This window comes from Ruditapes philippinarum, unplaced genomic scaffold (genome assembly GCF_026571515.1).
Source record: "Ruditapes philippinarum isolate M1 unplaced genomic scaffold, ASM2657151v2 ctg105_1_1_1_1, whole genome shotgun sequence".
Classification (NCBI taxonomy): Eukaryota; Metazoa; Mollusca; class Bivalvia; order Venerida; family Veneridae; genus Ruditapes; species Ruditapes philippinarum.
This window is the reverse complement of record NW_026866838.1, coordinates 7,652-68,599: the sequence shown is the minus strand read 5'-3', so window position 1 is coordinate 68,599 and position 60,948 is coordinate 7,652. Positions and strand designations below refer to the sequence as shown.

Below are 60,948 nucleotides of genomic sequence, written 5' to 3'. Positions count from 1 at the left end.
AGCAGCAAACATTAAATTTATTGATATAAAGTGAAAACACTCTATGCTGAAAATAGTTCAGTTTTGAAAAGCACAATCGAAGAAGCAAATAAACTATTTTATACATAATAAATAAATAATTAATTAATTAATAAATTATTCTTATACTATCCACAATTCACAAGAGCTAGTTTTGAAATATTGATTCCTATCAGATATTACTTATTTTTATTTCTCTTGGCAACCAATCAATAACAGCGAGTTTTATGAATGAAAAATGTTATCGTTTTTATCCAACCGGCAAAAGAAATAAATATCATGTTTTTAAGTAGCAGAAAACCATGTGAAATACGTGAAATATCTCTAACAGAATGGAGCAATTAACCGAATTGATGAACGATAACGGAAGTCGGTCGATATATCTAGTAGAATCCCTGGACCGATTCAAAGCTGAAGAATTGACATACACTGTACATTGTTTTTTCTGTTGCAATAATTCGACAAATGTTGAACAGTGATATAGGTAAACGTACAAATGAGAACTATAATAATATCATAGCTTTGGCTGTGTACATGTAGTTACAATGTTACCGTATGACAATAATCACCACTCCCCGTTCTTCTACAGAAAATCGAAACGTCGGGTCACATTTTAAGGCGTGTCTCTTCCCTCAGGATCAAAAAATTTTCTTGATTAAAAAGTAGATTGTGTAATCAATGATTTGTTTAAAGTATTTTATCTTAAATGTATTTTTATATATAAATAAACCTTCAGTATTGTCATGTTCTGCTTCGTCAATTGATTCAGCTCAAAGTGATAAGTAAGGATGTTTTTCTTTGTACGAACCCTATTAAGATATTAAGAGAAGCCCTACAATATCTCCATGTTAAAAGAGGCCCCACAATAAAGCCCGATATTTCTTGTTAGATATAAAGCATGCTCACATATATCAAATTTCTAGTTTCATTCTAAAACATGTCCTTTCTGTAACTTTGTGTTATTTCTTGCAATAGCAACTGCTGTAAAATGCTCCATTTCCATATGACCGCCTGTCACCTTCACAACAATTAATGTTGTTTCTTGTTCTAGAAATGTCATTTGTCAATCAATAAAGTCAATAATAATGAATGAATTGTCTTATCAGTTATGTCCTTAGACACAAGAGTGATTCTCTACGAAACATTGAAGAGTGATAAATATAAAGGTAGAAAAAATGTACCATTATCTTATGCCATATATAACACTTTAATAAAGTACTGCTGTATTACATAGATATATATACATTGTAGTTGTATCCGAAATATCTTTATAATAGAACATTAAACACATTCTTGACACATGTTTTGACTTTAAAATATCAATATTGAAATCTATAGTTAATATACGGAAAAATTTTTTCCCTCATGATTTAAATTGAATGTACTTTTATATGACAAATATATGTATTGTTCGTATTTTGACAACACTTTTCTCGTAAAGGGACGATGAGGCCGACTGGTTTGTCACTTAAAAATTGCATTTTTTATTAAAGACAACAATAATATTTTCTTAAACACTTTCTGGAGCAACATGTAGTCACGGAAGAGTTAGTTTAGTTACGAAGCGCGTATATTTTGATCCTTTTTTAACAAAAGAGGAACACACAATGCTTCAAAGATTGACGTATAATTGTTGCATCTCAGACAGTATGAACGACTAGATGTGAGAATACAAATTAAAGTAATATAAATGATAGATGATATTATACATACATAACACATCATTATTTTTCTTCTTATATTCAATGTATTATACAGGTTAGAATGCTGATTCAATACTATATTTGTTTGTAAAATACTGTTGTAAAATGATTGCATAATACCCTCTTTACAACACCAACTATGGTATTTATTTGAAACATACATTTTTGAAATGAAAAAAAGTGCACAGCTAAGTAGAGGGATGTTACTGTTATAGCAGAATATAGCATCATAAATTATCATTTTGTGAAGCTAAAACTGGCATAAGTGTTGAATATATCTATTGAATTGAAGACAACATTTTTGAATTGCTGTTACCTTTTGTCAATGTTTACTGGATTTGAAATATAATATCTATCACTAAATGATCGTCTTTATCTTAAAATATAAGATAAATACATTAACATGAATAATCATAATACGCTTAATATAATACGCATATATAAACGTGTTTTTGTTTTTTGTTGTTTTTTTGTAGTTGTTGTTTTGTTTGGTCGCGCACAAACACAATTTAAGTCATATGGCGCCGAAACAGGACAGATGGTCTTGGCTAACTTCGGGTGTTACAAGGTGTTACAAACTTAAAGCAACACCAGGGGCCAAAACCACCTCACCTGCTTGAGCTAAGATATGCATAGATTCCAGTAATTCGGACCCATTTAATCGCCTCTTACGATCACGGTGGCTGCAATTCTGATGCCTCAACCATCTGCCACAATGGTTTATATACATATTTAAACGTGATCATCACCGTAAGAACATATCTGCGAATGTTAATTAATTTTAACTTACAACAGTTTCATATACATGTATAATTATTAAGTTCTGCTCAAGTCGGTGCTATGGGGAGGGTAGGAAGACTATAACTTTTATTATCCACTACCATCCATAAACATGTTCAACAAAAATCCGTATTTATCTGTATTTATACCATAAATGTACAATGTATATCACTTGAAAAATATTCAGAAGTAATAAAACTAGCTTTATATAATCACTGTCTGTTATATGACTCAATCAAAGTTAATTATAATTTATGGTTATACAGTCCGAGGTAAAATTTCTTTATATTTAGATTTCTAAGGCCTTGAAAAAAACGAGTGGGATTTATGAAACAGAAATATAAATCATCTATAAAGTTTGATTATCGTAAATACGAAGTTTTTGTTATTTTAAGTTCAAAACTAACACGGAGATTACTTGACAATTTGATATGACACTGTTAGAATAATATTTCAATTGAAATTTATGTTAGCAATATCTGTCCGAATATTATAATAGTCATTATATGATATAATATCACGTCATTAAACTCGCTTTTGATAAATGTATCGCAACAATTAATTGCAAGATCTTGGTCATACATATTTAGCTTATATCTACATGAGATAAAACATACAGAATCATACTATTGTAAATTCTAATTTTGTATTTGACATTTACCAGGAGAACTTAAAACAAACAGATATTCACAATTACCAGTTATATCAGAACGTTACGAGTGTAATAGGTATTTTAAAGTATAAATACAGACTTTATAGTTGTATAGATTACATACATAAATGATAATGTAGTTTATTAAGTGGAGTGTGAAACAAGTTTTAGAAACTGTTATATGTGGGTTGCTATATATATATATATGTCGCCATGTGGGTTGCTATATTATCACAACTCCCAATTAGGAGACAAGACCGTGTTCTATATATCAATGACGGTTGATTGGAAATGAAATATTTCAAATCTATGATGTCCATATGTTGCAAAACCGATGAAAGAAGAAACAGATTTTTTTTCCAAATTGTGTTGTTAAATATAAGAGTTGCTTTTCGTATTTTCATATACAGTGTAGTAAAATATAAATAAACCATTGCGTTGATGCAAAATTACAAAACTATTTTACACGAAAATAAAAATTTGTACTGTAAGCACTATCAAAAATGTTTCGAAAAGTTTAATAAACTGGAGAATATTAAAATGATATGTTAATATAAAATGTACACATATATCTTTAGTTTCTTACCGGTATACGATAGAAAATACTCTATGTTACTGGTTTTAAAGCAGCACGCCTCCAGATTCCTGCTAATGTTCATGAACATGAAAATGTATTCAAAAGTAAAATATTGTTAAGCTGACAGAGAAAATAATTTGCACATTTCAAACGGCACTTACAACCAATGTAAATTACAAAAAAGAGGTCAAAATATGCAAAATTAACCCTTGCTGCGTTAGTAAAGCAGTAGAAATATGGTGAAAATTACTGAAAAATTGGCCATCAATCGCAAATAACATGGAAAGTATTACTTTTATCTTTATTCTTTTTACCTTTTATAAAACCTCAATACATTTTTCTCAAGTTTTATTTTCTTAAAATATTTTGGCTCATTTGGAGGCATGCAGCTTTAAGTGTTAAAGAGACGTTAAAATAGTATCAGCATGCATATTTATTTTTCTGCAGTGTTTCTAAACAATAATAAGTAAAATATTGTTTCCTTCAAAAATACTCTTCTTCTATTCTGTCAATCTCTTAGATTTCAACAAATGGAGGACTTCTAATCAATAAAAGCAAAATTAATGAAAGAATGATTTTATCGCGGATATCTAACCTGCACAAGAATAACTCTAAACAGTGAGAGGTTTCCGGAAGGAAAGCCTGTAAAACAAGTTCATATCTCTAACAGGAAATGGCAATTAACCGAATTGATGAAAGATGGTTAAAGATAACCCATATTTCTAGAATCACTGACCCAATTCAAAACTGAAACAAATTTCACATGGTTGGGCAATTCCCGGGTATCGATATGTTTGTGACAGTTCCAACTTTTTACAAGACAATTATCATTAAGTGGAAACAAAATGACAGTTACTTTATGCCATTTAAGTGTATTATACTACAGCTGATATAACATGAAAAACATTTGATACAATTATCATGCCTCGTTTGTCTCTTCTTATATTTCTGTTTCTCCTTTAATTCCATTTACAAAAAATATACATCCTATTATTCCAACGATGCCTCTACTGTAAATAAATAGGTAAAACCCCTATCACAATATAAGGTCGCGATCACATGGTGTTTAAGACGATTGCAGAGAGTCGAGGCATGCGCATTATGATCACATGTATCGCCGCGGCAATGCAGTTGTATCACCTGTAGACGAACTGGGATTGTATCGAACAAGTTGGTACACATCTCAATCATCAGAGGACAAACGCTGCCGATCGTCGTTCTGATAAAAACTTAAGGTCCTAATACAACACCCGCCATATGAGCTCCGCTGGCGCGCACTGTGAACAATATGGTTCAGTCCTACGCATAAGCCCAAGATTTCCAGTTTTCCCCAAAATTTCCTATCTCTGGTCACTGATGAGCATTTAATTATAATTACACGGCTTGTCACTGTATTACTGATAGCAGCACCCTTGAATGTTTTATGACCCCATTATGTTTCAAGAATGTATAGTTTAAGCTGGAAGATATAGAGAACATTTTAGATGTAACGAAAAACTATTTTTGTTTAACTTTTTAGTGTAAAGAAGGCAAATAAAAATTGGATTACAGTAAAAAAAGGTTTTTAATCACTGACAACTCACAATGAAAATAATTTTGTAAATTACTTTCATATTAAAGGCCTATATCATACCTCAGTGATTTACATTCTTTTTCTTTTTTTCAGAAGGAGCAAAATAATGTTTAGTAATAATAATAATGGATTCAAAGCATTATTGTAGGTTATCATTCAATCTAGTAGGAAAAAGAGATGAATGTGATTTTTTTATATAAAAAAAGGTACCAAAATGATACAAGCAAAAAGTAAATAAAGTTTTTAAAGTAAAATTCTAAGTTCAAAGAGTAAATATCTCTTGAAATAAGGATACTAGAGTTAAAAACCTTGTCATGCATGATGTGAGTAATGACAAAGGACAATTATCTTAAGTCTAGAGTTGATATCATTTATAATAACAAAGATAATTGTTAGAAATATATTAATTTTCAATAAATCCGTAATTCAAAAATGAAATGGAGATAATTCTAGAAATACAGGACTGGAGTTATAAATCTAATCGCACCTGATATAGGTGTTGATAAAAACATTTTTATGCCGCCGAAGGAAGGCATTTTAAAATCGCACCGTCCCTCTGTCTGTCTGGACATCCGTCTGTCTGTGCGTCCCCACTTCATTCCTGTCCGGACTATAACTTTGTCATGCATGGAATGATATTTGAATAACTAGGCATTAATGTCTACCACATCAAGACGATGTGTTGCGTCCAAGAATTACGTCCCTACCTCAGAGGTCAAGGTCACACAAACAATTTGAAGTTTCACTTTTTCAAAATAAAAGTTTATAGGTTCACGCATTTGTGTCCGGAATGTAACTTTGTCATGCATGGAAGAATAACTTGGGATACATGTCTTCCACATCAAGACGATGTGTCGCGTCAACTTATCACGCCCCTACCTCAAAGGTCAAGGTCACACTACCATTTTGAAGTTCACTATATCAAAATTAGAGTTTATAGTTACACACATTCGTGTCCGGACTGTCATGCATCAAAGGATTACAAAATAACTAGGCATAAATATCTTCCACATCAAGACGACATGTCGCGACTAAGACGCCTATCCCTACCTTCAAGGTCAAGGTCATACTTATAGGGATGATGATTCTGAAAATATTGATGCTAGCTAGAGTTATGAAGCTTGCCATGTCATTGTTTAAAGTTAAAAAATATCAATTTTTATTTAAAAAAAAAAATTTAATGGGGGAAATTATCCTAGAAATATTCATACTACAGTTATGAATCTTGTCACACATGATAAGGAAATATATTTGAAGTTAGAAGTTGATACCTTAAGAACTAAAAAAGAAAGTAAAAAGTAACATTTTTTAGAGGAAAAAAATTCATGGGGAGATAATTCTGGAAAAATTGGTGTTAAGAGTTAAAAAAAAAAGAAACATTGACACATATGATGAAGTTGATGATAAGGAACACATTTTGAAGTTTAAAGTCAATACTTTAATATGAAATAAAGATGTTAGAGTAAAATATAACATTATTTTAAGTTCAATGAAATACTGGTTTTAGAGTTTTGCACCTTATCAAACTAGAGGATGCTTTTGTAAAAAAGCGCATGTCTCCCCCACTGCTGAGAATAACTGTGAATGGAAACAGGAATGGAAATGGAGAAATTGACCAACGGTCACTGTGACCTTGACCTTTGACCTACTGACCCCAAAAACAATAGGGATCATCTGCTCTATAAGACCAATCATCCTATGAAGTTTGAGGGCTGTAGGTCAAAAGGAACTCTAGTTATCATCCGGAAACGAGAAATTGACCAACGGTCACTGTGACCTTGACCTTTGAACTACTGACCCCAAAAACAATAGGGATCATCTGCTCAATAAGACCAATCATCCTATGAAGTTTGAGGTCTGTAGGTCTAAAGGAACTCTAGTTATCATCCGGAAACGAGAAATTGACCAACGGTCAGTGTGACCTTGACCTTTGACCTACTGACCCCAAAAACAATAGGATCATCAGCTCTATAAGACCAATCATCCTATGAAGTTTGAGGGCTGTAGGTCAAAAGGAACTCTAGTTATCATCCGGAAACGAGAAATTGACCAACGGTCACTGTGACCTTGACCTTTGAACTACTGACCCCAAAAACAATAGGGATCATCTGCTCAATAAGACCATTCATCCTATGAAGTTTGAGAGCTGTAGGTCAAAAGGAACTCTAGTTATCGTCCGGAAACGAAGAATGGACGGACGGACTGACGGACTGACGGACGGACAGGGCAAAAACAATATGTCTCCCCCCGAGGTGGGGGAGACATAATGATGTGGGCGATGATAAGGAATATATATTTGAAATTGATACCTTAAGAAATAAAGAAGTTATAGGCGCATAAACATTAATTTAAAGTATGGACGCTGACGTCGACTTGCAAACCGAGGTGAGTAGGACAACTCACCACATTCTTAGTATAGTCGAGCTAATAATAAAAATATCACTTATCTGGTCATTTTAGTTAAGAGTCTTGCCATTTGCAGTAAAAGTTACATCTATGAACAGTTTTTTGTTATTGGTTTTTGTTTTTTTAGCTGGCCGGGAGGGGGTTCAGTCAGTAAGATGAGTAACAGCGACACTTAACTATTGAACTTTATTTCATTTATTATTAATTTAAAAAATTATCGTTGAACTTTATTTTATTTATTATTAATTTAAAAAATTATCGTATGTTATAAAGTATATTTACAAATAATTGTTAGGTTTCACAATTCAATTTGGCCACAGACCGATTTACAAAAGCAAGGAGAAAAAAACATTGATAAATTTAGTGACTGTATCTTCTGTAGAAATTTGATCCTTCAAAGTTGGGGCCATTAGATAAGAATACAGAGGGGCAATAAATAATGACAAAACTCTCAACTCAGTGGACGTGTTAATGGGAGATATACAGTTAATAGTAATTTACTAGCTGATAAGCCCTTACTGAGATTCAGCAGGCTGGAAGGGTTTATGCGTAGGACTGGGTTGTCACATGGGGAATATTGCAGAACCGCGCTTAAATGTGGTCACAGTGCACACAATGGAAACGCCGAACGATCGCAGACAATAACCAACAAACTTCCTAGGACCGAGATCGTAGTTCTGTAGCCACATGTCGCCGCGAAGATGCCGTGACGAAAACATTTTTTTTTCTTGTGACCTCACCGCCCTCTGGCAACAACGCCATGACAGCTCAGTGTTACGCGTTTAAATGTGAAAGGTACATAAAGAAATTATTACGTCATTCAGAAAAAGTCAATTTACTTCTTGTAACTGTAACCGTCGAAATAATATTAGTACTTAATTGCATTATCGAAATAGGATGCAATTTGCTTTTTAAAAATCACCGATGTTTTTTTTTAATCAACGCCGTTCAAAATGTAAATACAAAAAACTCAATATTCGTTCCATGTTACACTTACGTTGATTGCTTTGTGAAATGTTCGTTTAAAGTTCGTTTTCTAGTGATTTCTCCCAGGCATTACCTCGCATTACTCCATTTCACCATTCCATTTAACCCGATTTCAACTTTGTTGTAAAACAATAATGTTTCCTGCCCTACAAGTATCATTTGTCAATCAATAAAGTCAATGTTAATAAATGAACTGTCTTATCTTTTATAACTTTACATTCAAGAATAATACTCAGTGGGAAAATGATATATTTCCGGCCAGAAAAAAATATGACATTATTGTTTACAGTTACACGGGTCACGTGGTCACGTGTGATACACGACGGATATAGCTTTATCTGACGAGTCAGGAAATATTGTCCCCACTCGTTTTATCGTTTTATGGCCGAATTGGTATGCTGCGAAAAAATCTGATACAATATACGCCGTATTTTTTACTTGGCGAACACTACTTCAAGTCGTACAATACAGCATTTTCCAATATCTTTCTCCATCAGTTATATGTTTATCTTTTACATGAAGTATGAAAAAACCTATTATAGGACAGTACATTTGTAGTAGAGTTCAAAATGTAATAAATTACTATAATTTTATATAATTTTAATTAAATAGCTTGTATAACAGGTGAATAAATTACTTTTACATAAAATCACTCGACAATTATTTGTTTTTACAGTTATGAAACTAGCTTATCCCACTGTAAGATGTGTACAGAATATAACTATCAAAGAAAACTATAATTTATAAACATTGTTATACCGTTCTCAAGTTGATATTTTTGATAATAACCGTTTGAAGTGATGATAACTAGAGTCGTATATCGTAATATAAACCTATATTAATATGCAGTATGATATATACTTTCTTTCGCTTAACAAAATATTAATGTCCTAACATCACATCAAAATGAACGTAAACGTGAAATATATTATTTAACTCAATAATATTTTGGGCAAAGCTTCTAGTCGCATTGACATTGTACATGCCCACGAAACGCCACCTTTTCATGGATCGTTCCTTATAAAATTAATGAAAATCACTTGGATAATAAAAGAATTCAATGAGCATCTGTGGTATATAAGAGCTGTAATCTATCTCATCATAATTATCGTGTTACGGCACATTCATACAGTGATGTTAAGGCATTATAATTACCATTATTTATTTTATGCTTTTCAGTGGATTACTGATTTATCAGTGAAAATTATATTTGATAATTTCACAGTGAAAATTATCAAAATATAAAATGACGAAACTACTTTCTTAAGATTATCCCCATGAGGTACCTCAATTTTATTTTTGCTGACAATTCTGACAATGTCAGGCTGTCCAGAGAAAAGCACAGCTGAAATTTATAAATAACTTAAATGTCAAAAGTAATAAAAGAAGAAAACTTACTTCTATTCATTCAAATTAACAATCACTAAATATCATCTCTTATTTTTTGTTTCATTTTAGTCTGAAAAATACATTCCTTCCACATGCAAAACTGCTCTTGATGACATTTGGGCATATTTAGGTATCCTACGAGCAATAACTGCCGCATGCTTTATGAAAACTTGAAAAGCAATGACAGCCATCAGCCCGAAGAATAAGTAAACAACCCAGTGTTCGTTAGGCAGCCTTTCAACTTTACAAGTTTTCCCATTTCCTAACCGCTTTTTGAATGTTTACACTTCTGTCAACACATATCTATTGTCTGTTACAATCCTCAAATAAGTTTTCTTTCTTTAAAAAGGTGTATAACTAACAAATTCAAATGATATCCCTCTGAATCAAACAGTTATTTTCCTCCCGTGAAATACACAACTTTTAAAAATGGCGCCGCTTAAATTTAACAAAGCCAGGGCTAATATAAATTCGCAGTAAGTAACAGAAATATGGATGGATGTTTTTCTCCTACTATAATTGTTTGTTTTTATTATCAAAACAAGCGATCATTCATATTTTTTTAATAAAATGAATATCATCGCCATTAAACGTTGATTGTCGAACTTATTTTTCAGCCCAAGACTTCTTGTAGTTTATGACAAATTCGACTAATACATGTACATAATAGAGGCTACCAGTGGGGGAAAAAATAATATTAAAGTTAATATCAAGGAAATTTCGTTTTAACTTGTTTTTAAGCATAAAATAAAAAGAAAATTTGTTTGTTGTGTAAGATGTAATTTTATTTTATCTCGTGAACTTTAAAAACAGTTTTCTCACTCCTGGCCAAGCCACTCGTTAGAATACTGTTTTTTAAAGCCCACTGATGAAATAAAATTTCATCTTACACACAAACAAACAAATATCCTCTATTTCATGCGGGAACGACGATTTCGTGTATGAAGCACCAAGATAACACTGCTTAACTCACGAGAATTGCCTGTAACTTTATCTGCTCCCATTTCGTGTTATATGACACTAGTGGTTCGGCAAATGTCTGTCAAAAACAATGTTTTATTGGACTTATTAATATCTACGAAACACAAATATCTCTTACAATACGGAAGACAGGTTGTCATTCTCACAAATGATATAAAAAAGTAGATTTACTGTAACGAGTGTTAAAATAGAATGTCTAATATGTTGTTTGCGCTAAATCATTTTTTTCTTCAATATAATAAACTATATTTTTATCGGTCCATTCAATTACACTGTTCCTGGGTTCTGGGATATACACAGTTATCACACCAAGATCAGCAATCTCTGACAAGTTCATTATTACAAATACTTGTATGAAGACCCTTACTGTATAGTGTAAAACAAGCAAGAAAACAACAATAAAATCTTCTAAATATATTTATGAAATCCAATGAAAAAGAATAATTATATAAATTGTTAATCACAACCAATGCTACAAAAACAAGAGCTGTCATAGGAGACAGCGAAGCTCGACTAATAAAATACTGGACGCAGTAAGGAGGACAAAATACGAAAGAAAAATCAATTATGTATAATTATGTATTAAGTTATTTAAAAAAATAACATTTGTTAACATAAATTCCAAGATCAAGGGGAATAATTCTTGAAATAGTCATGCTAGAGTTATGGACCTTGTCACACAACATTTGTGTAATGATAAGAAATATATATTTGAAGTTTGAAGTAGACACCTTAAAAAGTAAAGAAGTTATTATATTTCTTAAAGAAAATCCTAAGTTCAAAGAGAGAAAAATCTGTAAATATTGCTTCAAGAGTTATGAACATTGTCACATAAAATGTAATTGATGATAAGGAATAAGTATTTGAAGTTTGAGGTAGATACCTTTAAAAATAAAAAAGTTATAATAAAAAATAACATTTTTCTAGTAAAAAAATCTAAGTTTATGGGGAGATAATTCTTGCAATATTGGTGCTAGAGTTATGAACCTTGTAACATAAGATGTGGATGATGATAACGTAAATATATTTGAAGTATGAAGTTGATCCCTTTAGAAATAAATAAGTAACAGCAAAAAATAATATTTTTTATGGAAAATTCTAAGTTCAAAGGGAGATAAATCTGAAAAATATTGGTGCTACAGTTATGAACCTTGTCACATAGGATGGGGATGATGATAACGTAAATAAATTTGAAGTATGAGGTTGATCCCTTAAGAAATAAAGAAGAAACAGTAAGAAATAGCATTTTTTGAGGAAAATTCTAAGTTCAAGGGGAGATAAATCTGAAAATATTGGTGCTAGAGTTATGAACCTTGTCACATAAGATGGGGATGATGATAAGGTACATATATTTGAAGTATGAGGTTGATCCCTTAAGAAATAAAGAAGTAACAGTAAAAAATAGTATTTTTTAAGGAAAATTCTAAGTTCAAGGGGAGATAAATCTAAAAATATTGGTGCTAGAGTTATGAATCTTGTCACATAAGATGTGGTTGATGATAAGGAACATATATTTGAAGTTTGAAGTTGATACCTTAAGAAATGACAAAGTTATAATGAAAAATATTTTACTGCACCAAAACTTTAATCTAAAATCTGGACGCGGACGCCGACGCCAGGGCGAGTAGGACAGCTCTCCATATACTTCGTATAGTCGAGCTAATAAGTTCAAATATTGTATACATTTAATAAAGTGAGATGTATTAAAAAATTATCAACACAATATCAGTTAGATTAACAGAAATGTCAAAATTTCACTAACTTAAAGTTAATTATTATTACCTTAGTAACCATATTTAAGTCAAGCTCTGAGATTCTCGTTTATGAGAGAAAATTGAATTATCTTATACTAACTTATCAAGATTAATGGGAGAAAACCCAAACATTTTCAAAACTTTTAGGTCAAAAAGAGTTACCTTTCTTGTCTAAACAAGAGAAATTATTCAAAAATATTCAATGCTATATATTACTTTCAAGATAATTCAAGAGTACTTGTCATCTTTCCAAACTTAAAAAAATAGCTGAAACTTGCTAAAGGGAGGTAATTAAACAATTCATTTAGGCTAAATATTTCCACTTTCTATTTGAAAATAGCAGACTGATTACCGAGCTATTTCACTAAAGCGCCTAAAAATCAGAAACTAATGCTAAAAATATGTATGAAACATTTACATAACAAAACAAATGTGTATAAAACAAATGTGTCACAACTTGGAAGCATAAACTTGTATACTATATATAATATAAACATGGTAAAAATAATTGTTTATGTAAAAAAAAATCGACACAATAATTACAACCCCAAAATACACACAATATAGAAACAGACTGACATGACAGGTGTTCTATTTCATAAAACATATAAATATGTCTTAGATCAACATTTATTAACAGAAAATATAGAAACTGTAATTGTTTAGTGGCACAAAAGCAACTATAGATGTACACAAACTGTATCAGTTACGATAAAGAAGTTGGGCTTCCTTTCTTAAGCCTTTAGACAACCCAGTGTGGAATGATATTGTTGTAAATTCTTAAATGTCTATGTTAATAGAAGAAAAAATATATGATAAAATCATATGTTACACATGTTAATAGAAGAAAAAATATGATAAAATCATATGTTACACAAGTATCTGTGTATTCTCACACTATTAGAAGAACTTACAATTAATATTGTAATATTGTTTTCAATATAAGTTGTGTATTTATCACATCACATACACATTTGTTAAGTTCAATAAAAAAGAAATTATATTATGTTATAAAATGTTTTTGATCCGGCAAATTATTATTTCAAATTGAACATTTACAAATCAATTTAACACGCTTAGTAACATTTTCAGAGCAAATTTCATACATTTGTATATAAAATAAAATCCAATGTCAAGATTCTTTTTTAATCACCAATTATTCAAACAAGATCTGTGTTAGACAAAATATAGTGTTGTGATATGTCAGAGATTTTAGTACCAGCATTCTTTTTAATCTGTCAACATTTTATATCTTTACTTGACCAATTGTCAATATTATATTATTACATTTTTCCTGTAAATTCAGATTCAGGTGCAAACCATCAAAACAAATGATGCTGATGTAACATAATTGTTGTATAATTTAAATTTAATAATTACGTAAAGAATGCATGATGATTTGATTTTATTTCAAAGAAACCAAGTGATGTCATGTGATACAAAAACTATATTAGAAATATTAATTTAACTACTGAAATCATTTTGATTCAATCACAAAATTTTTTTGGTGGTGTTTTCAAATGTAAAAAAATTCTGTTAGTAAAAATACATAAAAAAAGTTATTGCATTTGTATGTACATTTGTGTGTTCTAACAGATACTATTATCACCATATGATAAATGCTTGCACAAAAATATATGAAATTATTTACATACTTTAAGAAATGATTAAAGAAATATATAGAATGAAGTCATGCTTTCAATAAATATGATATGCTAAAATGATTTATCTTACAAACACCCTAAACCAATATCAGATCTCTTTAAATTTGTTTCAGTTTTTTTTCTTTCATGTCCGCTAAAAAAATGCTACCTGGCTAGAATGTCCAATACATTTCCATGGTAACAAACTTTAACTGTTTATTTAAATTTTATAGAGAAAGTCAGAAATATTATCTTTCCTTTCTCTTGAGTAGACAATGTCTGGTCTATAGTAAGTATAAGTTATTGTGTACTTTTCTTCAACACATGACAATTATGTTGCTAAGCAACCATCTTTCAATACAAATACTTGCATTTTAAACAAAAGAACTATTCACTACTATCAGAGCACTATAAATCAGCAAAAGCTATCCATGTCTACTTCCTGGAATTCATTCAATGCTTTGATTGGTTCAATTCTCTTCTTGCCAGCGCTCTTGCTGATTCGGCCACGGAACTCTATCGGATCCTCTCTCCTCACCAATGGTTTCTTCTCCGGGGGCTTCATCTTCCAAGCTACTATATTCTATAAATAGATAAAATAATGATACATGTATGTAGAAATGTTCAAGATGTAATCACAGACATTTTTAATCTTAGTTCTTCAACATTACATCATATAACTACTTCCTAACTAAAACTGACTAGTGTTTCTAAACTCTAACATCAACATTGTTTATTTTCATTATCAAACAAAAAATGTGACACGTTTCGTATTTAAATCTTGGTCAACTGCTGTCAGTTTTGCTATGTCAAAAAGAACAATATATCTCTACAAAATACATTATCACATGATTCAATTTTACTTACTGTTTTTCCAGCTTGTTTATACTGAAAGGGAAATTATAAATTACATTAGATAAGCTTGGCTTGAACATGTTTCTTCACAGTAAAAAGAGAATGATATACTGGGTTTACTATGTTTACATGTTATAAAATAAGAGATAAAATTCTTTTTCACATTCCTTTATTTTCCCCTGCTGACATTCAGGTATTTTGAAGGGCAAATTTTTTAAATTCCCATTTAAAATCTCTTTTGTAGAAATTATAATAAACATAAATAAAAATTTCAAAGTCAATAAAGTAATAAAAACCTTTGTAGATGCGACATAGCAAGCCTTGACTGTAAGAACAACAGCATTCATTAAATTCTTAGCTGCCTGTATCAATGATGTAGCACTGTCCAACTGAAATCATTCAATAATAACTAGTTTAGGTCATAGGTAACTGAAATAATTCAAGTATAACTAGTATAGGTCATAGGTAACTGAAATAATTCAATAATAACTAGTATAGGTCATAGGTAACTGAAATAATTCAATAATAACTAGTATAGGTCATAGGTAACTGAAATAATTCAATAATAACTAGTATAGGTCATAGGTAACTGAAATAATTCAATAATAACTAGTATAGGTCATAGGTAACTGAAATAATTCAATAATAACTAGTATAGGTCATAGGTAACTGAAATAATTCAAGTATAACTAGTATAGGTCATAGGTAACTGAAATAATTCAATAATAACTAGTATAGGTCATAGGTAACTGAAATAATTTAATAATAACTAGTATAGGTCATAGGTAACTGAAATAATTCAATAATAACTAGTATAGGTCATAGGTAACTGAAATAATTCAATAATAACTAGTATAGGTCATAGGTAACTGAAATAATTCAAGTATAACTAGTATAGGTCATAGGTAACTGAAATAATTCAAGTATAACTAGTATAGGTCATAGGTAACTGAAATAATTCAAGTATAACTAGTATAGGTCATAGGTAACTGAAATAATTCAATAATAACTAGTATAGGTCATAGGTAACTGAAATAATTCAAGTATAACTAGTATAGGTCATAGGTAACTGAAATAATTCAATAATAACTAGTATAGGTCATAGGTAACTGAAATAATTCAATAATAACTAGTATAGGTCATAGGTAACTGAAATAATTCAAGTATAACTAGTATAGGTCATAGGTAACTGAAATAATTAAAGTATAACTAGTATAGGTCATATGTTGACTTTTTTCATGGAGGGGGACTTGCCTCTACATCTACATTATATACAGAAGGGTAGAACTTAAACTCACATACCAGTAAGATATTTGGATGGTTTCCACACATTAAATATATCAAACAGTTAAGTTACTTAATGATACTTTTAGGTGTGTGGCAGGTTATTTAATGTTATTCATTGACTTTAACCACCCTGCAACAGAAAATTCAGGAATACATTGCTATTCGTAGCTACTTATATATATTCTTAGAACATTTTGTAATTTTTATATTTCATTACTTTGTTTTTTGTTATCTTGAACATTTTATGAATATATCAAATTTAATTAATGAAGGCAAATTCACTTAGGTACACTTCTTCAATCTGTATCAAAACTGATACATTAAGAAGTACAAGACATTATTTTTCATATTATAACAATATTCAAAGAGAACAAAAAGGTTTCAAAGTTGGTCTTCATCCAACAGAGCAAATTTGTAAGGCAAGTTTGTAAAAATTCTGCTGTATACAATATAAACATACCCCAGATACAATAAGTTCACCTCCTACACTCTGTACATCAGCCTTTACTTTACTGGTGATATTTAACTGGTGACAATATAAAGCTATTCTCTGTAGATAAGCCATTAAATCTTTCTTTGATGCTGAATCTGGGCACTACAACAAACAAAACATACAAAACTTTACATAACAAACATCATTTGATTAACATATTTCTTCTCTTTTTTTTCCTTTTCTTTTTTGCTGATGGGTTTTAAAATAATTCAACCATCAAGGTCATATGGCAATCTTGCTGTTGTACTGGTGGAGGTACACCCAAGTTACATGATCAGAAAATACACCACTCATCTTCTGTTACCACAGTGAACAGCTTACATGACCTACTGTAAGCATTCAATGTAACTGACTTAATTCATACCCTTATAAAGGAACTCTATTGAGGTTTGAAAGCCAACATGCAAAAGATAATTATAAGAAATATACTAATTTAAAATCATATTTTTGTGCTACTATTAGCCCAGTTTGAATAAAAAACTTTGCAATGCTTTACATTTTTTAACCATTTTCACAAGTAGAATAATTATTCCGAAAAAACTGAGAGGGGAAATGATCTGAAACTTTTCACACAAGTTATTGATAAAGACCTATATCAAATGGAACATTAATCTTGATAAATTATTTCCTGTCACATCATGTCATAAAACCTCAGTGGAGTCCCTTAAACATACAAATGTTTAGCTGCAACTTGTCACAAATCATCACCTTACATTTCAATAGAATAAAGTAGATAGGAAATAGTATATACATGAAACAAGCTTGTAAATGAAATCAAACATATTCACGTTATAAATTATAAAGTATAAAATGTGAAAAGTTTCAAAGAAATCAATCCTCTGGAAAAATAGAATACTCAACATGTTAGCACTGGGTTTGGGTTAACTAAGTAATCTTTACACAACCACGATGCTAAAATATGATATGCTATGTTACCTGATCAGCAATTTTCGTGGCAAGATTATCTAATTTGGTTCCAGCTTCAGAAATTTTCTTTGCTGCATTAATTACATCCATTGTGCTTTTCAATGGACCTCTTCCTCTGTAACAAAATTTAACAGTTATATACAGTTTTATATGGTATTCAAGGATATTTATTTGATTTAATTGACATTGTAATGAAAATTTCAGTTAAGGAATTATTTTTTATAGTTCATCTATACTTTTTTCCAAAACAATTAACACATTTTTTCTTCTTATGACTAGAATTCTAGATTAATCTGATTCAAAATGATAGCCTTTATTCAGGATGAATTTCTTATCAGCTAGCTGGTGGAAAATTCAGTTTTACCTGTTTAATTTTCACCTCGGATGATAACTAAAATACCTTATAGTAGGATCTAATAATGGTTATTATAAAATTTACGATATAATGATAACCTTTGATATGATAATTTGAATGCTTTTATATAAGGTTTGATTAATAAGCTAAAGATTTTAGCAAATAAGTAATTTATCTTGTGAGAATATATAACCATATATATTGAGGATGTCATCAATAGAGGATATTGAATGAGCTTTAGTTCAATACTGAATTTATTGAACGAGTCGTATAAAATTATATTATGCGAGCACATTATCTTATTCAATGAGTTCAAAAAATTTAGTAATGAACTTACACAAATTTAATAATCTGTTTATCACATACCAAAAATAAGGAACGTTTTCAGTGAAAAAGAACCATGTTTCAATGACGCGCCTACAGAATAATGCTAACATTTTGCCTATCTTAAAGCCATATTTATATAACACAAATGATGTTTCGTCAAAATATATGCACGGCCATGCAATACCATTTTTACGGAGTCGCAAAAGTGTCACATGTATGTGGTAAATGGTGATATAATACCTGGTAAAATCTGTCATCTCCATCATAATCATACACATCTGTTTAGCCATGACAATAATATCATTACCACTATCATCCCACTTAGCTACCTCCATATCTAACTTGGCTTTCTCCATTCTGAACATCTCAAATTGTGCCTGATAAAATATATATACTCGAATGTATAAACTGTAATAATTTCAAACTCATATCAATAGTTAGAGCTAGGCTAACCTGTACATTTATACAGTCTATTTCTTTATTCTTCGTTGGCATTTACACAGCACCAATACAGACGATTTTCCAGTATCAGTGGTGGAGAAAGACCTCAGTGCCCCTCTATGCATTATACATCAGGCACAAACTGCCACCTAAGTAGAACCATCAATGTTCCTTATGTTAGCTAGATAGCATCTTCACATGAAATAATTCAAAATGACTGGATTTGTACCCATAGTGGGGATGGGCAAGTGGTTTAAAGTTAACAACCTAAACCACTAAGCCATGAATGCCCTGATTTGACTCTACATGACTGCTTGCCTAATTTAAATATTGTCATATCAAATCCTCACTAATTAACAATGGACAATTCCAATTACAAACTGGACAAGTTTGTTGTACAAATTTAGTGGTGAAATAGTCAAACTGGGTGTGTATTTCCTAATGACCTTAAAATAACTACATACAGAGAGAATATTAAATGAGTGAAGATTTGATCCAAATATTCTGAACAATAAATTATATTATTTGGTGAGCAAAATACTGTTTAATTCAACATGTGCTTATGCTTTGTTTAGTTAATGCATCAACAATATTTATGTGAATGGAGTTGCCAAACTGTTTTTAAGTTTTTCATAGAATTCTGCATGTCTGTTATGTTTATTTTTATTAGCAATTATAGAATTTTTATATAATTTATATATAATCTGTAAACAGCTGTAAATAGTTAACCTTTGTTTTTATCAAAGACAGCAATTAGAGAAGTATAAACTTGTTATTACAAATTTAATAGGTTATATGTCTTTGTATAAATGGTTGATTGCTATATAACCCTGGGAGATCCTGGAAGATTGTTTATATAACATAACCCTTGCCTGGGAGATTGTGATACATTATATAACCCTTGACTGGAGATTGGGTAATGTTATATAATCCTTGGCTGGGAGACTGGGGTAATAACAGCACACAATATTTCATACTGGACCATATAAAAAATTTTGATAACTGATAAAATACCGACCTGAATTTGTTCTCTCTCTTCTTGTGGTAATTCTCTCATCAAAGCTCTGTCAGATTTGCCTTGTAGATCATCTACATCTGTCTGATAACTTGCTGTAAACATATAATACAACAGTTACTTCCCTTGTTGTGTAAACATATAATACAACAGTTACTTCCCTTGTTGTGTAAACATATAATACAACAGTTACTTCCCTTGTTGTGTAAACATATAATACAACAGTTACTTCCCTTGTTGTGTAAACATATAATACATCAGTTACTTCCCTTGATGTGTAAACATTTAATACATCAGTTACTTCCCTTGTTGTGTAAACATATAATACATCAGTTACTTCCCTTGATGTGTAAACATATAATACAACAGTTACTTCCCTTGTTGTGTAAACATATAATACAACAGTTACTACCCTTGTTGTGTAAACATACAATACATCAGTTACTTCCCTTGTTGTGTAAACATATAATACAACAGTTACTTCCCTTGATGTGTAAACATATAATACATCAGTTATTTCCCTTGTTGTGTAAACATATAATACATCAGTTACTTCCCTTGTTGTGTGAACATATAATACATCAGTTACTTCCCTTGTTGTATAAACATATAATACATCAGTTACTTCCCTTGTTGTGTAAACATATAATACATCCGTTATTTATCTTGTTGTGTAAACATATAATACACCAGTTATTTCCCTTGTTATGTAAACAAATGCAAATATTTATCTGTCTAATAACTTGCTATAAACATATAATACACAAGTTATTTCCCTTGTTGTGTAAACATATAATACCTTGTGTAAACAAATGTAAACTTTATCTTGCAGGAAACTACAAATTTACTGTTATTTCAATACATAACATGCAGCATATGTCCCTTAATCTTGTACAGTTTCAAATATTGAAATATATTTAATGTACACATGATTCTTGTTTTATTTTTCTTATATAAAACTTATCAACATGTCTATGTTAATCATATGATTTACAATTTTCTTCAGTTTATCACATCAATATATATTTCATTGCAATTTTCATAATCCTTACTCATTACTAGCAACTGACTTCTACCCATACAAAAAGTTGTGTATTTCATAATTTGAATATAATGAATAAACCTTTCCTTAGATTCATAATTCAAACAGAGAAGTATTACCAAACATAGTTTACTGTTTTAAGTTACAAAATGCTTCCAAGTTTAACTAATGGTTGTGAGGAGGACCACAGATGTCCATATGTGCAATTTTTTTTCAGGCTCAAGTCAGGATAAGGGCTACAACAGCTGACCTATCCAATCAGAAAATAACATCTGGATTTCTTACATGCTTTTCAGTGGTTTATAGAAATATATCTGTGAAATATAAACTGATTTTCTCACTGTTTGAAACTGTGAAAATATTAATTTGATATTTTCACTGTTTTGAATTTAAGCCCATTACGTTGTTTCAGTGAAATACCAGCATGCACAGTACGGGAAACCAACTTGACGTTGTTAATGACATTGCGGTGTATCTTTATTTGGCATGCTATTCATTTAGTATTAGATTAAAATATATTTTCAAACGTTTTTTTGCATATAATAAAAAGAAATTTGTTTAGTTTAGTGTAAGATCGAAATATATTTCATCTTGTGAACACCAAAAAGTCATATTTCACTTGCGACTGCGCCACTTGTAAAATATACCTTTTTGTTCTCATTCGGTGAAATATATTCTTATCTTACACTGAACTAAACAAATATCCTCTAAATTTAATATATAAAATCTTACATCTACTTCTGGTATCATAATGGTCAGCTTCATCTTCTAGATCAGTGTCTGTATCTAATTCTTCTGGTGTCTGTAATATACAATAACATTAGTTAATACACTTCGTACTTTAAATAGGAAAACATTCCACCATTATTTCAACAGGTTACAAGTGTCAAAAGACCACTTATAAATTTGCAGCCTGTGGTCGAAGAAAATCAAAACTGTAACTGGCCCACCAAACATAAGCATGTGCAATAAATGTAAATTCACATTAACCCCATCAAAAAAAGGGACTGAACTCCTATTTAAACTGACCTGAAGATTATCACTTCTAGCCTACTCTGTATTGTATTCCAAACATTTTTTAAAATTCTAAAAATTTTATTTTATAAATCATTGAAAAATTACTGAACCATCTTTTTTTCATTTTTTTTTTTAAATAAATACAGTTATAGTGAATGAAGTCAAAATACTACTTTGTTTACATTTTGCTACTTTAATAATAAATTATTTCACATTTATCGTACCTTCTTCATGTAACAAGCATCCAACATTCTCTAAAAAACATTATTTAAACCTTAAAAAACTCATGTTTCCCCTTTCTTTAGTGGTAAAAGTTTGTTTGTGAGATGTATTGTACCTTTAAGGTAAGTTAAAGTATAACTAGTGAGATCAACACTTTATGTAAGATAAGTTATAGTATAACTAGTGAGATCAACATAAATAACTAGTGAGATCAACACTTTATGTAAGATAAGTTATAGTATAACTAGTGAGATCAACACTTAATGTAAGGTAAGTTATAGTATAACTAGTGAGATCAACACTTAATGTAAGGTAAGTTAAAGTATAACTAGTGAGATCAACACTTTATGTAAGATAAGTTATAGTATAACTAGTGAGATCAACACTTTATGTAAGGTAAGTTATTAGTATAACTAGTGAGATCAACACTTTATGTAAGGTAAGTTATAGTATAACTAGTGAGATCAACACTTAATGTAAGATAAGTTATAGTATAACTAGTGAGATCAACACTTAATGTAAGGTAAGTTATAGTATAACTAGTGAGATCAACACTTTATGTAAGGTAAGTTATAGTATAACTAGTGAGATCAATACTTAATGTAAGATAAGTTATAGTATAACTAGTGAGATCAACACTTAATGTAAGGTAAGTTATAGTATAACTAGTGAGATCAACACTTTATGTAAGGTAAGTTATAGTATAACTAGTGAGATCAACACTTTATGTAAGGTAAGTTATAGTATAACTAGTGAGATCAACACTTAATGTAAGATAAGTTAAAGTATAACTAGTGAGATCAACACTTTATGTAAGATAAGTTATAGTATAACTAGTGAGATCAACACTTTATGTAAGGTAAGTTATAGTATAACTAGTGAGATCAACACTTAATGTAAGGTAAGTTAAAGTATAACTAGTGAGATCAACACTTAATGTAAGGTAAGTTATAGTATAACTAGTGAGATCAACACTTTATGTAAGATAAGTTATAGTATAACTAGTGAGATCAACACTTTATGTAAGATAAGTTATAGTATAACTAGTGAGATCAACACTTAATGTAAGATAAGTTATAGTATAACTAGTGAGATCAACACTTAATGTAAGATAAGTTATAGTATAACTAGTGAGATCAACATAAATAACTAGTGAGATCAACACTTTATGTAAGATAAGTTATAGTATAACTAGTGAGATCAACACTTAATGTAAGGTAAGTTATAGTATAACTAGTGAGATCAACACTTAATGTAAGGTAAGTTAAAGTATAACTAGTGAGATCAACACTTAATGTAAGGTAAGTTATAGTATAACTAGTGAGATCAACACTTTATGTAGGATAAGTTATAGTATAACTAGTGAGATCAACACTTAATGTAAGGTAAGTTATAGTATAACTAGTGAGATCAACACTTTATGTAAGGTAAGTTATAGTATAACTAGTGAGATCAATACTTAATGTAAGATAAGTTATAGTATAACTAGTGAGATCAACACTTAATGTTACACAGAATTACGTACCCTGTTCATGAGCACAGCCTGTCTGATATCTCTAACACCATCATATACCAGTCTACTGGCATCTATAAATTCATTCTCATCTATTCTATCTGGCATATTCTGTGAGAGACAGTCTACAGCAATCTCTACCTTCTCCGCAAAGTTCGGCATCACTGAAATAATAAATACAAGTAAAATTTCTTGCATTTACATCTTAATTCAAAACACATATAAAATAGATACATAAGCTATATGGTTCTTTAAATCATTTGCTCCCAATACAACAAAATGCTTTTAAAAAATTCTCGATACTGTTTCAATCTGTAAACTGTACTGCTTTAAATCTGAAACTAACCTCTTTTCATTTTAAAATAAACACATGACATGCTAAAAACTGAATAATCAACAATAAAAGTCTCTTCAGACTGTATGGCCAGGCTCTTAACTGATTACATAGGTTTGTTACTATTTCACCAAATGTTCAACTCTCTTAGTAAAATGTTGAAATAAAATAAGCGATTTTAGCTTGATAAGTTAACCGTAACAAGCCAACAATAGTCCATTCAACACTGTTTGCTGTGTAGAAAATAAAATACCTTGGTCCCTCAGTAATATAACAGCTTCCATGACTCTATCAGTGTATGGTCCTGGTTCATAATTGTCCATCTCAGCTGATACAACATTACAAACACGTGCTGAACGACCTCGTATAGCTCCTGCTGTACGATCTAACGTGTCAGCATCACCCTCTTGTAGAGCAAACACGCAGCGATTCACATCCTCCAATATATGACTCTCTAAAATATATAAAATTAATATACCAATAAATATTTGCTGGCGAGAAACTGTGAAACATATCAAATAATAATTTCTATACATTAATAATAGGTTTTTGTTCCAATAAAGGTTAAATTATATAACATCCATAGTGAAATCCTCCTGAATTAAACATTTTAGTAAGGTTATTTTACAGTAAGACTTCTAAATAATGAGAGAAACTTCAAAGAACAATTAAGATAAATATATAACCCTAAACGTTATGAATTTCTTTATAATCTAGCAGCTTCCATATATATCCCATATCCCAATTTAAATTCTCTCAACATACAAATAGTGGTATAGGCAACAGGGTTTTACAAACATCATTCACATTGTTCAGTTTCAATCAGCCAAAAGTCAAATATGACAAGACCACAGTGGCTTAAATATATTGACTGTTCTTTTTCAAATACCAAGTTGAACCTTTATGCGTATCTTCTTTAATATATATATAATACACCATTTTTAACCCAGTAATGTTGAAAGTTTTGAACAGCCCAAACTATAACGGCGAGAAACATGGTTTTCATTCCAAGTGAATTGTCTTTGCTTTGCAATATAAAATCAAGCAAATTCTGTAAAAGAGTTTCATATGGGACTCATAGATAATGTGTAAGACACCTGATGGCAAAAATTTGAACATAATTACTATGTTTTTCTTTTAACACATCAGTCTACTGAGACAGCTAAAGAAGTTCATTCTTATATGGTGTTTTATTTCATCTACAAAGCATCTGTCAGCCCAAAGGGTCAACCCCGATTTCTCAACCACGCATTTCCTTATAACACATCAACACGGTCAAAACAGCTGGGCGAGCCAATAAATTGACCTCGGATCTGGTGCTGACCACACTCTATAGACTAACTATTAATAACCTACATATATATATTAATTATTGTTAAGTTCTACAACTAAACGTATCTCTCAATTTCTGATTTTTATATTTTGTCTAATATAAATGTTTAAAAGGATTCCAAAAATTCTATCTATATACATTCTAATAAATATGTACATTAGTATTTTGTAAGACTCTGAGGCCTTCATACAACCAGACTTAAATAAAGTGAATAGATAAATGGAGACAAAAACCTTCAGACAAAGGATAAGTAATCATACTCTTAGATACTGGAGACACATTTATCATGAAAATACTAATTTAAAACTAAGCTTTTCCTCTAGAGCAGAGTCAAAACTGTTATATTTTTGTACAAGCAATGAACAAACCTTCCCCGACAAAGTTTATCCAATTCATAGAAACACGCTGCTATCTACCATGTGTGAGCACCTCTCTAATTCATGACTGCGACATTGAACAGCCAGATGGGTAACTGTAAACATACATACATTTTTAGCTTAATTCGTTAATATTAATATTATATCAAACACTCTATGAATACCATTTAAACGATTTTACGTTATAACTATAATATAAAGATTTCTACTTATTTATAGAAATGGTTTAAATAGCCAAACATACTTAATATTTAAAGCGCAAAAAATTCAGTGAGGACGAATCATTACAGACATGAGTAAAAACTAAATGTTGAAAAGTATTAAAAAAAAATGAACAGTCTATAATGATGTATGTAACCTGCAAAATTTTCCATTTATGAAATGTAAAATCTGTGCGTTAAAGCTAATAAATAAATGACTCATTTTCTGAATAAAGAAATTCATAAACAAACTGATTTACTTCTATAACTAAAACCACAATAGCATTGTTTAAGCTTATTACACAGATGAATTTGAACATACAAGTTAGAACATAATAAGGGGAGATAATTTACCTCTACAAGTTAGAACATAATAAGGGGAGATAATTTACCTCTACAAGTTAGAACATAATAAGGGGAGATAATTTACCTCTACAAGTTAGAACATAATAAGGGGAGATAATTTACCTCTACAAGTTAGAACATAATAAGGGGAGATAATTTACCTCTACAAGTTACAACATAATAAGGGGAGATAATTTACCTCTACAAGTTTATTAGCATGGTCAGCAAACACCTGGGCATATTCCTCTACACCTTTCTCATCTCCAGCTTTAGCAGCTTCTATCAGTACAAGTAGAGGAACATTTGTTTCCAGGAAGGAATCCGAGACATGATCAACTACTGCTTTACGTAACTAAAAATAGAAACATTTCAAATGTAACATGTGTCAATTTTAGGTTGATAAAAAAGTAATCTCAAATTATTTGATGTTTTACAAAAATTCTTTACATCATTAAAATAAAATCAAACAATTTGTTGTAAAAAAATAAGAACTTTGCGAACTATGAGAAAATTTGACATTCTATAATAATATGATTAGAAATGATATTTAATGTGTGAAATCTTACAAGGTACACTGATAAATAAAAGTTTAAAGGTAATATCTACCTGTCTTCTTAAATCCTTGGTCTTCTTTTGCATATTGTCTATAGCCCTGTCCAGTGCTTCACTCGGTTCTGCTCTACCAGCCTAAATTATATAATGTCAAATTAAATATAAGTCTCTAAATTCTCTAATTACTAGCAATAATTATACATAATGTATACATATGATGATGAAGAGTTTACATTGCATCAACCCTGTACGAGACATATGGTGACATTACAGCTTTACTAGTGGAGTATGACCTCGGGTACCCCTCTATATATCATTATAGTATGAGACATATGGTGACATTCCCGCTTTACTAGTGGAGTAGGACCTCGGGTACCCCTCTATATATCATTATAGTATGAGACATATGGTGACATTCCTGCTTTACTAGTGGAGTAAGACCTCGGGTACCCCTCCATATATCATTATAGTACGAGACATATGGTGACATTCCCGCTTTACTAGTGGAGTAAGACCTCGGGTACCCCTCTATATATCATTATAGTATGAGACATATGGTGACATTCCTGCTTTATTAGTGGAGTATGACCTCGGGTACCACTCCATATGTCATTATAGTACGAGACATATGGTGACATTCCTGCTTTATTAGTGGAGTATGACCTCGGGTACCCCTCCATATAATCATTATAGTACGAGACATATGGTGACATTCCCGCTTTACTAGTGGAGTAAGACCTCGGGTACCCCTCTATATATCATTATAGTATGAGACATATGGTGACATTCCCGCTTTACTAGTGGAGTAAGACCTCGGGTACCACTCCATATATCATTATAGTATGAGACATATGGTGACATTCCCGCTTTACTAGTGGAGTAAGACCTCGGGTACCCTCCATATATCATTATAGTACGAGACATATGGTGACATTCCCGCTTTACTAGTGGAGTAAGACCTCGGGTACCCCTCTATATATCATTATAGTATGAGACATATGGTGACATTCCCGCTTTACTAGTGGAGTAAGACCTCGGGTACCCCTCTATATATCATTATAGTATGAGACATATGGTGACATTCCTGCTTTACTAGTGGAGTAAGACCTCGGGTACCCCTCCATATATCATTATAGTACGAGACATATGGTGACATTCCCGCTTTACTAGTGGAGTAAGACCTCGGGTACCACTCCATATATCATTATAGTATGAGACATATGGTGACATTCCTGCTTTACTAGTGGAGTAAGACCTCTGGTACCCCTCTATATATCATTATAGTATGAGACATATGGTGACATTCCTGCTTTACTAGTGGAGTAAGACCTCGGGTACCACTCCATATGTCATTATAGTACGAGACATATGGTGACATTCCTGCTTTATTAGTGGAGTAAGACCTCGGGTACCCCTCCATATGTCATTATAGTACGAGACATATGGTGACATTCCCGCTTTACTAGTGGAGTAAGACCTCGGGTACCCCTCCATATATCATTATAGTATGAGACATATGGTGACATTCCTGCTTTATTAGTGGAGTAAGACCTCGGGTACCCCTCCATATATTATTTCAGGCATAAATGGTCACTTGATTAGAACCACTGACTTTCCAGAAGGTAGCAGGATAACTTCCTCACAGTGGTGAGGACCTTAAACACCAGATTACAGACATCCCTTCTAACTAAGGGACTAACTACTAATCCCACATGATAACTGCATCAGGGCCGACTGACAAATGACCATTTAAATCAATGTGAGAGCAAAAGGATCAAAACAGCGACAGTCAGAGTCATAAAATGTTAAAATATGGAGTATCACTGTAGTTTTATTGTAACATAATAGCTAAAACAATTACTAAAAATCCTTGCAAAATGGTCACATCATTCTGTAGTTACAGTTTGTCTATGTTAACAATAGGTAAACCATGTTCAACTTAAGAAAATTACCTTTTCAGGGCAATCAGCATTTATAACCAGACCCTTACTTACAATTTCCTAAGATTATCATAATAATTATTTACATAATTTCACAGAATCTGAATATTTTATTTTCATTTTTCAATCAGTTATTCAGTATTAATTACTAAAATACATTTTTCCACTATAATACATGTACAATCCTGTAGTATTACTGGCTTACTTATGCTAGATGATAGATCAGATACAGTAGTTTACCATATACATGCCAATGGTAAATATAACTTGACTTAGACACCAGTATAGACCAATGTCAGCATGCCAGTCCATAAAGACTGATCAAATCTATACCGATTGCTCCTAGTATTTTCATATTGAAATCTGTTAAACCCACAATTATCTGTTTTTAACTTACAGCAAGTCTTTTGCAATAGTTTATACAAATTAAGACTGGTGAACAGATCTGCACATATTGTAATGTCGCTTTAATTAATATTAACAAAATCTATTCTACACAACTGCTGTCAATTTATAAATTATTTATATTTTTTCTCAAAAAAAGGAAGTTTGCTGTATTATAATTTTGTTATGAATATTCTAGACAGGTTATTTGGCTCTATATAAACTATTGCTTGCAACTTTATAAATACACAACCCTGTATATAATGCTATATAACAACATGTCAAAATCACTGTAACTAATCATATATGACTGTATTACTGGTAAATCACTGTAACTAATCATATATGACTGTATTACTGTTAAATCACTGTAACTAATCATATATGACTGTATTACTGTTAAATCACTGTAACTAATCATATATGACTGTATTACTGGTAAATCACTGTAACTAATCATATATGACTGTATTACTGGTAAATCACTGTAACTAATCATATATGACTGTATTACTGGTAAATCACTGTAACTAATCATATATGACTGTATTACTGGTAAATCACTGTAACTAATCATATATGACTGTATTACTGGTAAATCACTGTAACTAATCATATATGACTGTATTACTGGTAAATCACTGTAAGTAATCATATATGACTGTATTACTGGTAAATCACTGTAAGTAATCATATATGACTGTATTACTGGTAAATCACTGTAAGTAATCATATATGACTGTATTACTGGTAAATCACTGTAACTAATCATATATGACTGTATTACTGGTAAATCACTGTAACTAATCATATATGACTGTATTACTGGTAAATCACTGTAAGTAATCATATATGACTGTATTACTGGTAATCACTGTAACTAATCATATATGACTGTATTACTGGTAAATCACTGTAACTAATCATATATGACTGTATTACTGGTAAATCACTGTAACTAATCATATATGACTGTATTACTGGTAAATCACTGTAACTAATCATATATGACTGTATTACTGGTAATCACTGTAACTAATCATATATGACTGTATTACTGGTAAATCACTGTAACTAATCATATATGACTGTATTACTGGTAAATCACTGTAACTAATCATATATGACTGTATTACTGTTAAATCACTGTAACTAATCATATATGACTGTATTACTGGTAAATCACTGTAACTAATCATATATGACTGTATTACTGGTAAATCACTGTAACTAATCATATATGACTGTATTACTGGTAAATCACTGTAACTAATCATATATGACTGTATTACTGGTAATCACTGTAACTAATCATATATGACTGTATTACTGGTAAATCACTGTAACTAATCATATATGACTGTATTACTGTTAAATCACTGTAACTAATCATATATGACTGTATTACTGGTAAATCACTGTAACTAATCATATATGACTGTATTACTGTTAAATCACTGTAACTAATCATATATGACTGTATTACTGGTAAATCACTGTAACTAATCATATATGACTGTATTACTGGTAAATCAAATATCATCCTACAGATTATCACCTTGTAGATAAACTATGGCATGTAGATTCAGTAAACAGTGACTACCCTAATGAACACATTTTAACGTTTGATTTCATGTTAGTAACTCATGCCTGATTAACTTTGCATGATTCCAACATTTTCATCTACCTATACATACAACATGTATGATTGTTTATTGTTAAATAATGACTCACTATTTCTCATATTTCAATTACATGCATACATTACATTTTAACTGAATTAGTGTTACACTGACTCATTGAACAACAATCAACATTTCAACAAATTAAAATATCACGTGATCTGACCCTCTCTCATTGTGTTATTTGATATGCAATGAAAATGATACAGGGGGAACACAAATGAAAATGTTTCATTAAATTTTAGTTCACTGGTCTGCTTCTAACAATTTTTTATGTAACACAACTGATGACCATAATACATGCAACATGATAAACTGACATGACATAAATAATGTAGTTGTTATTACAAATGAACATGTAATTTACATCAAAACTTTGAAAATCAATACCAAGTCCTGCATGTCAGTTCATACAATAAAAGTATTCACTTTTTTCAATATGATAACTAAAGTATTTGAATACTTTAATCAGGTAAGTTAGCCTTAAGATTTCTTTGCCAGCCTGAACATTTATGAAGTCTAACCAGAATACACAATGTTGGCTGCTCGATTTTAGATTCTGACATTGAAGGTCCTAAAAATGAAAATGGACAGGTCCAATTTCAAGGCTAAATAAACAGGACCAATTTCATAGCAAAATGGACAGGTCCAATTTCAAGGCTAAATAAACAGGACCAATTTCATAGCAAAATGGACAGGTCCAATTTCAAGGCTAAATAAACAGGACCAATTTCATAGCAAAATGGACAGGTCCTATTTCAAGGCTAAATAAACAGGACCAATTTCATAGCAAAATGGACAGGTCCAATTTCAAGGCTAAATAAACAGGACCAATTTCATAGCAAAATGGAGAGGTCCAATTTCAAGGCTAAATAAACAGGACCTATTTCATAGCAAAATGGACAGGACCTATTTCATATAGCAAAATGGACAGGTCCTATTTCATAGCAAAATGGACAGGACCAATTTCATAGCAAAATGGACAGGTCCTATTTCAAGGCTAAATAAACAGGAAGTTCCTTTTGTCCGGATCTTATATTTAAAAGTGGTTTAAAGAACTGCAAGAAGCTTAACATATAGTAACCAATGAGAAACAAACAGGTAACAAATGATGTGAAACATATCCTAACATACCAATCATCAAACAGGTAACAAATGATGTGAAACATATCCTAACATACCAATCATCAAACAGGTAACAAATGATGGGAAACATATCCTAACATACCAATCATCAAACAGGTAACAAATGATGTGAAACATATCCTAACATACCAATCATCAAACAGGTAACAAATGATGTGAAACATATCCTAACATACCAATCATCAAAACAGGTAACAAATGATGGGAAACATATCCTAACATACCAATCATCAAACAGGTAACAAATGATGAGAAACATATCCTAACATACCAATCATCAAACAGGGAACAAATGATGTGAAACATATCCTAACATACCAATCATCAAACAGGTAACAAATGATGTGAAACATATCCTAACATACCAATCATCAAACAGGTAACAAATGATGTGAAACATATCCTAACATACCAATCATCAAACAGGGAACAAATGATGTGAAACATATCCTAACATAACATTCATGCTAGATTGAAAGATGCATGTCTTATAACAACTGGTTACCTTAAATCGAGTTTTCCTTATAGGAAACTTTGGTCGACACTTAAATATAAAAAGCCATCTAAAATATCTTCAAAGAATCATTCAAATGTGAAAATTTAATTTTTTATAACAATACAAAGAAAATTTCTGTTACAACATAACTGTCAAGTTATCATTAAAGCACTTTGATAAATCATTAAATTTAAAGAAGAAGTTATGTCGGTTTTTGACATCACTGATAAATGTCACACAAGTATTATATATTATTGGGGGAAGGTAAGTTACTCACATTATTCATGTATTCTGTAAGGAGATCTTGTAGTGCTTGTCTGACAGCGTTACACTCCTGTACGATCCTCTCCCGTCTATCCTCCCTCGTGCACGCTGAGTCTGCCATTAATGCGGCACCACTGATAATACTCTCTAATCTCTCCTCGAGGGACGGCCTCATACGTACCTCGTTATATGTTAGTGGATCCATTATCACTTTTTGCTGTAACCAAACAAAACAAAACAACTACTTCAGTAATACACCCTAACAGATTATTACCAGTATATATAAATGTATTTCCAAATAGCTACCTACAGTGATTTCAGGTATTCTTAAAGCCATAAAGTACTTTTTACCCATAAATGGACAGATAATTCTATATATTGTTACTATTTCAACTTTATTCTTCTAGTACAAACTTTCCACAAGCACTAAGGCAGACATATTGATTTGAATGTTCTTGTCAAAAATTATGCCAAGAATACCACATGACAACAGTGTCCATTATATCAATATTAATAACAACAGTCAAATACATTCTTCCCCCCGATACATAAGGTTTTCTATGTTCCTAAGGGATGAAGACTTAGAATGAAGTCAAGCAAAGACTAACAATTAAAACATACCATGAGTTCATCAAGCAAAGACTAACAATTAAAACATACCATGAGTTCATCAAGAGCTGCAGCAAGTTCTCCAGCACCTTCATATGGATGAGCACTTGACTGCCCGGTTGCCTGGGCAACACCTGATATAGTGTTGACAGCATCACACAACTGCTCATAAGCCCAGTCTCTGTTTGCTCTAGCAGCCGCCAGCTCCGGGTGTCGAACATACGCTTTTGATGCTGTTAACAACATCATGCTGCTCTTCTTTAATGTTGCCCTGGACGCTGCAAGGTCATCACGTCTCCTAGGATCCTAAAACAAACAGAGCAGATATTTTATCTAGCTATGATATTTTACTCATCTTGTTACAGTTTTGTGTCAAGTTGCAAAGTGTTTTATCTTACTCCATTTAACCTGAACAGTTTGTCTGCCTTGATTAGTACGACTTGGCTGTTTTCTTTATAAATCAATGAAAACCATTACTTTTGTATTCACAAATTTAATTGTAATTAGAGACAACTTCAGTTTTTACTTTGTATTCAAATATGTAATCTTTACTTTGTATTCACATATGTAATCTTTACTTTGTATTCACATATGTAATCTTTACTTTGTATTCACATATGTAAGAGTAATTAAAGACAACTTCCGTCTTTTCTATAGTATTGACATATATAGGATTAACATGAAGACAATTTCAGCATTCACTATTACACATTCATAGAGTACGAATATAAACCTATCAGGTTTCCATTTTTAGTTAAACAGAAGGCACTTACTATTTTTTACAATACAAGTTTAATACACTCAACAAACTTAGTACTAATAGACAAGTTAAAACACTTAACAAACAAGAACAGCTGTATTGCAGCTGCAATTTGGCCCAAGTATCATGTAAATGCTGTTATATTTCTCAGGTTTTGTACAATTTTGTTGTCCTCTTTACAATGACTTAAGGATTAAATACATACCTTCTGTATATATTCAGACTCCAAATGTACTAATGTTTTATAATTTAATGTCTTATCAAAATGTTAAAGTCATTAGAGAACTTGCTATGTATTTGTATTTTGCTACAAAAGAAAGAATATAGACTAGAATATTATTATATTGACTTTGTATTATAAATTGTTTGAAATAATTTTGTGTATTGTTCTGTTTTCTTGACAAAACAAATGTTATTGCCTCTCATGACTGTAACATTATAAGTATTATGTAATATGTGTATGGGCTGGTGGCCTGATTATACAATAAACTTTTGAATTTGAATTCTTATAAACAGAATCTATAAAACAAAGTCTGTTTTTCTTAAGTTTTTGTTTTCATTGTTCTCAAGTGATTGCAGAAATTGTCTTTAATTACTAATACATCTGTCTAACTAACCTTTAGATCTGCTTGTCTCTGTGCTGCTCTCTCTGACAGCTCTACAACACTCTTCCCAAACTCCTTAAAGCTGTCCATCAATTCTTGCTGACTAGACGCATTACGAATACGATCTAAATCATTCTCCACCTGCAATATGGTAATATGTATATCACTTGTCTATTATGTATATCACTTGTCTAATATGTATATCACTTGTCCAATATGTATATCACTTGTCTAATATGTATATCACTTGTCTAATATGTATATCACTTGTCTAATATGTATATCACTTGTCTAATATGTATATCACTTGTCTAATATGTATATCACTTGTCTTATATGTATATCACTTGTCTTATATGTATATCACTTGTCTAATATGTATATCACTTGTCTTATATGTATATCACTTGTCTAATATGTATATCACTTGTCTTATATGTATATCACTTGTCTAATATGTATATTACTTGTCTTATATGTATATCACTTTTCTAATATGTCTATCACTTGTCTTATATGTATATCACTTGTCCAATATGGTTTCTCCAGCTATACGAGGACCCTAATTAGTAATTACTATATTGGGGACTGGGGCAAGGTAGACCAATTTCAGATTCTTTTTTTAGAGAAAGTCTACAACAATACTAATAAAGTTAAGTATTACTTATTTCATTCAATTTAATAAATAATATTATTATTTTAAAAAGAAATAACTTTCTTGGTGGTGGAAGACCTCAGGTGCCCTTTTGTGCATTATTTCAGGCACTGAAGTAGAACCATCCATATTCATCACTGTGACCTCACATGACTCTAAAGTTCCTGTCAAGATTGGAAATCACAGCAGTAATGGGGAAAGTGGATTGAAGTCAATGACTTTAACAACTCCACCACCGACACCCCTTTTCTTGTTTTTCAAATTCTAAATTGTACAAATGTGTAATCAAATCTGGTCATCATATATTATGACTAGATTGGTACATTAAGTTTACTATACTCACCACTCGGAGAGATTTTAGCAGTAGATGGACATCTACCATATCAGCTAAGATAAGCAGTCTAGTTACAGCAGATAAGAGAGCACGTGCTGCACGCACCATTGCCCCTCTCTTCATAGATGAACATGGATCTGCTGCAAACTCTTCTGATGCTTGCCCCATGGCTTCTCCTTAATAGTAATATATAAATAGTACAAATATATTGCTTGCCCCATGGCTTCTCCTTAATAGTAATATATAAATAGTACAAATATATTGCTTGTCCCATGGCTTCTCCTTAATAGTAATATATAAATAGTACAAATATATTGCTTGCCCCATGGCTTCTCCTTAATAGTAATATATAAATAGTACAAATATATAAGGTAATCATAAACTAGACTTTGTAATAAACCAGGATTGCACAAAAGTTTGATGCTTACATAACATACAACATATACATGTATCAGTATTTACCCCAAAAATTATGGGAAAATCTGACGAAATAAACTAATAGCATGCTAAAACTTTTCCTTTTGTTCACCAAAATTAAACTTATGACAATTTTAAACAGAACTTACTCCATCAAAAATCCACTAACACAAAATTGTCCACTGACTTCAGTTTGATACATAACAATTCACCAAAATATGCTCAAGCCTTTAAAGGGATTCCACTCAAGTATTCTGACTTGGGAATATTTTTTCAAGCTTTATGTACCCTTTGTCACTGGTCTGGACTTATCACTTGCAAAATTTCATATTATTCTGCAAATTTCATATCATTCACTCACTATTATTTTCAGAATAACCATTCATGTGAAAAATGACCCAAAAACAAAGTGTTTAAAAGCTTTCTGTTTACATTGCGCTAAGAATTGCACACAAAAATATGATTTGTATATTTCTGTATTATCTATTAATTACAAGTTCATATTTGCCATGGCAATCAAAGTTCCTATATGTAAAAATTTTAATTTTATGTAGTTAAAATTTTGTACCTCAGTGTAGCTCCTGTAAAAAAATTTTCTTCTTTTTTAGAACATTTGAGATGGAGGGGCGAGAGTAAAAATATAACAATAACAAAACATGATCAATATATACAGGGATTTTTTTTGTTTATTTTATAGCCGATATTCAATCATATTCCCCATTGAGTACATTATTTTCCCAATCCATAGGAAAAAATTCCCAATTGAAAGTTACAAAATAAAACTATTGAATAACAAATTCTAAAATCTTTGAAAATAAGAGCTTCTTCACTGTTATGGTGCTTAAATGTTGGAAGATGCCATCCTAGACATTGATTCTTTGCATTCATTTAATCACTGCAAAATTAAAATCCTGTTTTTTTCCCCAATGTTTAACAAAACATCGCTGAAAATCCTGGAAACAAACACCTGTTATATCATACCTGTTTTTCTGACTTCATCAACTGCTGCCAACATGTCTTCCTTAACATCAGGGTTTTCTCTCGCAATCTCCTCTCCTTTTTCTACAAAGTTAAGGGTAGCCTTCTGTACAGCTGCAGCAAGAACATGACCCTTCTTTGATCTTCCTTTTTTCTTGTTTGATGGTCCTTTCTGGTTGACTAAAGTGGTTACCTGTGACCACAACAGAACATTTTTACTACCAGAGCAAACAAAGCAACACAATCTTTGCAGAGAATTAAAAAACAAGAGGGCCATGATGGCCCTGAGGTCGCTCACCTGTATATAGGCCCCCCCACCCCAATTTTTACCCAAGGGCTTTTATTTGTTTATTTGAACAGACTTGGTAGACACCCATAAGAAGATGTTTCATGCTAAACATCTAAGTTCTAGCTCATTGGGTTTTTTAAAAGAAGATTTTTAAAGTTTTTACTATACACATATAGTTAAAAACAATGACACCCCTGGGGAAGGGCCAGTTTTGACCCCCGGGCTTTCATTTGAACAAACTTTGTAGATATTTACTTAAAGATGTTTCATGCTTAATATCTAAACTCTAGCTATTTGGGTTTTTTCAAAGAAGATTTTTAAGTTTTTGCTATACACATATAAGGGAAATCAATGACCCCACCGGGCGGGGCCAGTTTTGACCCCAGGGCTTTTATTTGAACATACTTGGTAGACACCCATTAAAACATGTTTCATGCTAAATATCTTAGCTCTAGCTCTTTGAGTTCTTTAAAAGAAGATTTTTTAAGTTTTTGGGGCGGGGCAAATTTTGACCCCAGGGCTTTTATTTGAACAAACTTGGTAGACACTCATTAGAAGATGTTTCATGCTAAATATCTTAGCTCTAGCTCTTTGGGTTCTTTAAAAGAAGATTTTTTAAGTTTTTACTATATGCATATAGGGAAAATCTATGACCCCCTGGGGCGGGGTCAATTTTGACCCCAGGGCTTTTATTTGAACAAACTTGGTAGACATTCACTAGAAGACGTTTCATGCCAAATATCTAAGCTCTAGCTCTTATGGTTCTTTAAAAGAAGAATTTTTAAGTTTTTACTATATGCATATAGGGAAAATCAATGACCCCCCGGGGCGGGGTCAATTTTGACCCCAGGGCTTTAATTTGAACAAACTTGGTAGACACTCACTAGAAGATGTTTCATGCTTAATATCTTAGCTCTAGCTCTTTGGGTTCTTTAAAAGAAGATTTTTTAAGTTTTTACTATATGCATATAGGGAAAATCAATGACCCCCTGGGGCGGGGCCAATTTTGACCCCAGGGCTTTTATTTGAACAAGCTTGGTAGACATTCACTAGAAGATGTTTCATGCCAAATATCTAAGCTCTAGCTCTTACGGTTCTTTAAAAGAAGATTTTTTAAGTTTTTACTATATGCATATAGGGAAAATCAATGACCCCCTGGGGCCAGAGCTGCATCAGTACTAAGGGTGTAGTACTTCAGTACCAGTACCAGTACTTGGCAAATTATGCAGTACCATTACCAGTACCAGTACTAGATTTTAGCTCTGTACTGCAGTACCAGTACTTTTTTTGGTGAAGTAATTAAGTATCAGTACCATTACTTTTATATATTCATCAAAGTTTGAATAAATACAGTGTCAAACAAATAATTGCAAATATTATTCAGCAAAAAAACAAAATCATAATTTAATTTAAAGCCGCATGCCTCCAGATGACCCAAAATATTTCAGGAAAATTAAACTTGGAAAAAAATTACTAAAACTTTGAGAAAAGTAAACAAATTAAAGATTCAAGTGATAATTTATATCTTATGTGCAATTAATGACTGTATTTTGTAGTTTTATCACTATATTTCTACTGCGTTACTAACGCAGTAGAGGCTATAAATTTATGCATGTTTTGACCTCTTTTTGGTAATTTACGTGGATTTTAAGTGCCAATTGTAATGTGTCAAGTACTCTCTTTGTTCATTTAACAATATTTTACCTTTAAATACATTTTCAAATTTTTCATGAAAATTAGGATGAATCTGGAGGCATGCTGCTTTAAAGTTAACATAACATATTTACAGTTTATAGTTTTAAAATACTTTTTACAAACAATATTTACAACATGTATTCATGTTATATCTAATTGTTTAGTAACCAGTCAACAGTATAAATACAATGCAAACATCTTTCATTTAAAACACAACAGTCTTTTGTTGCCTTTCACACCTTCACACCTCTGTTCAATTTATACCAAAGTAAATAACAACTTTTTATGGTGCTTACAATATCATTTTTTTTCACTTGAAATGGGATTTTTTAGAATAGAAGAAATTAATAAGTGTTTATTTTGCTCTTTTACTAGTAAATACAAAGTAATAAAAGATTTTAATAAGGATATTTTAGGGTAAAGAGTTATTGAGTCTGTTTATCCTAATTTAATTTTTACTTAAAGTCTTTGGTGCTTTTTATGATGAATAATATATTAACATTTGAAGGAATATTGCAGCAAATTATCTTTAGATTTGATAACTTACTTTTTCACAAAAATAAAATATAATTAATGTTATTTTTAGCTTTATTTTATGAGAAAAATTGATGTTATTTTTAATTTTATCAAAACCAAAAGTACTGGGTAATGCAGTAGCAGTACCACTTTTTAAGACAGTAATGCAGTACCAGTACCAGTAGTAGCAAAATTTTGTAAGAGTAATTCAGTATCAGTACCAGTAGTTGCAAAATAGCTGCAGTACGTACTGCAGTACCAGTACCAGTAATGCAGCTCTGCCTGGGGCGGGGTCAATTTTGACCCCAGGGCTTTTATTTGAACAAACTTGGTAGACATTCACTAGAAGAGGTTTCATGCCAAATATCTAAGCTCTAGCTCTTATGGTTCTTTAAAAGAAGAATTTTTAAGTTTTTACTATATGCATATAGGGAAAATCAATGACCCTGGGGCGGGGCCAATTTTGACTCCAGGGCTTTTATTTGAACAAACTTGGTAGACACTCAGTAGAAGATGTTTCATGCCAAATATCTAAGCTCTAGCTCTTAGGGTTGTTTAAAAGAAGATATTTAAAGATTTTTCTTTCGGTTGCCATGGCAACCAGAGTTCTGCATGGAATTAAATTCTTTGAACAACTTTTAAAGGTGACCACCAAAGGAACATTCCTGTGAAGTTTGGATGAAATTGGCTCAGTGGTTTATGAGGAGATGTCATTTAAAGCAAAAGTTTACGGACGGACGACGGATGGACGGACGCCGGACGGACGCCGGACGAAAAGCGATCACAAAAGCTCACCCTGTCACTTTGTGACAGGTGAGCTAAAAATAGTTGACTAATAGAATAAATAAAGTAAAAAAAATAAAAATTTCTCTACATTCCAACAGGACCTTTATGAAATTCATACACACTAAATTTTAGAACAGATAGTCAATTTGTTATATTAAGAAAAAAGCTGCACCTGTGTAACAAGAGGCTCCAATGTTTTCTCTACTGACTTTGTCCTAATTTCCAAATTCTTTGGGTCCCATTTTATGTTCAAGGAACCCATGTTGACTGGGTACACTCACAACACTGAAAATAAATATTAAATATCATTATAAACAGATATATTAAAGTAAATTGTTTACTGCATTTTTCATCATAAATCTGACAAAAATTAATTATTTAAAGGAACCACATTATAATCATGTTTCAGTGTTTCTGCCAGACTAGATTTTTTTGGGGGTCATTTTGTGACCCTCTGTATAAAAATATGGGGGTCATTTGAAATTATTAAGGGTAAAATTTTAAAAAAGTAAAAATTACAAAAGTAAATCTCAGAACTGTTTGATTTCACATGTTAACTTCAATTTCTCACTTTTTGCGGAAGCAAACGAAAAATCTTTTAAGGAAGAACCAAGTCTTATTTGCATGAAAACATTTAACCTGCCATATGTCTGTTTATTGCAGGCACTTTGATATTTTTGACCACTAAAGCAGAAATGTAGATAACATTGTTATCTATGTCACTAACTAAAGCCCCTATCTTTTGTGGTGTGCTTGCCATTGTAAGAAAATCGTCTGCATGCAAAAATCGCTTGTTTACACCCTGACCGTGCATGTCTAAATCCCGGATACCGTGACTGATTGTAAAATGGTTCAATGTTGTGCCGATAACGACACAGAATAGGTTAGCAACTTATACATACCCTCAGTTACCGATATAAATAAATTTCGGAATGGCCATTTCGATACTCAAACAATAATTGCCTATTTTAACACAATGGCACTAATAATAGGAGAAATAACTTAATGAAAATGCATCTAATTACATGTAAGGCAGATTATCACTGCGTCATAGAAAACGCGCTTTGCCTTTTCCAATGCGTCATTCTTAAAATTATTGCGTCAAAAATGCAAGAAACACAGAGTAGCGGAAACACTGATGTTTGCATTATGAACCACTGAAAACTCTAACCCTAACCCCAGACCCACTGTTGGTAAATTCCTCAGGTCTTTCTCATAGACCGCCTACACACTAAGTACTAACATTAGCCATATAGCACGTAAGTAAACAATGCAAGAAATGATTGAGCCAGGACACACAAGTGTCTTTTTCCCATCTTTTCATGTGTTGCATCAAGTTCAGTTGTACTTACAAACTCCAATCATGACAGTCAGGTTAAATAACATTTTTCATGTTGGTACACCTGATAACTTATCATTGCTAAACCTGGTGTGTTCTTACACCATTTATTTTAGTTTTTTTTGGGAGGATTATTTTAAGTTTTTTTTTTTCAACAATGACATTTGTAGCCATTTTTATTTTATTTTTTTAACCGAAAGCCTAATAACTTTGTAAGATATGTAAAGATCCTGTACATGTTACTTGTAGTAAGTACAAAAGCGATGTGAAGTCAATGTCGCTTTGATGTTCTAAGTCTGCAAAGTTCAGAAACTTTAGAATACTGTCACATATGATATTGGCACAAAATTAAGAACATAAGAAAGCCAATGAAGTTTGTTTTTGTCCAACATGTCTTATGGATAGTCCAACTAATTGTACTGCGCGACGAGATATTGTGCTATTTTCGTGTCTGTTGTGACAATATTTCGCCTCTACGTACAACATAAAAAGTACCTTTTCTGTGGTGAAATTTGCGCCAGGATTTTGAGCGCAAGCTTTGGACCGTATAAAATCGTATTAGAAGTCATATTTGAATAAATTTGTTACGATAACTTTAAAGATTATTCATTTCTACATCAATTTCATGTTTTATTAGTGAAAATATTCCTAACATAAAGATTTTGATAGAAAAGTAAACACATGCACCATCAAAATAAAGACATCGTCGCTAATGTCACGTGACAAATACTCTGTTGATAACTACACTGGTGTGTATTTGGTACTGCGATACTGAGAAACGACGAAACACATCAAGTAAAAAAAGTATAAAAAAGAGGACTATATTAAAATTTTCCCGTATCATTTCAAAGATTTCAATCAATTAGAAAAATATTTAAAGATTATTTCTTGGCGATTTATTTTAATGTAGCAATAAATATAATTAATAATAAAAACATTAAAAAATAATAATTAAGTTATTAACACTTTTTAATAGTTTTTCATATTTTTTTAGCCACAAAAAGAAAAAAGACAACATTTACGCACGGTACCGAACAATATCGATTTTTAGCGTACATGTTACATTAGGCCATCCTTAAAAAAATGTTTGTTTGCAGTAACCCGACCCAGAATTTTCAAGGTGGGTAGGTAGGTCGATTTTTTTTTTTTTTTATTGAACTGTACTCCCAAATAAACATGGAATTTCAAAATGCTGGACAATTTATGCTTTGATAATCTGGTAACAATTAATAAATTGATAAATGAATTCTAATTAAATAATACCTACATTTTATTTCTTCTATTAACCTTTAAAAGAACAAAAACAAAGCACAAGGCATAATTTTCTGATTCAAAAAACATTTTTTTTTTCCAGACCATGAAAAAAACTTTTGAGTAGGGGCAAATTTTGTGAGTCGGTCGCGTTACTGCAAACAAACATTTTTTTAAGGATGGCCTTACTGTAGCAACATCACAATATGGCGACATTGGTACACAAATGAGACAGTGAAATGAAACTAACGTGGTTTACTTTCTTTTAAGTTTATAGGCTGGCACTTTGTGCTGTTAATTCCTTAAAATTGTACTGTTGAATAAATTCTTAGTTTATATTCTCGGCATTTTCACATTTACGTCGAAATCCACGTTTCACCACAGAAAGGTCTCCTTTTGGTTTTGACGTTAAAGCAAGATTCTGCCCCAGAACGAAAAGTATCTCAGAATCAAGCTTTGGCACGTCAATATATTTTGACTAGTCTTATGGACTTCAAAGATTATGTGTCATGAAAATCTAAAAAAAAGGAAAATATTTCTATAAGAGCTAAGTTATCAATTTATTCTTGTTTCAATGTTTCAGCTAGATTTTTGAATCTGTCCGCAACTATTTTTAACATTATAATTTTACCCAATATTATTCTTCAATATCTACGTTTCAATACAAAATCACTCAGATTACTTTGATGGATAAGGTTTGGGTTAGTGTTTTTGGCACTGGTTGAAGAGTTTAGTTAGGAATAAGAATTTATAAATATGGATTTTGATGCGGAAAAATTCTAAAAGTGTTCCTAAATTTGTTTCTACAACGGTAGTAATAGAATGCGAAATGGACTCCATTTCGCGAAATGAACTTTTCGACTACGAAATGGACATTTGTTTCTTAAATTTTGGTTTAAGTGTACCATTTAATATCTTTTTTAATAACGAACAAGTGATATATGACATAAAATTACTATTTAAACAATTTAATTTTTGGTGATATTTTTTCATTATTTATGCTTGTAGATCTACATTTGAAAATAATCGTATAATAATGCCACATAGTTAAGTGCTTTATACATGGTCTTTCAAATAGAAAGATTCTGTAATATATCATATGTTTAACCTGGGACAAAAATATTTTTGTCGTCCCAGATTAAATTTAAGTGAATAGAAAAGATACCCTTTGTGACATGTCAGTTACACCATAATTTGTAAAGCAAATGTCCATTCCGTAAGCGAAAACTCCATTTCGTGGCCGAAAACTCCATTTCGTAGATGCCAGATTATTTTCATAAATATGACTATAAAATAGGAAAAAAGTAATATTAATTTGTTCAATCTGTAGTTTTATGTCAAAGGTTAAACATAAATTAATAAAAATAATATTACTCATCGCGGTTAAACAAACAAATGTCCATTTCGTAGGCGGTAAGTTCATTTCGCGAAATGGAGTCCATTTCGCATTCTATTACAACCCGTTTCTACAATAAAAAAAGGCTTAATCGTATGTGTAATTCTTAAAAATATAGCAAGTGTGAAGAAATATCTTCATGGGCCTATCTTCATTGACTTTCAAGAAATTTTAATATTAATGTTAAAGCCGAATAGGGTAATGAGCCCATCCTGTTAAGATGTTAAACAGTTTTAATTTTAAAAGTATTGGGGAAAGACAAGTCAAAATGCTTTTGGGTGGGGTAGCACAAATAATTTATATCGATTTATCTACTCCTTCGTGTTCAGTACACACATTTTACGGACTATTTAAGATCATGCATGTAATTAATTTATTCATTGCATGTTTTTACTATCCTTAAATTAGAAACTAAAATATTTACCAAAATTTGTAGTGTTTATCAAATTATCTCTTCCGTATGTTGAGTCACAAGCCAACTTCCGGTGTTCTGTTTACTTCACACATAAGCAAAAATCTTATATTACAGCATGTACGATTGAATGCATTAAAGAAAAATATGTTTGAAATTAATAGAAAATAATAAAAAATGCGAATTCAAGACCATTGTGATCATGTTATGCAATTACTATATTAACTATATTGGTGATGAAGATACTTTCGGTCAGTAAATAGAACAGCAAAATATTTTAAAAATTTAGCTTACGAATTCAAATATGAAGATGTCGATGTCATCACTATAGCCGTCCCGGGCGTAGCTAGCGATAGGCACTTACGCCGTGCGTAACATTGACCCAGGAAAATTCAAATTACTGAAAAAAGGGGAAAAACGACGAGAATACTAAAGAATGGGCGCTAGGGTTGTGTTGAAAATGTTAAGAGGCATGATTCCAAAATTTAGTTTAGCTCTAATTATGATATATAAATGTACATATAATATCTTCGGATTCGAAGTATTAATTAACGAACAAGACACAAGAAAATTTATTTTATGTCGGATACATTATAACTCATGAGCTATTTTCCGACAAACATATGTAAATGGATTAACAAAGGTAGCAGTTAAAAAGTTAAAAGTTATAAGCATAAGCACATCTGAGTACATGGATTTAAGAAATGAAACATGCTATTTATTTTTAGAATTGTATGTTTATGTATAATAGTAATAAATAAAATTCATGTTTATAAGTTACAAGAATAACAAGCAAGATAAAACAAAGAGTAAGATATACATATACATATATACATTCCTGTAAAAGTATTATAGATTGGCTAAAAACAAACTTGTATATAAAAACAAAGAAACTGCATGGGACTATCACATATAATACAAATAAGAAAGTTAACACTAAGCATTTTACAGGCATAAAATTGCACAATTGAAAAGATTATACACATAAGCACATACAAGCACATATTAAAAAAATAAAACAAAAACAAAACAAAACGTACCTTGCATAATGCAAAAAAATATATAGTGTGATTTTATTGACCTGCCAATTATGAATACATTTTAGCGCTAATTTAAATATTCGATTCCACTTCGGTTCTGTCCGTATAGCTTACGAGAATTAATAGTGAGAATTAAAACATTATAACTAATGTTTGGAAAATTCACACTAGTGTAATGTATATGTTCGAGATCATCACATCCGCAATAGCACAGTCGGTTAAGTGATTACCTCATATATGAGAGGACAGTGGTTCAATACTTACTTTTGTCATTGTTTTTTTAAGACCTTTTCATTTTTTATTTTTGAAGTATATTTTAATGAAAATGGCCAAGTGCTTGAAAAGTTATCTACACAGATATAAAACAACTTAGAAACACTGAGTTGTCTCGTTTTGTATTGTATTTTACGGCACTGAAATGACATTTATTGATTTTAATCCGAATGAATTTTAATTATAAATTCTTTAACTACTCGTATGTTATTTAAAAAGAGTATAGTCTTTACTAAAATAAAAGCAAAACCTATTAAAAACAAAAAAAAAAAAAATAAAAATACCCCTCAAAAATGTTAAAAAATTATAAAAAAGGGGAAAAAAAAAGGGAGATCGGGGTCTCGATCTTAAAACGGGGAAAACATTAGAAATTAAAAAACGAGTTTACCCTATTGTCTATAATTCGTTTTTATTTGATTGAAAAAAAAAATTTAATCACATTTTTACTACTCACATCTCACGAAATTTACCGAACATTTATCGAAGATATTGTGTGCATTGACCGTATAATCAGTATGCAATTGACAGGTTAATAAAATCAAACAATACAAGACATTTTATAAACATCAACGTGCATCGCCTGACTCACAATAAGTTCAAATCAAAAGAAATTGTGTTTACTTACCAAAAGGCTACAAACGCCACATTGAACACTTACATTTTGGACCTGTCCAGGTGTCGACCAGTCTCCCAAATTCTTTGAAGTTTTCTACTCTTCTGATGTCACTATAGGGAGGCTGTTCCACACCCGGGCAGCGTCAAAACTACAGGAGTTCTGTCCATCCCTGATGGTACTATCACTTTATAAATGTTTGTAAAAACATGTAACATTTTCTGTGTATCTTACTGTGCAATAAAATTAATTTTGCCTGAAATAAAAGTTACAAATCAAAACGAAATGCCAACATTAGTGGTTTTATTATGAAAAGCTGCCCATTCAGAATTGTCATTGGAAAAATGCAAATGACAAATACTTGACTGGAGTTTTTTTTATATGTCATTAATCAAAAATGGTGCTAGATATTTCAGAAAGATATCCATATAAACTTTATTTATAGTCGGGCTTAAGTGAATTGGATCTGAACTATCATTTAATGAAATTATCCTTAATTACATTTTGTACCGTTAAAGATGTTGTAACACAAATTTTGTATGGTTTTATATCATAAATATGATGCTCAAATTAAGATTATCAATATTGTAAGTTCCAAAAAGATACGTATTACCGAAATTAACATTTCATGAAAATAAAGGGAGGTGATTAGAAATTTATTTTCTATAAAGTGTAAGTCAAATTTTTCAATAAGAAATGAATGCATATTTTTTAATGATTACAAAATTTGATCATACTTTACATTTTCTTCGGGGTTTTAAAATTTTTTTTATAAGCAAAAAATATATACAATGAAAACTTCCTTAAGGTGGTAACAACCTAAATTAAAAACATACGGATCTTTCAGAAGGAGATTTTTTCTTTATATTTTTTTTGCAAAAAAAATTTCATTATTTTAATTTTGACTTTCACTAAACCCAATTTTTATTTTTTTTGTCCCACTAAAAAAACATTTATATTTGATATATTGTTCTTTGTGCCACTAAACAACATTTCATATTTGATATATTGTTCTTGTACCACTCAAACAACATTTCATATTTCATATATTGTTCTTGTACCACTCAACAACATTTCATATTTGATATATTGTTCTTGTACCACTCAACAACATTTCATATTTGATATATTGTTATTGTACCACTCAACAACATTTCATATTTGATATATTGTTATTGTACCACTCAACAACATTTCATATTTCATATATTTGTTTCTGGTACCACTCAACAACATTTCATATTTGATATATTGTTATTGTACCACTCAACAACATTTCATATTTCATATATTGTTATTGTACCACTCAACAACATTTCATATTTCATATATTGTTCTGGTACCACTCAACAACATTTCATATTTGATATATTGTTCTGGTACCACTCAACAACATTTCATATTTGATATATTGTTATTGTACCACTCAACAACATTTCATATTTCATATATTATGTTCTGGTACCACTCAACAACATTTCATATTTGATATATTGTTCTTGTGCCACTAAACAACATTTCATATTTCATATATTGTTCTTGTGCCACTAAACAACATTTCATATTTGATATATTGTTATTGTACCACTCAACAACATTTCATATTTCATATATTGTTCTGGTACCACTCAACAACATTTCATATTTGATATATTGTTCTTGTACCACTCAACAACATTTCATATTTGATATATTGTTCTTGTACCACTCAACATTTCATATTTGATATATTGTTCTTGTACCACTCAACAACATTTCATATTTGATTTATTGTTCTTGTGCCACTAAACAACATTTTATATTTCATATATTGTTCTTGTGCCACTAAACAACATTTCATATTTGATATATTGTTCTTGTGCCACTCAACAACATTTCATATTTGATATATTGTTCTTGTACCACTCAACAACATTTTATATTTGATATATTGTTCTTGTACCACTCAACAACATTTCATATTTCATATATTGTTCTTGTACCACTAAACAACATTTCATATTTCATATATTGTTCTTGTACCACTAAACAACATTTCATATTTCATATATTGTTCTGGTACCACTCAACAACATTTTATATTTGATATATTGTTCTTGTACCACTCAACAACATTTCATATTTGATATATTGTTCTTGTACCACTAAACAACATTTCATATTTCATATATTGTTCTTGTACCACTAAACAACATTTCATATTTGATATATTGTTCTTGTACCACTAAACAACATTTCATATTTCATATATTGTTCTTGTACCACTCAACAACATTTCATATTTCATATATTGTTCTCTGGTACCACTCAAACAACATTTCATATTTGATATATTGTTATTGTACCACTCAACAACATTTCATATTTCATATATTGTTCTGGTACCACAACTCAACAACATTTCATATTTGATATATTTGTTCTTGTACCACTCAACAACAATTTCATATTTGATATATTGTTCTTGTACACTCAACATTTCATATTTGATATATTGTTCTTGTACCACTCAACAACATTTCATATTTGATTTATTGTTCTTGTGCCACTAAACAACATTTTAATTTCATATATTGTTCTTGTGCCACTAAACAACATTTCATATTTGATATATTGTTCTTGTGCCACTCAACAACATTTCATATTTGATATATTGTTCTTGTACCACTCAACAACATTTCATATTTGATATATTGTTCTTGTACCACTAAACAACATTTCATATTTCATATATTGTTCTTGTACCACTCAACAACATTTTATATTTGATATATTGTTCTTGTACCACTCAACAACATTTCATATTTGATATATTGTTCTTGTACCACTAAACAACATTTCATATTTCATATATTGTTCTTGTGCCACTAAACAACATTTCATATTTGATATAATTGTTCTTGTACCACTCAACAACATTTCATATTTGATATATTGTTCTTGTACCACTCAACAACATTTCATATTTGATATATTGTTCTTGTACCACTCAACATTTCATATTTGATATATTGTTCTTGTACCACTCAACAACATTTCTTATTTGATATATTGTTCTTGTACCACTCAACAACATTTCATATTTCATATATTGTTCTTGTACCACTCAACAACATTTCATATTTGATATATTGTTCTTGTACCACTCAACATTTCATATTTGATTTATTGTTCTTGTACCACTAAACAACATTTCATATTTCATATATTGTTCTTGTACCACTCAACAACATTTCATATTTCATATATTGTTCTGGTACCACTCAACAACATTTCATATTTGATATATTGTTCTTGTACCACTCAACAGCATTTCATATTTGATATATTGTTCTTGTACCACTCAACATTTCATATTTGATATATTGTTCTTGTACCACTCAACAACATTTCATATTTGATTTATTGTTCTTGTGCCACTAAACAACATTTTATATTTCATATATTGTTCTTGTGCCACTAAACAACATTTCATATTTCATATATTGTTCTTGTGCCACTAAACAACATTTCATATTTGATATATTGTTCTTGTGCCACTCAACAACATTTCATATTTGATATATTGTTCTTGTACCACTCAACAACATTTTATATTTGATATATTGTTCTTGTACCACTCAACAACATTTCATATTTGATATATTGTTCTTGTACCTCTAAACAACATTTCATATTTCATATATTGTTCTTGTGCCACTAAACAACATTTCATATTTGATATATTGTTCTTGTACCACTCAACAACATTTCATATTTGATATATTGTTCTTGTACCACTCAACAACATTTCATATTTGATATATTGTTCTTGTACCACTCAACAACATTTCATATTTGATTTATTGTTCTTGTACCACTCAACAACATTTCATATTTGATATATTGTTCTTGTACCACTCAACATTTCATATTTGATATATTGTTCTTGTACCACTCAACAACATTTCATATTTGATATATTGTTCTTGTACCACTCAACAACATTTCATATTTGATATATTGTTCTTGTACCACTCAACAACATTTCATATTTGATATATTGTTCTTTGTACCACTCAACATTTCATATTTGATATATTGTTCTTGTACCACTCAACAACATTTCATATTTGATATATTGTTCTTGTACCACTCAACAACATTTCATATTTGATATATTGTTCTTGTACCACTCAACAACATTTCATATTTGATTTATTGTTCTTGTACCACTAAACAACATTTCATATTTCATATATTGTTCTTGTGCCACTAAACAACATTTCATATTTCATATATTGTTCTTGTACCACTAAACAACATTTCATATTTGATATATTGTTCTTGTACCACTCAACAACATTTCATATTTGATATATTGTTCTTGTACCACTCAACAACATTTCATATTTGATATATTGTTCTTGTGCCACTAAACAACATTTCATATTTCATATATTGTTCTTGTGCCACTAAACAACATTTCATATTTCATATATTGTTCTTGTGCCACTAAACAACATTTCATATATTGTTCTTGTGCCACTAAACAACATTTCATATTTCATATATTGTTCTTGTGCCACTAAACAACATTTCATATTTCATATATTGTTCTTGTGCCACTAAACAACATTTCATATTTCATATATTGTTCTTGTGCCACTAAACAACATCATATATATTCATTTATATATCACATATATCTCAACACTCCGTTTAAGTAAATATGGAGTTTGTAAAGTTCTTCTTTTTTCCATTTTATTCCTTTACAAACAATTTGTTATTGTCATACAATTTGAATACTTTTTAAACAATTCCGTAGATGGACATATTATAAATGGTAGTCTGTATAAGAATAATAGCCCTTACAACATGTTACTAAATGTTCAAGTTATAAGTAATTTGAACAACATCGCAAGCCTATCAACACAAATAATTGAAAATTTCAAAAAGAAGGTATGTGCGTTCGTCGGAAATATTCGAGTAATCCAAGTTTTCAAGTTTGATAAAGGATTATGGTAAAATCTTAATATGTCTAGTAATAATAAAGTTTTCGATTATTAGGTAACCATAACGATGACGATTGTGATGATGATGATGATATTGATGATGATATTGATATTTTTGTAATTCATGTTTTTGTCTATTTTAAAATATTTATTGAAATATTCATACATTGTCTTCCCTTAATCCAGTAAAATGACGTCATTTTCCAAAGTTTTCTACAGTTTGAATATTATCAATACTTAAATGTTTCTCCTCTTCGAGTTTAGCTTTTTTTTAATCGAGTGCCGGAACAATGTTTTCGTAATCGAAAGCTCTTGGTTTTTTTCTTTTTTTAGGTTAGTATTCAGTGTTCGAACCTATAATTTATTACGTTTTTCGTACATTTAATAGGTTCAGGGCCCGTTTTGAGTCCCACAGGCTAGGTTAATATTGTTAGCATACACGGTTATGCAGGTATGGATGTCTGCTAAAAAATGAGACCACTTATATGTATATATGTGTGTGGTTCATAGGGGTCTAGGCAAGTAATATATACAAGGTGAATAATGGAGGTTCGAACTTAGATTTTTGCACAATTTTGGTGGTATTTGATGGATTTTTTCATCATTTTCAACAACGAATTATAATCTTAATATTTAATATATTATCATAAATAATACACCATATTGTAGGGATAGATATGTACTTTAAGATAAAATAATGCATTTAAATATATCTCATTCTGTCAGTCCGTGTTAGTGTGTACAAATATATATACTTTTGAAAAAACCGCGAGCGGCTAAGAAAATCGGCGTTTTTCATCATTTTTAACCTTAAATTATTACTTTAATAATTGATAAATTGCATAAATAATACATCATACTGTAGGGCTGTATGTTTAGTTTAAGATAAAAGAAGAGATTTTAAATATATATCACTTTGTCCGTCCGTGTTAGTGTGTACAAGTATAAATACATTGGACAAATTCACACGCGACTAAGACCATCGGCTTTTTTCATCATTTTCATTTATAAATTATGACATTAATAATTAATATATTTTTATAAATAATACACCATATTTTAGGGCTGTATGTGTACTTTAAGATAAAAAAAAAGAATTTAAATTTATTTTTGGTCTGTCTATCCGTGTAAGTGTGTACAAGTATATATACCTTTGATAAAATCGCGGGAAAAAAGCGCGGCAACTGAATGTTCGCGCATTTTTACATATATATTTATTGATAAATTATGACATTATTAATGAATGTATCTTTATTGATTTTTTATCCTTTAGGCATATAAAAAGACTTTATAACAAAAAAGAATCATTTCGATATATTGTTCCAATTATTTTTTAAAGTGATTTTACGTATGTGTATAAAACGGAAAATTTAGGTACGGAAAATAAAAGAAATATAGGATTTAACCTGAATTACGCACAGACAGATACACAAACGACTAATATTTTTTCAAAACTGTATTATTTTTGAAATAATAAATGCATGTTTTCTTTAAAAAAAATGATATGAATATAATTATGTCGAAATTGTCATAATTGTGATAAATTATAACCTCGACCACTCACCTTGTATGACTTGCCTACACCCCTATGAAGCACACACACACAAACCTAGAAGCGGTATCATTCTGTAGCACACATCCATACCTACACAACCATGTATGATACACTTGTATATTTGGCATTTTTGGCTCGAACCAGGTTCTAAATACTTCAAATATCAAAACAATTGTGATGAAATATAAGTTCGAACCTCGATCACTCACCTTCTACGACGTGTCTAGATCCCTATGGACCACACATATACCTATAAGTGGTCTCGTATTCTAGCACCCACCCATACCTACACAACCATGTTAGATACAGGTGTATACTTGAACTTTTATGCTCGAACAAAAGTCGTAAATCCCTCAAATATCACAACAATAGTGGTAAAATATAAGTTCGAACGTCGACCACTCACCGTGTACGACGTGCCTAGACCCCTATGAACCACACACATACCTATAAGTGGTCTCGTATTCTAGCACACATCCATTCCTACACAACCATGTATGATACAGGTGTATAATTGGTCTTTTGGGCTCGAACCAGGTCGTAAATCCTTCAAATATCACAACAATAGTGGTAAAATATAAGTTCGAACCTCGACCACTCACCTTGTACGACGTGCCTAAACCCCTATGAACCACTCATATACCTATAATTGGTCTTGTATTCTAGCACACATCCATTCCTACACAACCATGTATGATACAGGTGTATACTTGGCCTTTTATGCTCGAACAAAAGTCGTAAATCCCTCAAATATCACAACAATAGTGGTAAAATATAAGTTCGAACCTCGACCACTCACCTTGTACGACGTGCCTAAACCCCTATGAACCACTCATATACCTATAATTGGTCTTGTATTCTAGCACACATCCATTCCTACACAACCATGTATGATACAGGTGTATAATTGGTCTTTTGGGCTCGAACCAGGTCGTAAATCCTTCAAATATCGCAACAATTGTGATAAGATATAAGTTCGAACCTCGATCACCCACCTTCTACGACGTGTCTAGATCCCTATGGACCACACATATACCTATAAGTGGTCTCATTCTCTAGCACACATCCATACCTACACAACTATGTATGATATATGTGTATATTTGGCTTTGGGACTCGAATCAGGTTATATATCCTTCAAATATCACATTAATTGTCATAAAATATAAGTTCGAACCTCGACCGATTACCTTCTACGACGAACATAGACCCATATAAACCGCACATATACATATAAGTGGTATTGTATTCTAGCACACATCCATACCAACACAACCATGTATGATATATGTGTATACTTGGCTTTTGGTTCGAACCAGGTATTAAATCCTTCAAATATCACAACAATTGTGATAAAATATAAGTTCGAACCTCGACTGATCACCTTGTACGACGTGTCTAGATCCCTAAAAACCACAAACATACTTATAAGTGGTCTCATTCTCTAGCACACATCCATGCCTACACAAACATGTATGGTTCAGGTGTTTACTTAGCCTTTGGGGCCCGAATCAGGTCCTAAATCCTTCATAATTGTGATAAAACATGAGTTCGAACCTCGACCACTCAACTTGTACGACGTGCCTAGACCCCTATGGACCACGCACATACCTATTAGTGGTCTCATTCTCTAGCACACACCCATACCTACACAACCATGTATAATACAGGTGTAAACTTGGCCTTTTGGGCTCGAATCAGGTCATAAATCCTTCATAATTTTGATAAAATATAAGTTCGAACCTCGAACCTACTCACCTTGTACGACGTACCTTGACCCCTATGAATCACACACATACCTATAATTGGTCTTGTATTCTAGCACATATCCATGCCTACACAACCATGTTTAATACAGGTGTATAATTGGTCTTTTGGGCTCGAACCAGGTCGTAAATCCTTCAAATATCAGAACTATTGTGATAAAATATAAGTTTGAACCTCGACCGATCACCTTGTACGACGTGTCTAGATCCCTAAAAAACACAAACATGCCTATAAGTGGTCTCATTCTCTAGCACACATCCATGCCTACACAAACATGTATGGTTCAGGTGTTTACTTAGCATTTGGGCCCCGAACCAGGTCATAGTTCCTTCATAATTGTGATAAAATATGACTTCGAACCTCGACCACTCAACTTGTACGACGTGCCTAGATCCCTATGAACCACACACATACCTATAAGTGGTCTCATTCTCTAGCACATAACCATACCTACACAACCATGTAAGATACAGGTGTATACTTGGTGATATATTTTTATAAATAATAAACCATATTGTAGGGCTATATGTGTACTTTAAGATAAAGTAATGCATTTTATTATATGTCTGTCTGTCCGTCCGTGTTAGTGTCTACATTGACCAAAATCGTGCGCGAATTCGAAAATCGGCGTTTTTTATCATTTTCAATTATGAATTATGACATTAATAATTAATATATTTTAAATAATAATACACCATAATGTAGGTCTATATGTGTACTTTACGATAAAGTAATGCACTTAAATATATGTCTCTCTGTCCGTCAGTGTAAGTGTGTATAAGTATATACACTTCTGACAAAAAAAAGCGCGGAAAAAGCGCGGCGACTGAATTTTAGCGCGATTTTACATATATTTATCGATAAATTATGACATTATTTATTAAGATATCTTTATTATTTTTTTTATTCTTTAGGTATAGAAAAGGACTTTACAAAAAAAAGAATCATGTCGATATATTGTTCTAATTATTTTTTAAAGTGATTTAATGTAGGTGTATAAAACCGGAAAATTTAGGTAAGAAAATTAGAGAAATATGGGGTATAGCCTGAATTACGCACAGACAGACAAACAGACAAGTAATATTTTTTCAAAAACTGTATGGCATAACAACACTTAGTACTAAGAATGATTTATTCTTTATTTATAAAGCTTATACAAGCTTGTAATTTAACTTATAAGCATTTATTAAGTGTATATCGAAGGTAATTTAAGGCAAAAACTGCTATATTTCATACATCTTTCCCGACGAAATGGTCGTCGGATAAGATTATGCTCTTCTATATTCCTTTAGACTATTATTTTAATGTTATATTAAAAGAAATTTCAAGTAAATATCTTATCTCAAACAATTTTTAGAGACATTTAAAGTTCATGAAAAAAAAATGTTGGGGTTAGGGTAGGATTAGGGTACGTTTCAACAGGTTTAAGCCTAAATTACGCACAGACAGACACACATGTATACATTATTTTTACATATTCCCCTTCAGGAGATGGTATACTATACAAAGAATGTTTAATTAGAAAAAGAAAACGATAATTAGTAATTTAAACGGTCATTTTTGTGTCATTTTAAGGCTATTTTCAAGGTTCTCGGGATACTGTAAAATCATTATTATTCGTGGGGCACGAATTTTCGTGGTTTTCGTGGGTAGGTCAATCCACGAATTTAAGATCCCACGAAATTTTATCCGGACAATTACTTCTAATCATGTCTCTATTCTATGCATGCGTCGCCGCTTTTCCGTCGATTATTGTGTTATGATGGTATACAGATAACCAGGTTAGTGACAGATTAAATCTTTAAATAGTTAAGGTTTGCAATATTTAAGAAAATTGAAAGCAAAGTCGACTATATGTCCTGAATTTCAGTCGTATATACACATCACCTAGACTGCTTATAGTTGTAGGCTACTTGATTGTGTAATCCAGAATACTTGACATAATCGAGTAAAAATGGGAAAGCAGTGCAATAATAAGCGCTAATATAAATTGTCAGTTTGCTCTCATTAATTATAGAATTAAAGAAATCTTTGATATTAATGTCGTAAGTAAAGTACACAAAAAATAATAAACAATCACTAAAACGGATGAATTGTACATGCTTTTGTCGTCTTTAAATGATCCAGTTTAAATTTTAATCTGTAATTGTGCGACTGCTATTCCATGAACATCAAAGATCATCTGCCGACTTCTTAATATATCCACACAATCTCGTATTATTCACTCGTATTAATTTATATGCATGTAAATTTACACAGTCGTTGTGATGTTGCGTGTAGTTACTGTCAAATATAGTAAGACCGATTCAAGGTGTAAACTTTTAAACTCGCTGGTTAAAACGTGTCAGGGGTCGTATAAATTATGCAATGTTTACATCGGCGAATCACAGGGGCAGTGTGTACAATGGAGCTGCATATCATGTCATCTAAATGTGTTAATTGCAGTCAATTATCGGCAGTAACTGCTATCTTTATGTTATGCCTAGAGGCAAGGATTAGATTATTGACAAGCGCTGTGTGATATCACGCGGTAAGTAAAAATGCGCGACGGTTAATTTTAACACAACAACAACAACAGTTAATTTTAAGATTACTTTTCATTAGGTTTTTGTTTTGTTTTGTTTTTTTACAAGAAAAGTGAAAATCCACAAATTTAAGAACCCACGAAAATGCCCGTTTTGATAAAACCACGAAATTTCATGCCAACGAATATAAGTGAATTCGCAGTATATATAAAGATTGTCGATCCCGTACGGACGGACGGACGAAAATAATATTGTAAATGAAATGTATTTCTGTTTATATATATTCAAAGAACAAGAAAAACATAAATTCATTATTTTAAATCAATGTTTAAAGTCACAAAACAATTTTATGTATGGGTGTCCAGCACCGCTGATAGAAAATTACGAATTTTTGGGGTGGGACAGAAGTTCGAGTGAAAACTACCCTTAAACTCGAGCTGAGAGCCTGGGAGGACCCAGGAATCGCAAGATTAGGTGTAAAACTACACATCCAAAGCATTTTTGAAATTATTAATGCATGTTTTCTTTAAAAAAAAATGATATGAATATATGCCAAAATTTCGTCATTTTTTAGGTTTTTGGCTTGATGTGGCTGAACCAATGGGCACATTGATATAAATAACCCCTCATTTTATAGGTATTTTAATTCCCTATAACATATATTTTACTCGCTTGGAAAATAATAAAGACTTTTTATTTATCGCCAAAAAAGGCAAAAAAAATGAAGGGGGACTTATTGGACAAAAACTATTTTTGAAGTCAGCCTAAAAAATGGCGGTCATTTCCAAATAAGGAAGAATTTCGAGTCCAAACTTTCTTGGGACCAAGAGTGGGTGTGCCCCCTCAGTTTGGGCCCCATACCGGCTTTTCAAAATATAAACCGAAATTTTAGTGGAGGTGTGTTCAAATTTCGAGACTTTGTGCAGGTTAAAATACTACCCTGGAAGGAAGGAAAATTTGGGAAATTTTAAGTTCTTTAAATTTTTTTTTTACTTTTGTGGGGCAACGGGGGGTATCAAGATATGACATTTGGGCCCAAAAAACATCACCATTGACGCAGAGAGACTCGAACCAGCGACCTTTTTACTGTCCGATAAGTCCCCCCAAAGGTTTTCCCCAATTAACCAAAAAACTTGTTTTTTTTTCGGTAATATTACGTCACATATATGTATTTTGACCTACTATAATACTTTCTGCCAAATTAGGTCATGATCGGACTTCACCTTCCCCACCCCCCAAGGACTTGAAAAAACACGAGGACTTAATGGCCAAAAACTATAATTAGGGTTAGGGTTAGGGTTAGGGTTAGGGTTAGGGTTAGGGTTAGGGTTAGGGTTAGGGTTAGGGTTAGGGTTAGGGTTAGGGTTAGGGTTAGGGTTAGGGTTAGGGTTAGGGTTAGGGTTAGGGTTAGGGTTAGGGTTAGGGTTAGGGTTAGGGTTAGGGTTAGGGTTAGGGTTAGGGTTAGGGTTAGGGTTAGGGTTAGGGTTAGGGTTAGGGTTAGGGTTAGGGTTAGGGTTAGGGTTAGGGTTAGGGTTAGGGTTAGGGTTAGGGTTAGGGTTAGGGTTAGGGTTAGGGTTAGGGTTAGGGTTAGGGTTAGGGTTAGGGTTAGGGTTAGGGTTAGGGTTAGGGTTAGGGTTAGGGTTAGGGTTAGGGTTAGGGTTAGGGTTAGGGTTAGGGGGTTAGGGTTAGGGGGTTAGGGTTTTAGGGTTAGGGTTAGGGTTAGGGTTAGGGTTAGGGTTAGGGTTAGGGTTAGGGTTAGGGTTAGGGTTAGGGTTAGGGTTAGGGTTAGGGTTAGGGTTAGGGTTAGGGTTAGGGTTAGGGTTAGGGTTAGGGGGTTAGGGTTAGGGTTAGGGTAGGGTTAGGGTTAGGGTTAGGGTTAGGGTTAGGGTTAGGGTTAGGGTTAGGGTTAGGGTTAGGGTTAGGGTTAGGGTTAGGGTTAGGGTTAGGGTTAGGGTTAGGGTTAGGGTTAGGGTTAGGGTTAGGGTTAGGGTTAGGGTTAGGGTTAGGGTTAGGGTTAGGGTTAGGGTTAGGGTTAGGGTTAGGGTTAGGGTTAGGGTTAGGGTTAGGGTTAGGGTTAGGGTTAGGGTTAGGGTTAGGGTTAGGGTTAGGGTTAGGGTTAGGGTTAGGGTTAGGGTTAGGGTTAGGGTTAGGGTTAGGGTTAGGGTTAGGGTTAGGGTTAGGGTTAGGGTTAGGGTTAGGGTTAGGGTTAGGGTTAGGGTTAGGGTTAGGGTTAGGGTTAGGGTTAGGGTTAGGGTTAGGGTTAGGGTTAGGGTTAGGGTTAGGGTTAGGGTTAGGGTTAGGGTTAGGGTTAGGGTTAGGGTTAGGGTTAGGGTTAGGGTTAGGGTTAGGGTTAGGGTTAGGGTTAGGGTTAGGGTTAGGGTTAGGGTTAGGGTTAGGGTTAGGGTTAGGGTTAGGTTAGGGTTAGGGTTAGGGTTAGGGTTAGGGTTAGGGTTAGGGTTAGGGTTAGGGTTAGGGTTAGGGTTAGGGTTAGGGTTAGGGTTAGGGTTAGGGTTAGGGTTAGGGTTAGGGTTAGGGTTAGGGTTAGGGTTAGGGTTAGGGTTAGGGTTAGGGTTAGGGTTAGGGTTAGGGTTAGGGTTAGGGTTAGGGTTAGGGTTAGGGTTAGGGCCGTCGTTATGTCAACTGGAGTACTTGCGAAAGTCCCCGTAATATTGTGGCTGAAGTCCTCGTGTGGAGAGAGTCTTGTCGGCATAGTCCTAAATGTCGTCTCAGTCCGTCTAAAAGTCCCTACGATAGTCCGTTTTGTCAACAGGAGGCCCACCGGCACTTGGTGATAGACATTTTGAGGCAGAGTGTGAAATTTTCAAAGGGGAACAACTGAGGGTTCCTTATGCCATGTCGTCAAAGTCCGATAGTAAGGTTTGTCTCCCTTGACACACACGGGCCATAACCGTCTCGGACTCTTGTGATGTCGTTAAAGTCCTTTATAGGATGTTATCTCCCCTGATTCAATGTCGTTATAGTCCTGTCAGGGGTAGTCCCTCTAGTTCGTTTAACCTTTGTAATGTTTATCTACTCTGAAACACGGCCCATAACCGTCTCGGACTCTTTCGATGTCGTTATAGTCCTTCATTGGATGTTATCTCCCCTTATTCAATGTCGTTATAGGCT

The 60,948-nt window shown here is 31.7% G+C and overlaps 1 protein-coding gene across 1 annotated transcript; it reads right to left on the bottom strand.

The window, feature by feature from the left end:
- Positions 1 to 13,228: 13,228 nt before the first annotated feature.
- Positions 13,229 to 45,214, bottom strand: LOC132733888 (catenin alpha-like). Its single transcript, XM_060720614.1, has 20 exons — positions 45,065 to 45,214; positions 40,827 to 40,939; positions 37,372 to 37,561; positions 35,983 to 36,149; positions 34,997 to 35,125; positions 33,671 to 33,925; positions 33,024 to 33,227; positions 32,756 to 32,794; positions 27,153 to 27,233; positions 26,721 to 26,898; positions 24,545 to 24,793; positions 23,970 to 24,121; positions 21,938 to 22,007; positions 20,167 to 20,258; positions 18,948 to 19,084; positions 18,035 to 18,140; positions 17,066 to 17,200; positions 15,615 to 15,707; positions 15,331 to 15,351; positions 13,229 to 15,046 (listed from the first exon to the last, which is right to left on the bottom strand). Exons 2-20 carry the CDS (start codon positions 40,914 to 40,916, stop codon positions 14,879 to 14,881), a joined length of 2,556 nt encoding a protein of 851 aa, XP_060576597.1. The 5' UTR covers positions 40,917 to 40,939; positions 45,065 to 45,214; the 3' UTR covers positions 13,229 to 14,878.
- Between the last annotated feature and the right edge of the window lie 15,734 nt (positions 45,215 to 60,948).

What these genes read in the sequence shown, in the direction of transcription:
- LOC132733888 (XM_060720614.1), bottom strand. Translation starts at nt 40,916, where the DNA reads ATGGGTTCCTTGAACATAAAATGGGACCCAAAGAATTTGGAAATTAGG. An exon ending in TTACAGAATACATGAATAAT is followed by an intron (nt 32,795 to 33,023) that starts GTGAGTAACTTA and finishes TTTATATTTAAG; the next exon opens with TGTCGACCAAAGTTTCCTAT. An exon ending in GTGAACTTATTGTATCTGGG is followed by an intron (nt 15,708 to 17,065) that starts GTATGTTTATAT and finishes GAATGATTTCAG; the next exon opens with TTGGACAGTGCTACATCATT.